The sequence below is a fragment of the Thamnophis elegans genome, chromosome 9, assembly GCF_009769535.1.
Source record: "Thamnophis elegans isolate rThaEle1 chromosome 9, rThaEle1.pri, whole genome shotgun sequence".
NCBI lineage: Eukaryota > Metazoa > Chordata > Lepidosauria > Squamata > Colubridae > Thamnophis > Thamnophis elegans.
The window spans coordinates 66,801,427-66,862,374 of record NC_045549.1 but is presented as its reverse complement, the minus strand read 5'-3'; the positions used below and the strand labels follow the sequence as shown (position 1 = coordinate 66,862,374).

General features: G+C 44.5%; 1 protein-coding gene across 1 annotated transcript; it reads left to right on the top strand.

The window, feature by feature from the left end:
• Positions 1-23,309: 23,309 nt before the first annotated feature.
• GSX2 (GS homeobox 2) lies at positions 23,310-26,047 on the top strand. Its single transcript, XM_032223889.1, has 2 exons — positions 23,310-23,838; positions 25,666-26,047. Exons 1-2 carry the CDS (start codon positions 23,310-23,312, stop codon positions 26,007-26,009), a joined length of 873 nt encoding a protein of 290 aa, XP_032079780.1. The 3' UTR covers positions 26,010-26,047.
• Positions 26,048-60,948: the final 34,901 nt, after the last annotated feature.

Sequence of the window (60,948 nt, the reverse complement as noted above, 5' to 3'; positions counted from 1 at the left end):
TAACCCCCCCAAACCTAACCCTAAACCTAACCCTAAACCTAACCCTTAACCTAACCCTAAATCTAACCCTAAACCTAACCCTAAACCTAACCCTTAACCTAACCCTAAATCTAACCCTAAACCTAACCCTTAACCTAACGAAAAACCTAACGCTAACCCTTAACCTAATGCTAAACGTAACGCTAATGCTCTAAACCTAACCCTAACCCTTAACCTAACCCTAACCCTTACCTTTATGTGAATCGGCTTGCTGTAATTTAATTTTTATTTCAATTTTTCGATCTTTTTCGTCGCGCTGTGATGACGTCACATACGCGCTTTCGTCGACCGCGCTTTTCTGGAACGCGGTTTTGACGGGTCACGTATAAACACACCATTTGAGGTCAGGATACCTAACATCACCTTTGCCATTACAGTACATTGCATTGATGGAGGAGGTCCAATCAGTGTTTAAAGATTGGCAGAACATGGGCTTGTGGATATTTTCAGGTGAGTCATCTCCATGATAATGCATGTTCTCAGAAACACTCTTTCCATCAGGGTCTCCTGAGTAGTGAGTGGTAGTAGACCAGGGGTGGGTTTCAACCGGTTCGCGGCGGTCCCCGCGAACCGGTTGGTCAGCGAACCCGGAAGTAAGTAACTTCCGGGAACGGCGAAGGGCCCGCCCGCCCGCCCGCGCTCCTTACCGGTCTTTGAAGGCTTCTGCGCTTCCACACAGGCGCATGGCACATACAGCACCTGCGTGAGTCTCTGCGAGCGGCTGGAGCATTGCTCAGGCACTCAGACGCATGCGTGAACTGCGCGCGTGCACGAGGACGCCGCCGGCCCCGTTCCAACCGAACCGGTTGGAACGGGATTAGCAACCCACCCTTGTAGTAGACCAGAGGTGGGTTCCTACCAGTTCTCACCTATTCGGTAGAACCGGTTCGTCAACTCTACTGAACCGGTTAGAAGAGGTTCCACCAGTGGACCCGGAAAGCAGGCCACACCTACAGAAGAGGTTCCAAACTTTTTTGAAACCCACCATTGCAGTAGACCCTGAGGACGCAGATGAATCTCCAAGGCCTTCTAAAAGGAGGCAAATGACCAGCTGTCTGCAGGGAATATAAATCCTTCCATTCTCCACCATCCTGTCAGAACTGAAGAAGCTTCTTGGATGGGAAGCGAAACCTCTTCAGAAAGGAAAACAAGAAAGGCCAGTTGCCTCCTGAAAAAGCATCTTTGGGACAACCGTAATCTGGATGACTCAGAATCTCTACAGCCTAATGGATTGGTTTGATCCAAAGTAAATCTCTCTCTCTCTTTTTTTTTTTTTAAGAGAGAGAGAAAAAGAGAGTTGTGATTAACATTGTCACTCTATTCCCTCCCCAAAACCTTAAAACAGCCAACTTTTTCTTCAGTGTGCAGTTTTCCGCCCCTGAATCGGTGGCTTCTCTGTGAAGCCAAAAATCTATGATGATTCAGATGTTGGGGAGGGCTGTGGGGAGGGGGAAGACAACACTTTGAAAAGCGAGGAAGAAAGCGAGAAAATTAATATTGCAGCTGTTCTTCTGATTAATGAGAGATAATTGCTCTTGAAAAGTCACCCCTGTGGCATTTTGTTGTCTCCTGGATCTTTGTTCTTTTCCCTACTATTATTGAGGACTTTCTGGAAGACGAAGCGGTTCTTTTCAATTTTTGGGTATTCAGAAAGTGTTGCCTGGTTACGGGAGGGGGGGAAACGGAGCAAACTTGGGGGGGGGGATAGATTGGGAAGAGGTGCCACAGCAGCCATCTCACAATGCCACGCTTAGCAGAAAAAGGATGGCTGCAAGTCATCGAAGAGCTTTCAATAAAACATTCCAGGGCTTCTTCACGCTTCGGGAATGGCCTCATGAAAGGGAGGTAGGGAAAGCTGATGCACAGGCGTGTGCATGCACACACACACACACTCACACACACAATGCACACACAGTACACCTCAGGGGGAGTGCCTGAAGAAGAGACAACCACTGGCTTGCAAACTTTCGGGGCGGGGGCAATAAAAATAAAACCTCCACCGCCACCACTCCTTTCCCCCTGCCACCCCCAGGAATGCAGGTAGTGCTCAACTTACAACCACAGTTGTCAGTCAGCAAACGTAGCCTGCACTCTAACCGCTGTGCCACTGGGGCCGAAGCAAAAGTCACTGCTGGTATCAAGGAATGCAGTTCTAACCGCACACTTGGCCGAACCTGGACCCAACCCATGGATGGCTATGGTACAGTGGTGAAATTCAATTTTTTTTACTACCCGTTCTGTGGGCGTGGCTTGGTGGGCGTGGTTTGGTGGGCATGGCAGGGGAAGGATACTGCAAAATCACCATTCCCACCCCACTCCAGGGGAAGGATACTGCAAAATCGCCATTCCCACCCCACTCCAGGAGAAGGATACTGCAAAATCGCCATTCCCTCCACACTCCTGAGGGAAGGATACTGCAAAATCGCCATTCCCACCCCATTCCAGGGAAAGGATACTGCACATTCCCACCCCACTCCAGCAAAATCCCCATTCCCTCCACACTCCTGGGGGAAGGATACTGCAAAATCACCATTCCCACCCCACTCCAGGGGAAGGATACTGCAAAATCGCCATTCCCACCCCACTCCAGGGGAAGGATACTGCAAAATCGCCATTCCCACCCCACTCCAGGGGAAGGATACTGCACATTCCCATCCCACTTCAGCAAAATCTCCATTCCCTCCATACTCCTGGGGGAAGGATACTGCAAAATCGCCATTCCCACCCCACTCCAGGGGAAGGATACTGCAAAATCCCCATTCCCACCCCAATCTGGGGCCAGCCAGAGGTGGCATTTGCCAGTTCTCCGAACTATTCAAAATGTCTCCGACCAGTTCTCTGAAGTACTCAAAATTTCCACTACTGGTTCTCCAGAACCTGTCAGAACCTGCTGTATTTCACCCCCTGCTGTGGTGACATCTTTTTTCTTTTCTTTTGTAGTATGGTGACCAAAATTGGTTACAGTATTCCAGGATTGTGGACTTCAACTCCCAGAATTTCCTGGGGATTTCTGGGAGTAGACGCTCATACATCTTAAAGTTGCCAAGGCTGTGAAACTCGGGGTTACACTGAGATGGGGAAAAAGCCCTCAAAAGAGTATCCTAGTAGTGCATTCAAAAGAATGAATCCCTTTCATAAATGCCTGTTGGCTTATGATTGCTTTCTTTTCTAGGAGCGGAGGAAACATGATTTGTGTGAATGAGGCAATGCAGGAATTGCTGATGTTCTTTTTAAAAGCTCCGGCTCTTTTTTCTTCTTCTTTTTTTCCCCCCCTTTTCTTCTCCTTTCTCCTTTTAGTGATTAAAAAAAAAAAAGGAGAGAGAGAGAGAGAGAGGAGCGGTTTTGTTACATTCTCATTTGTTACACCGTCTTGAACTGAAAGCAGACAAAGCTATATTCTGTCACCCCAAGCAGGATGAAGGGGAATCAAAGGATTTTCCCTTAAAAGGACTAATTTTCTCCTTGAATTATGAAAGTAATGGCTAGGTAACAACCCGCGCTATGTACCCAACTGCCTTAATACCTTCTAAATCCTTCCACGTGGCTCAACTAGTTGTAGCAATTAGAGCTCATTATAGGCTCGTTTCAGGGATTACTTAATGGACAATGAAATTTTATCGGACAGAATTCTCGAAAAATAAAAATAAAAAATGCCAGGAAGGGGCCAATGTGATGTGGGCGCATGCCTTGCATCGTTCCGCCTGGGTTGGAAATACCTTGAGCTGGTTCCTATTTCCTCTTTTGCTCCTTTCCATTTGATTTGTCAAAACAATTACCTGTTTAAAGGCCGATGACCCACATTTCTTACTGCCTTTGAGAAGTCTTTAAGGGAAAGGATACCCTCTCTGATGATCTGCCTGAATTCGGTTTATACAGAGACTTCTCCTGTACCGTAAGTTAAATGCAGAGGTGGTATTCAGCAGGTTCTGACCAGTTCTGGAGAACCGGTAGCAGAAATGTTGAGTAGTTGGGAGAACCGGCAAATACCACCTCTGGCTGGCCTCGCCCCCATCTATTCTCTGCCTCCCGAGTCCCAGCTGATCGGGAGGGAATGGAGATTTTACAGTAACCTTCCCCTGCCACACCCACCAAGCCATGCCACGCCCCCCAAGCCACACCTACAGAACCAGTAGTAAATGGGGGTATATGTGGGTATATACATAATTTTGTGTTTATTTATTTATCTTGTCATGTAAAATTGGAGGTGGTGACTCTTTAAGAGTTGTATGCAACAAAATCTCATTCTTAATGTATGCCAATTAGTGTATATTCAAAGTGGCAATAAACTTATTCTATTCTATTCTATTCTATTCTGATCCCATCCCATTCTTTTTTATTCTAATTCTATTTTATTTCTAATTCTAATTCTATTTTATTTCTAATTCTAATTCTATTCCGTTCTAATTCCAATTCCAATTCCATTCTATTCTACTCTATTCTGTTCTACTCTATTCCCATCCTATTTTTTCTCTATTCTAATTCTAATTCTATTCCTTTCTGTTCTTATTCAAATTCAAATTCTATTCTATTCTGCTCTATTCCCATCCTATTCTTTTTCTCTATTCTAATTCTAATTCTATTCCTTTCTGTTCTTATTCAAATTCAAATTCTTATTCTATTCTACTCTAATCCCATCCTATTCTTTTCCCTCTATTCTAATTCTATTCTATTCTGTTCCATTTATTTCTCTTCTGTTCCTATTCAAGTTCAAATAATTCAAATTCTATTCTATTCATTTCCTCTCTCCCCAGGTATTATGCCTAGCAGAATATATATTAGGATAAACTAAGTGAAAAAAACATCACGTTACAAAAACTGAAAATGCTTATTTAAACTAGAAGGCCTGAAAGCATCCTTGTGGAATTGGCTAATTTTTGTTTTCATTTGTATTGTACAAAGAATTTGGTAGATGAGTCTAGGGTAGGGAACTGAAAAACAAGGCAGCAGCTGCTGGGATCTTTTTCCACAAAATGCCCTAAACCATTTACTCGACCCAAACCCAATGGGTCTGAGGAAAGGTGTTTAGAATAGAATAGAATAGAATAGAATAACAGAGTTGGAAGGGACCTTGAAAGTCTTCTAGTCCAACCCCCTGCTCAGGCAGGAAACCTTATACCATTTCAGACAAACAGTTATCCAATCTCTTCTTTAAAACTTCCAATGTTGGAGCATTCACAAATTCTGGAGGCAAGTTGTTCCACTGATCAATTGTTCTGTCAGGAAATCTCTCCTTAGTTCTAGATTGCTTCTCTCCTTGATTAGTTTCCGCCCATTGCTTCTTGGCCTACCCTCAGGTGCTTTGGCGAATAGCTTGACTCCCTCTTCTTTGTGGCAGCCCCTGAGATATCGAAACACTGCTATCATGTCACCCCCAGTCCTTCTTTTCATTAAACTAGACATAACCCAGTTGCTGCAACCGTTCTTCATATGCTTTAGGCACCAGTCCCCTAATCATCTTTGTTGCTCTTCTCTGCACTCATTCTAAAATCTCCACATCTTTTTTTTTACATTGTGGCGACCAAAACTGAATGCAGTATTCCAAGTGTGGCCTTACCAAGGCATTATAAAGTGGTATTAACCCTTCACGTGATCTTGATTCTGTCTTTGTTGATGCAGCCTAGAACTGTGTTGGCTTTTTTGGCAGCTGCTGCTGCACACGGCTAGCTCATGTTTAAATGGTTGTCCACTAGGCCTCCAAGATCCCCCAGATGTTTAGTTTTGGAAGCTCCAAAGGAAGCGGGACTGCAGAAAAGGAATGTTTGAATCTGTATTCCAAAGAGTCAGGATTCGGAGGGAGGCCTTTTCCAGTTGGGCCCCGAGATGTCAAGAAGTTGTACGCTTGTCTGAACCTGCAAAGACCAAATCAATCTAATAAAATGGAGGGGCATCGGAATGTATTGGGCTCATATCTGAATTCCTTAAAGGAATAGCAAGGGGGCTGACCCACTCATCGAAACCTAGGGTGCAATATGGCTTTCTCTACCCCAGGAAGGAGCCTAAATGGGGACAGAAAACCTCCTTCCGCTGCTGCTGTATCTCACATGGGCTTTGCAAGCCATCCCTGGGCTCTCCCCAGCTGATCCACGCCGCTGGGCTGGCCTGATGGTTGTCATAAGACCTGGGATTAACGCATTTCTGAAATAGCTGCCTGTTTACCCTCCCGGGACCCCTCCGTCCAGGAAACTTTTTCTAATTGAATCCTAATCGCCTTCAAATAGCGGTCTGGCATCCAGCTTTGATTGCCACCCATAAATTGTTCAGTGACCTAGCTCTCCTTTCCTTTTCTGCGAGCAAATGAAGGGATCGCCCAGGTGTGGGTCGGCCGAGAGTTTAAAGAACGGTTTTGAAACAGGCTGCGTGTCGTAACAGGGCCTAAGAGGTTGGGAGTAAGATCCCCAGTAACCCAGGATCTGGGATCACTTATTCCTGTGATGCTGAAACAACTCGCTGATAAATGTTTGGAGAATGCAGCCAGGAATGGGTTGGTTTTCAACTGGGCCTACTTTAAATAGATCATCCCAAGGATAAGGATGATCATTGCATTTATCTTCAGTCTTTCTTTTTTTATCATGGAAGGCTGAGCTCCTGAACTTTTAAGATGGAGTGTTCAATCCGTGGCACGACAAAACCGCGCTCGACTAAAGCGCGCCCGATTAAACCGCGTCACTAACGTCATCAGCAGGGCAACAACAGCGAGCGCGGAGAAAGAAGGGCGCTTTAAATAGCGCTTTGAAAGCAAGCCGATTCAAGTTAAGGTAAGGGTTAGGTTTAGGGTTAGGTTTAAGGTTAGGTTTAGGGTTAGGTTAAGGGTTAGGGTTAGGGTTAGGGTTAGGGTTAGGTTTAGGGTTAGGTTAAGGGTTAGGATTAGGTTTAGCGTTAGGTTTAGCGTTAGGTTTAGCGTTAGGTTTAGCGTTAGGTTTAGGGTTAGGTTTAGGGTTAGGTTTAGGGTTAGGTTTAGGGTTAGGCTTAGGATTAGGTTTAGGGGGGGTTAGGTTTAGGTTTAGGGGTTAATTTTAGGTTTAGCGTTTACAGCGTGCTTTTTTCTCCGCGCTGTTGTCGCGCTGTGATGACGTCAGCTACGCGGTTTCATCGAGCGCCCTTTAGTCGAACGCGGTTTTGTGGTGGAACCGTTCAATCTACCACCATCCCCAGAAACCTTTTCTGCCTGTTGCGGCCCACCAGGAGAGCTGGCAGCAGAGTCAGACAGTGAGGAAGTTGGGGAGGAGCATGGGCCAGTCCTGGAGGCTGGGGAAGGCTTGGACGAGGGCTCTGCAGAGATGGGGCCAAGGCCACCTGGCAGTTCTCAGCTGCCCTCGGAGCTAGACAGAAATGAGGCAGAAGAACAGCTGGAGCCTGTTCCCAGTGTGTGCATGTGCAGAGCTGCCAGAAGAAAAGAACAGCTAAGAAATCAGGGTCGACGTGGGAGTAAAGCCACAGGTGGACGGTGAATGGCCCTTCCCATAGGAAATAAAAGGAATGAAAGGGGAGTGGGCTTTTGTGGGAAACAATTCATTCATTTGTTCATTCATTTCAGGAGTGTGAAGATCTGTCCGTGAATCTCAGAGACTCTGTGCCAAATCTTTCCTTGGCGTTTGGAAAACATTCTCATGGCAGCTTTCCAAGCTAGATAAGGTCTGTGGTCATAACTCCACCTTTGAAAGACTGTTTGCCAGGCCTTCGCTGAATGTGAATGAGAGGAATTCACATTCGTTTAATAAAAGGGGTTTTACCAGGACCAGGAATCTGCTTGGTGCTTTTTGGGGAAGCCTACGTCAGAACACCGCCCTTCCCAACGGTTTTCATAATTCCCCATTGAGGTGAACTCCTTGGAAGTCAGAGAGGAAAAAGTAATATGCAACATTTACCTCATTCCTTCTATAAATGCCACTTGGCTCGGTTTCATTTACACATGGGCTTCTCCTTCAGATATGAATGACAGATTGACCATACACACACACACACACACCAGTGGTGGGATTCAGTCAGTTCGCACCTATTCAGGAGAACCGGTTGTTAACTTTCTAAGCAGTTTGGAGAACCAGTTGTTGGAAGAAATCTGATTTTTTTCCCCACTTTCCAGGGCTAATCCTGTAAGGAAGGCAGGAAGGAAACATTCTGGTGTTGTTTCTAGCCTAATCTTTATTGCCCTGCGTACAGAAACTGCCTCTCCGGTTAACCCTTATTACATTGTAACGGCTAAGGCGAAGCGCCCATTGACGTGAGTGACATTGAGTTGGCCATGCCCACCCGGTCACATGACCACTGAGCCACGCCCACCCAGCTAGTCATTAGGGCAGAGAACCGGTTGTTAAATTATTTGAATCCCACCACTCACACACACACACAACTTCTGTTCCTATTACCTACTTATTCATGAATAGATGAAGCACCTTTTGCTCCCTTAACCTAATTTTCTGAGTTTGCAGAATAAACTACTGTAATGTCATTAGCTGGGTACGCACCACCCGGTAAGTTAAAATGTATTTAGCCTATTAAGTGATGGAAGTTTCCCACATGGACCCAGCCACCATTCTCATTCTTAGATAGAATGGTATGACCCAGTCACTTAAATAGCACTTACTCTCAGAATTCTCATATACGTAAGATACCAGAGGTTTGAATTTTATTCCACCCCTATCGTTCCCAAGAGGCTTTTGGACTTTCTGTTTTGTTTTTGCTTTGAAGAGGTTTTGCTTCTCATCCAAGAAGCTTCTTCACTTCCTGACTTCACTGGAAGTCAGAGCGGAGTCTTTGGGTCTCTGCTGCGCAGGCGTGAGGGGGGGCGGAGTGCATATGGGGGAACCTGTGCCCGCATGCTTTGGAGGGCAGGGCACATGGGTGGTGGGCACTAGCATTGCATTTTGGGGGGCTATCTACATGCACGCACAAACACAAACACAACACACACACACACACACACACTGTACCCCATTTTGGGCCTGGAAGGCCTCCTGTACCAACCTGGAAGCAAAAAATAGGCAAGGGAGAGTGGGGTGCATGCGCAGAGGATGTGTGTGCACGTGCTTGGGGATGCATGTGCATGTGCAGGGATGCGCGTGCCTCAGGGGTGGGTTCCTGCCAGTTCTAACCTCTTCTATAGAAGAGGTTCCACAAATCTACCATGCCATTTAGAACCGGTTCCAGCTCCCTCACTCTGCCCGTCCACACCATGCTTGCCCCGCCCACCGCTCACTGATTGGCTGGCTCCCCGCCCGCCTCTAAGAGTCCTATCTAAACCTTAAAGTCTTAAAGCTGTCAAGTTTGAACACCCCTGGGGTTTTTTTTCTAAAGCATTAGGGGTGCTTGTAACTTGACAGCTTTAAGACTTGCACACTTTAATGCCAGAGTTCCTGAGCCAACATGACTGGAGGAGGAATTCTGGGAGTTGAAGTCCACAAGTCTTAAAGCTGTCAAGTTTGAACATCCCTGGGTTTTTTTTTCCTAAAGGCTTAGGGGTGCAAGGGTCTTGTCACTTGACAGCTTTAAGACTTTGCGTGCTTCAAATGCCAGAGTTTCTGAGCCAACATTTTGGTTGCTAAGCAAGAGCATTGTTAAGTGAGTTTCACCACATTTTACAAGTTGGCCACACCCACCCAGTCACATGACTGCCAAGCCATTCCCACTCGGTCACATGGCTGGCAAGCCACTCCCATCCAGTCACATGGCCTGCAAGCCACTCCCACAAAGCAGGCCACACCTACAGAAGAGGTTCTAAAAAAATTTGAAACCCACCACTGGTGTGCCTGCATGAGGGCGCTCATATTGCATTTTGGGGGTACGCGCGTGGGGGCTTTGGGCACTGAGCACCAAAAAGGTTAGCCATCACTGACTTATACTATTTCAGATAAGTGGCTGGCTAGTTTCTTCTTAAAAACCTCCAATGATGGAGCGCCAACGATTTCTGAAGTCAAGCTATTCCATAGGTTAATTGTCCTCACTGTTAGGAAGTTTCTCCTTAATTCCAAGTTGCTTCTCTCTTTGGTTAGTTTCCAGCCATTATTTCTTGCCGTGCCCTCTGGTGCTTTGGAGAATAATTTGACCCCCTCTCTTCTTTGTGGCAGCCCCTCAAATTCTGAAATACTGCTATCATGTCATCCCTCATTCTCCTTTTCTTTAGACTTAGCCAAACCCTGCAGCTGTTCTTCATTGGTTTAGCACGTCACTTGTGATGTACCCGTGGTTCGTCCATGAGGCCAATGTTGAGAAAAGACACGGACACGAGCTTTCTTGGGATGGAACGACCCAGATTGGGGTCTGGTTGCCCCTTTTATTGAGATAGGACAAAGACAGAAGGAGCAATCAGCATGTGATTAAAGACAGCCTGTAAAACTACAATTGCTAATCTACTGCTCAGGGAAGTTCTGTCTATATATGGTCAAATCCTGGAGTCGTTGGGTAAGGCACATCTAGAGCGAACTATCAGGATGTTATGTTATGAACTATCAGGATGTTATGGAGTACTATCAGGATGTTATGTTCTTTAGGAGTTTGTTTTCTCCTGTGTGGTTCAGCGTGGCTGCGCATGCCCTGTTATGCACTGGGCCATGGGTGACCGCCACACCTACACAAGGAGTTATGTGACAACAAGCTGCATGGCATTGGGAGGGGAAAGGGGGAATAGAAAGTTACAGCACAGCATAGGGGGGAGAAAGGGCATGTGTGGGAGTAGCTGGCTCACATAGTTCATGTTATATGAGGCTGCATAGTGAGTCCTGGCCGTTTAGGCCGGAAAGATGTTTCTGGTGCGATGTTTTTGCATCCCTGTGTATGTGTGTTTCAGACAGCAGAAACTGCCCTGCACACAAACACCCGGAATGGATTCCAACAGTCACTTGAAACAACTATCACAATAATATAATCAATTTGTTTTGTGGTTGCATGTTGTACAAGTACAGCAAATATGTTAATATTAGTTTGGGATTGTATACATTCAGACTGTATTTGCCAACCCAAATCCAATACAATCCAATACAATAGCAGAGTTGGAAGGGACCTTGGAGGTCTTCTAGTCCAACCCCCTGCCTAGGCAGGAAACCCTATACCGTTCCAGACAAATGCCTATCCAACATCTTTTTAAAGACTTCCAGTGTTGGGGCATTCATAACTTCAACACGATTCATTGATGAGTCAGCCCATCCTGCAACTAGGTTAATTCAATAAATCGCAGTTCCGTTAGCTTGGGTAACAAATTGTGGTGACTTCAAAGTGATGACATGTGAATATGACATAATGAGGAAAGGATGCAACTTTTTACTTGTCACACATCACAACGATGCATGTTACTTGCATCAGAAGGTCATGGCACACAAGTTGGTGATCTGTGTTGAGTGGACACAATCAATGCAATGTACTCCTGAAGTAAGTTTTGACTTTGGATTTAAAGGGGATCCAACCTTTAGACAGTCTTTTATAAGTACCGTATTTTTCGGAGTATAAGACGCACCATAAAGAGCCGAGGTGGCACAGTGGTTAGGGTGCAGTACTGCAGGCCACTTCAGCTGACTGTTATCTGCAGTTCAGCGGTTCTAATCTCACCGGCTCAAGGTTGACTCAGCCTTCCATCCTTCCGAGGTGGGTGAAATGAGGACCCAGACTTTGTGGGCGATATGCTGACTCTGTAAACCGCTTAGAGAGGGCTGAAAGCCCTATGAAGCGGTATATAAGTCTAACTGCTATTGCTATTTTCCCCTCAAAAAAGAGGGTGAAAATCTGGGTGTGTATTATACCCTTAAGACAGCATTTTTGGCCTCCCGGAACCCCGCCCCCTTCACCAAAATGGCCGTGCAGAGCCTTTAGGAGGCTTCCGGGGTGCTCCTGGGGGCTGGGGAGGGCAGAAATGAGCAAAAAACGGCCCGTTTCTTTTCTCAACTTGCCCCCCCCGGAGCACTCTATAAACCTTCTAAAGGCTTTTGACAAGGAATAGACCCGTTTTTGCTTGTTTTTGCGCCCCCCTCCCCAGCAGCATTCTACAAGCCTCCTAAGGGCTATGCATGTCCTTTATTTGCAAAAAACGGATTATTTTTGGGAGGTCTCCAGAGTGCAAAAACTTTTTTTTAAATTTGTCTCTTCAAAATCTTGGTGCGTCTTATACTCCAGTGTGTCTTATACTCTGAAAAATACGCTAACCTTTCAACAGCCAGGATATGCAATTAGTCCTCAACTTACAACAGTTCATTTAGTGACCATTCAAAGTTACAAGGGCACTGAAAAAAGCGATTTAAGACCATTTTTCACACTTATGACCGCTGCATCATCCCCATGGTCATGTGATTTTTCATGTGGATGCTTGACAATTGACTCATATTTACGACGGTTGCAACGCGGTCGAGGTCATGTTATTCCCTTTGGGGACCTTCTGACAAGCCAAGTCAATGGGGGAAGCCACAATTCACTCAACAACCGTGTTACTAACTTAACAATTGCAGTGACTCATTTAACAGATGTGGCAAGGAAAGTCGTAAAATGGGGCAAAACTCACTTAACAAATTTCTTACTCTAATGACATACACTTTGGGCTCAATTGGGGTCGTTCAGTTGAGGTTTACCTGTATGGGGCTTGGTTGAAACAAAGAATAAGATAATTAAACATTTACATTCAGTTGATCAGACGGATATGAAGCTGGATCATTTGATGTAGCTGCATAACTCTGGTTCTAAGCTCATTTGCTCCTCATGAAGCTGCAGAGGCCAGAGGGCCCCTCGACCTGAACTTAAAGGTCCCGCGGTTGGATAAATCACCAGTTGCCCCAGAAGACTATGACTACCACTGAGTGTTGTATCTGTGATTTATGATTATTGTATTTTATGATTATGATGATCATTTACTGCTTTTATGTACACTGAGAGCTTATGCACCAAAGACAAATTCCTTCTGTGTGTTTATTTGGCCAATAAAGAATTCAATTCTATTCTATTCTATACGATTCTATTCTGTTCTATTCTACTCTACTCTCTTCCTACTACTCCTACTCTACTCTAATTCTTCTCTTCACTACTACTACTACTACTACTACTACTACTACTACTACTCAACACTAATTCTACTCTAATTCTATACTTTAATTCTACTCTATTTTGCTCTACTCTAATTCTACTCTTTTTTGCTCTACTCTAATTCTACTCTTTCCTACTCAACTCTACTCTAATTCTATTCTAACTCTACTCTACTCTAATTCTACTCTTCTCTAGTATACTCTACTCTACTCCTACTACTCCTAATACTCGACTGTCAGCTTCTGCTTTGCTGCTGCTTCAGCTGCCATGAAACGGGAAGGGGGGGGGCTTGTTGTGGGAGGGTTTTAATTGATGTGCTGGAGGTCTGCTGACGGAATGTTCCAGGGTGTTCCAGTCGTCGGGGTGTACGCATGCGTACGTGTTTCCCGCCTACATCAACGGCCTTCACATTCCATCTTGGCCTGTCTTTTTGAAGTTGTCTCACACCTGACATTTGAGGGACTTATGATTGGACTGGAGCTTTGATCCTGTGGGGGGGGAACGGGCTATGCTATATATCAATTGCTTTCGCGCCATATTATTCAGATCTTGCTTCACTACTGCTCGCTTACCATTTATAATTAGTAAAAGTACTTTGGATTTCCAACCCATGGAGTCTCTTGGTCTTCTTTCCTAATTATGGAATGGAGTGGGGCCTGACAAGAAGCAAGATCTCAGTAATATCCCTTTCCAGGAGATTTACGTCTACCGAGAAGGGACATAATGTCTTCTCCGACCAGAGAGGAGGAAGGCGCCGTTGGAGGGATGGACTCCAGTGAACTGGGACCTCCCGACCTTTCTTTACACCAGCCCAGCCCGTCTGACCGACCTCTGCACGAAGATTTATGTCAACTGCAAATTTCCAGTCAGCCTGAGCCTTCCCCCCTGCCCCGGTGGTCAACTTCAGTGGGGCAAAGAGGAATAGAGACAAGTTGGAATGCTGGTCTCACCCAGAGACCACCTCAACAAACTTCGCTGGAGCCAGGGGCCGTGAGAAAACCTCAGGGGGGCGAATTTCCTGACTATTGGAGCCAAAGAGGCGATGAAGCGGAATGGAGAAATTATCAGCACCAGGGCCCCGTGAGAAAACCACAGCGGAGTGAGTTACCTGATTATTGGGGTCAAACATTTTTGGAGGACAGGAGGGGGGAGGAGGAAAGAGACTGGAGAAGTTGGCAACGTCACCCACGCCAGGATTCTCCCCCACCCCCCCCTCGGCCTGCATCACCCCCTGCGGCTAGAGGTTTTGCTGATCAAAGGGGACCTCCCCCCCAAGCCCCACCTCGAAGACATCGAATGGCTAAAATTCCTCCCTTGCCGGTGCGTTTTGATGGTTCTTCCACCAACCTTCCCTCTTTTCTTATGCAAGTTTTTAACTACATGGAAATTTATGGGCGGGACTTTGAATCTGATACTTTAAGGGTCAGAATGGTTCTTTTATCGTTGGATGGTGAAGCGGCCACGTGGTCGACTGCTCTGCATATGTCTGGTTCTCCCCTCTTGGGGAATTTCAACCGTTTTATGGCGGCTTTCCGCCAACGTTTTGATGACCCGTTGACCGAGAAGCGGAACAAGTTAAAGTTTTTAACCTTTGACCAAGACGATAGACCTGTGGCCCAATACATCCAGGAGTTTCAATGTCTGTCTCAGTATATGAGAGGCTGGGGGGAGGATGCGCTTCTGGACAGATTTGCTGAAGGCTTAAACGCTGACATTTATCAACAATGTGTCAATCGTAACCTGCCGAGGCGTTTAATCACTTGGTTCGAACATGCTGCTGACGCTGAGCTTGATTTAATTCGTCTGCGCTATGCCACTGAAGAAAGAAGGAAGCGAAAAGAAAGAGCTGCCAAGTCCCTCCCCCCTCCTGCTACTCAAGCGCTTCCCAAACGCCGGGGCGACGCGAGGGAGCCCCCTTCTGGCTCCTCCAGACCTTTAACATGTTTTCGCTGTGGCAAGCTTGGGCATACCGCCCCCCTCTGTCGGGCGAGATCACCCCTCTCCACCCAACCCCCTCCCAGACGGGAGGAGAAGCCTGCAAGAGGCCCTGGAAAGAAAAAGAGGGAAACAGCTTTCGCAGGAGAAACCAACCCCCCTCCTCTTGCCCAACCATTGAAGGATGACGCGGATGCTAACTCCTCTTCTTCTGATGACTCAGATGACGACGCTTCACCTAACTGGGTGAGTTCAAACAAGGGGCCCCTTCTACTCCCTATTGAATTAAAGGTTCCTTCTGAGGGAACTACTGCCACCCTCCTGGCATTACTGGACTCCGGCTGTTCCCGGTCCATGATCAACCCAGCCATGGTTGAAAAATTAGGCCTCAAATTGCGAACTTTAAAAACCCCTCTTGTGTTTTGCCAGATAGACGGATCTGTTGCGGGGGGGGGGCCTGCCCATTTTTTTACTGAGCCTTTGGAAATGAAATTGGGGACCCACACTGAATTGATCTCTTTTGTGGTCGCGCCTGGCATGGACAGACCACTTATTTTGGGCATCCCATGGCTCCGGAAATGGAACCCTCACATTAACTGGCGGACAGGCCGCTTGCGGATTCGCTCCAAGGTACCTCCAGTGGGGGAGGGCTCTCCAAGCCAACCTGCAGTCACTGACGTTCCTGAGGTGGCCGCTAGGGGGCAGGAGAGGATTGCAGGAGAGGAGAGAATTCCGAAAGAATATTTGGATCTTAAAGAAGTCTTTAGCGAGCAATCTTCGGACATTCTACCCCCCCACAGGCCTACTGACTGCTCCATTGACATTTTGCCCGGAGTCAAACTCCCTAAACCCCGCATTTACTCCATGTCACCCAGGGAAATGGAGGAGATGCGTTCTTTCATTGACAAAAATTTGAAACGTGGTTTCATTGAACCGGCCCGGCCCAAGGTGGCGGCCCCTGTGCTATTTCGTGAAAAGAAAGATGGGTCTCTTCGTTTGTGTTGCGACTTCAGAAATCTTAACGCCATCTGTTCTCAGAACCTCTACCCACTCCCCTTGATGAAGGACTTATTGGCGCAACTGGGGAAGGGCCGCATCTTCACTAAATTGGACCTGCGTGAAGCTTACTATAGGGTGCGCATTAAGGAGGGGGACGAATGGAAGACCGCCTTTAACTGCCCTCTTGGTTGTTTCCAGTTCCGAGTTATGCCTTTTGGCCTACAGGGGGCCCCTGCTGTATTCATGCAATTTATTAATGAGATCCTACACGATCATCTCTATAAGGGCGTTATCGTATATCTGGATGATATCCTCATTTATACCCGCAATTACGACCACCACGTCAATCTCGTACGCACTGTTTTGAAAAAACTCCGGGCTGCCAACTTGTATGCCAAATTGTCTAAGTGTGAATTTCACCAATCTACTATTGATTATCTGGGCTACCGTATCTCCCCTCATGGCATTGAGATGGATCCTGAGAAGGTGAAGGCGGTCACTGAATGGGACGCTCCCAAAACTCGTAAGCAACTGCAACAATTTTTGGGTTTCGCTAATTTCTACCGTCAATTTATTCCCTCTTTTGCCGACATTGCTCTCCCTATTACGAATTTGCTCAAGACTAGGGGCGACCCGAAACCTAAACCCAGTAAGCCGTTGGACTGGACCATGGAATGCCAGGCGGCGTTTGAAAAGCTTAAACGCCTTTTTGCCGCTGAACCCGTTCTTAAACATCCTGACCTCAACCACCCCTTCGTTGTGCAAGCTGATGCCAGTGATGTCGCGGTTGGAGCAGTTCTGCTACAGGCAAATGATCAAGGTACCTTACAGCCTTGCGCGTACACCTCACGTAAACTCACTGACACGGAACGACGCTGGGCGGTCTGGGAGAAGGAGGCGTTTGCAGTTCGTTGGGCTCTCGCTACTTGGCGCCACTTCCTTGAAGGCTCTAAACACCCTTTTGAAGTGTGGACTGACCACAAAAATTTGGAAGCATTGCGCACACCTCGCCGTCTCTCCCCAAAGCAGATGCGTTGGGCCCAATATTTCAACCGTTTCAATTTCACGCTGAAGTATATCCCGGGCGGGAAGAATTTTATGGCCGATGCTTTATCCCGGTTACCTCAGTATAATTGTTCCAAGCTAAGTATCGTCCAACCGCTCTTGGCGGCTCCGGTGCTCACGCGTCGCCAGGCCAAGGCCCAACAGGACGTACCTCACGACCTGCTTTCTGACCTCAAAGCAGCTCTTCCGCAGGACGACTGGTTCCTCAACCATCGGGACGACTGCACTATGAGGGACGATCTGCCATGGATTGGAGCTAAACTGTACATCCCCGCTGCCCTACGTCTGGTGGTCCTTCGTCGCGCTCATGACTCCAGGATGGCGGGTCATTTTGGATTCGTGAAAACTTTGCACCTCGTTAAGAGACAATTCTGGTGGCCCTCTTTAAAAAAGGACATTGAACTTTATGTTTCCAGTTGCCCGGTTTGCGCCACCGCCAAGAAACCTCCGGGGAAACCACACGGATTTCTGCAGTCCGTCGCCCGCCCCGTTGCCCCGTGGAAGGAAATTTCTATGGACTTTATTGTGGACCTTCCCGAGAGCCAGGGGCACACAGTCATCTGGGTGGTTACTGATTTGTTCTCCAAACAAGTTCATTTCGTGCCGTGCCACAAGATTCCTTCTGCCAAGGCCTTGGCTAAGCTCTTCCTTTCCCATATATACCGTTTGCATGGCGTTCCCGACCGTATTGTCTCCGATCGTGGGGTCCAATTCACGTCCAAGTTTTGGAAAGAGTTCCTCACACGTATTGGCTCCGCCCAAGGCCTTAGCTCCGCCTACCATCCTCAGACTAATGGCGGCTGTGAACGTACTAATTCCGTCCTTGAACAATATTTACGTTGTTTCATCAATTATCAACAGGACGATTGGGTGGACTTGTTACCACACGCTGAAGTGGCCTATAACAATTCGGTTCATTCCAGCACTGGTTTCACCCCTTTCCGGGTAGTTTACGGCCAGGATTTTGTTCCTATCCCCGAACTGCCTGCGGCCCAGCCTCAGGTTCCCTCCGTGGCGGACTGGAGTGAACGTCTCAGTCGCCTTTGGCCCCTCACTCGTTCCACCTTGGACGCGGCCCACAAGGCTCACAAGAAACAGGCTGATAGGAAACGCTCTCAGCCTTATGAGTACCACGTTGGTGATTTGGTGTATTTGTCCACTAAATTCTTGCATACCACGCAAAAGTCGAAGAAATTGGGTCCCAAGTATGTTGGCCCTTTTCCCATTTTGAAAGTCATTAATCCTGTTTCTGTTCGTTTGCAATTGCCCAAACATCTTAGCCGGATCCATCCTGTGTTCCATATCAACCTTATCAAGCCCGTTCGGACGTCTGACCTGCGGCCTGCAGCTGACCCTCCACCTGCTCCGTTGCTTGTTGATGGGGAACATCATTTTGAGGTCCGGGACATTTTGGATTCCCGCAAGCACCGCAATCGCGTGCAATACCTTGTAGCTTGGAAACATTTTCCCCCCTCCCACACGGAATGGGTTGATAAGTCCCACGTGCGTGCTCCCCGCTTGCTCCGGAAGTTTTATGCTGCTTATCCCGACAAGCCTTGACTTTTCTCCTTTCCCTCTCTTGTTTGTTTGTTGTTTGTCTGTTTTGTGTGTTTTGTTTGTTTTTTTTTCCAGGCCTGACAGCCTTTTTTCCGGGGGACGGCCGGATGTCAGCTTCTGCTTTGCTGCTGCTTCAGCTGCCATGAAACGGGAAGGGGGGGGGCTTGTTGTGGGAGGGTTTTAATTGATGTGCTGGAGGTCTGCTGACGGAATGTTCCAGGGTGTTCCAGTCGTCGGGGTGTACGCATGCGTACGTGTTTCCCGCCTACATCAACGGCCTTCACATTCCATCTTGGCCTGTCTTTTTGAAGTTGTCTCACACCTGACATTTGAGGGACTTATGATTGGACTGGAGCTTTGATCCTGTGGGGGGGGAACGGGCTATGCTATATATCAATTGCTTTCGCGCCATATTATTCAGATCTTGCTTCACTACTGCTCGCTTACCATTTATAATTAGTAAAAGTACTTTGGATTTCCAACCCATGGAGTCTCTTGGTCTTCTTTCCTAATTATGGAATGGAGTGGGGCCTGACATCGACTCTAATTCTACTCTAATTCTATACTTTTACTCTTTTTTGCTCTACTCTAATTCTACTCTTTCCTACTCAACTCTACTCTAATTCTATTCTAACTCTACTCTACTCTAATTCTACTCTTCTCTAGTATACTCTACTCCTACTACTCATACTCCTACTCAACTCTAATTCTACTCTAATTCTATACTTTACTCTAATTCTACTCTTTCCTATTCTACTCTACTCTAATTCTACTCTAATTCTATACTTTATTCTAATTCTACTCTCTTTTGCTCTACTCTAATTCTACTCTTTCCTACTCTTCTCTAGTCTAATTCTACTCTACTCTACCTCTACTCTTCTCTACTCTACTTCTACTTATACTCCTACTCGACTCTAATTCTACTCTTACTCTATTTTAATTCTATTCTTTCCTACTCTGGTCTGCTCTAATCTAGCAAGTGGCTGAAATCGAGCCCAAGGCAAAGGGTGCGATCAGGTCTGCCGGTGCCAGAAGCGGCTGTTGGAATTCCTACAGCACGAAGTCAGGGGCGATCTTAGCACCTTCTTGCCACTGAATCCATTCCCTGGCGCAAATGGCCCATGGCTGGGAGGCTTCAGGAGCCGCGCAAGCCAGCCTCCGCCTTGAAAGGCATCCCTGGGGACCCAGCAGCGGAGGAAGAGTTGACGTCTGGGCGCAGAACGAAGGGCAAAAGCCCCGCCTTTCTCCCTTTGCTCCTTTCTTCCCAGGCCCTGCAAGGAGACCCATGCGCCTGCACCCCAAAGGGAAGGAAAGCTTAAGCCACCTTTCTAGGGGACTCAGGCCGAGCCCAGGATCAATCCTAGGCTGGTTTTCCTGGGAGTAATTTCAAAGTAAGCAAAAGGCAAGGGAGGGACTCATTTCGAAACGGTTGATTAGGCTTAGACTACATTGGCAATAAGCTTCTTCCTCTCCTGGGGTGGGGAAAGGGGAGAGTTGAAGTCCACAAGTCTTAACGTTGCCGAGTTTGAAGACCTCTGTCTTAGAGGAAAGGTGGTCCTCTTAGGACTGCAAACCGGACCCAGCTTTTCCTCGAAGGATCGCTTCGCAACGCCAAGTGGCAAAACGCGGCCCCCTTGGAACCCGTGCAAGCAAAATCACGCTAAAAGAGACGCGTATTTTAAGCCTCTTCCATCAGCTTTGCTCGCTTGTTCAGGATTTGGAGCCTTTCAATGAGGATGGAAGCCAACCTTACTTTCCCTCCGCCCTCCCCCACTTCAACAGCTCGCACCTCCCTCCCCAGTCGAGTCTGGACTTTGAAGCTAAGCAAGGCTGAACTTAGGATGGGAGACCGCGTGCAAATCTAGAGCGGAAGGCTTCCAGCTCTGTTGTTCTGTAAACGTGAGAGTGGCAGCCTCTTGCCCACGTCTGACACGCAAACGGTCGGATTGCATCCAAGCACTCCGTGGAAATCGAGAGGCTGATTTCCCTCAACTCCACTTCTACCCGTTGAAGTCCGTTGTCCACTAAACGTCCCAAAGGTGCTTTCCCCCCCCCCCCAAGAGGCGCCTGGACTTTCTCTGGTTTTTCTTGGAAGACCTTCTCATCCAAGAAGCTCAGAGCTGAATGAGGATGGGAAGCGAAACGTCTCCAGAGGGGGGAAAAATAGAGAAAGTCCAGGCGCCTCTTGAAAAAAAAGCAGGTTTGGGACAACCTCGACCTGGATGGCTGAGAATCTCCCACATAGACATTCCCAGTAAACGGGAGGTGAGAAATCCCATAGACAGTGTTCACTTCAATCCTTGGGGTTATACTTCGATGGTGAAGGCCTCCTCCTATTTCCTTTTGGCCTTGAGTGAAAAAGAGCGAGCCATTTGATCATTTCAACCAATGGAACCTAGTCGAGTTGATCGGACCCCACATTTTCTCAGAGGCAAAGCTCGGCGTGATCAGGATTCGCTCCAAAGTTAGAGAGAGGGAGGGAGGGAGGGAGGGAGGGAGGGAGGGAGGGAGGGAGGGAGAGAGAGAGAGAGAGAGAGAGAGAGAGAGAGAGAGAGAGAGAGAGATCAGTGCTTCCTGCTTCCCAATAGACTCCTTTCTATCTTTGAACTCTGGTTTATATATGGAAAGGCATTGTTATCCAAACTCTAAAAGGTTACCTGACAATTTCACTGGATGGGGGAAAGACGGAGCAGGGGAAATCCTCTCTTGATGTACCATTTATATATCAAGTATAAGAGAAAGGCAGAAAAGGATTCCAGACTTCGCTGAATACACGAGAGCGAACTGCGACACGAAAGAAAAATCTGCGAGTCATTAGAAAAGGGAGAAAGGCGATCTTTGGCGCCTACGTCGCTGATGAACGCGTGTCTCTGGGTGGGAACGCGTGTCCAGACGAGCAAAGGAGCTTGGGGATTACCTGAAGGGGGGAAAAAAACATGTCCCTTTTTATCTTCAGAATTAGAGCGGCAGAGGATCTCAAAGATCACCGCTACTTTTGCATTCCTATTCTGCTCCACCCGTGGAAACGTCCAGACTTGAAACCACGAAGCCTATCCTATTCACTCGGATGTAACTCCCATTGAAGGGGACGCGGTGTCTCAGGGGCTAAGAAGCTGAGCTTGTCGATCAGAAAGATCGGCAGTTCAGCGGTTCGCATCCCTAGCGCCATGTAACGCTGTGAGTTTCCCGTTATTTGTCCCAGCTTCTGCCAACCTAGCAGTTCGAAAGCACGTAAAAATGCAAGTAGAAAAATAGGAACCACCTTTGGTGGGAAAGTAACAGCGTTCCGTGCACCTTCGGCCTTTAGCTGCCCACATGACCACGGAGAGGTCCTGGCTCTTCGGCTTTGAAACGGAGATGAGCACCGCCACCGCACATAGGAACCTAGAGGAGGAACCTTTACCTTTACCTTTAACGCCCATTGAAATCAAAAAGGACCTTTGTTCCCATTGGACGTGGATATGGAATCTATATCTGGGGTGTCATCAATCAAGCCGCTGATTGAGAGAGGCCTTTTGTCCAGAGCGATGGGGCACCCCAATAATTACATCGCGGCGGGCAGGACAGAAGAATCCGAGCAGGGGGATGGACTTCTCCGAACTGCTTCCCCCTCAATCTGGTACCCAAATAAACTGAAGGACATTTCCCCTTCAACCCGACCACCTCGTCAGAAAAGGCTGTCCTAAACACTCAGCCTGACTCCTCCGCCCCCCAATACGGCACCCCCTTAAGAGGTCAGGGAGGCGAGCCATAGGATTGGGTTTTGAAAGCCAAGCGATTTTCCGCCGGATCCCCTAGAATCAGACCGTAGCCCGGAATTTCTCCCTCGTTATAGCCGCACCTGTGTAGTATACACAGCGGTGAAAAGACGCTTCCGTGGCGCGGTTCCTATCACCGCCGCCGCACATCACGGGGCGGTTAAAAGAGAGGGGTGGGCTGTATTTGGACCACCGGGAGAAGTTTGGTTAGTTTGTCACTCAGGATTTATTTTGGGATGGGGGGGGAAGAGGGGGTGATTTAGTGTACTGTGTACTCAGTTCCTTTCTGTGCGGGGCGGGGCGTGGTGGAAAGGCAGACGTCGGTAGCTAAGGTGAGCGCAGTCTGGGCATCGCAAGTCTATTGGTTAGACAAGCAAAGGAAAGAGGGCAGGGAGAAGCGTTGGGATGGGGGGAAAGCCCATTGGCCTTGAATCTAACCGGGACTGGCGGCGTTCCCACGAGCAGCGGCGAAGTTGTAACTTTGCCGCCTCCCGGGCGCTCTTGCAAAGGGGGCAAAGGAGCGCGGAGGGGCCGCCCCTCGCGAACCCCCAATGAATTAACAAAACACACAGCCGCCTCTCGCTAAGCTTCCCACCCACCCCCCACCCGCTTTGTTTCGGGGAGGGACGGGGGGGGGGATGCACTGAAAAGGCTCCCAACAAGCGGCTTTTTGGAGGCGCGCCGATTGCCAGGCATCACGTGCGTGAAATAGTTACTATAAATCGCTGCACCGGGAGTAGGCGGTGGGGCGGGGGGGGAGGGGGGGAGAAGGAGATCCAGGGGAGGTCTAGCGAGAAGAAGAGAAGGAAAAGAAGGGGAAAAAAAGGGGGGGTCGCTTTTAAGACCAGCCCTCTCGTGAGCCCCGCTTTGTTCGCTTCCCAGCCATAAGCACCTTCCGAGCTCGCCCCAGGGACTTGGAGGAGGCGAGCGGCCCCAGAGAGGAGCCCCGAGCCCCTGTCCGCGATGTCGCGCTCCTTCTATGTTGATTCGCTCATCGTCAAGGACGCGGCGGTGGCGGCGAGGCCGGTGGTGCCTGCCCTGCCGGAGCCGCCCCCGCCGCCCCCCGGCCAGGACTTCCTCATTCCGCTGGGCGTGCCGGCGCCGCTGGTGATGTCTGTGGCCGGCGGGCCCGCCTGCCCGTCGCGCAAGAGCGGCGGCTCCTTCTGCGTCTGCCCGCTCTGTGTCACCTCGCACCTGCACGCCACGGCGCGGGCGGGCGCGGCGGGCGGAGGCGCCGCCGCCGCCGCTTCCCTCCCGCTGCTCAAGGGCCACTTCGCTCCCGGAGGAGCCGGGCAGGGCGGCGAGAGCCAGTTCTGCCCCCGGATGAGCCACGTCCAGCAGCAGACGGCCCCGCAGCAGCAGCAGCCACCCCTCGGCTCGGTGGCATCCGCGGCGGCGGCGGCGGCGGCTCAAGCCTTAGCCCACCCACCTGTTTGCGCAGCGGCCGCCTACGGCATGAGCGACCCCCGGCGTTTCCACTGCCTCGGCCTGGGTAGGTCCTGCTGCCCCGGGCCCTGGGAGGGAGGGAGGCTGGGTGGGCAATCTGCGCTGCTTCAGCTCCTTCGGGACTCTCTCGGAAGGGTCGAGCCTCCCTCAAACGCTCTCCCGAATTCCCTTTCTCCCCTTGCCAACCGGCTTAATTTCCCCAGGGATCTAAGGAAAGGCTCTTGGTTCCGGCGGGGTCCTTTTGGGATCCCATATGGAGATCTGGGAACTTTCGGATCAAGATCACCGGGCTAGGAAGGCGCTCTTCTCAGGTGAGAAGCCGCTCCTGGGGGAGCAGGCAACTTGACGAAGTGAAGGGCTGCGCAGGAGCCGCTCGGGACTCCTGCCTTTCTCTTCCTCCTTGAGCCGAATTATCCATTAGAACCAACAACCAAGAATAGGAAGACCACTTATCCGGCAGGAGGGCTTTCTGGACCAAGGAAAAACGAACAATCCAGGATCCAGGTCGTTTGGATTCCAAACCCCATGCGTCCCAGCCACCCTAGGACCTATACGCTTCCAGCGTTATCCTGGAAGGGCGCCCTGCCAGAAGATACTTTTTTAAAACGAAGCATGCCTGATTGCTCCCTTCGAATTACTCCAAACTTCTAGTTTAGGAGACAGGAGGCGGTGGGTTTTAAAGTGGGAATCTCTTTTCTTGGGACAAGGAAAGGAATCCGCGTAATCTCCATATGAGAGGGGGAAAAGCAGGGAAGAGATGGGGGAAACACACGCACCCCTTTCCCCTCCCGGTGCGCCATAGCAAAAGTCGCACCCTCCATAGCGAAACGACGGGTGGGAGATGCGGGCGAAAGTCTTCATTCAGCCCCGGGGCGACTAACTCGTAACTTCCACGGCTGAGGCGGCGGCCTTAGCCAAATCGATCGCAGGGTTTTCAATCCATCAAGAGGATTGTGGGGAGCCTCCACGTTCAAAGGCATTCATTCTCCCTCTAATTGACAGGAGTTGGGAAGCAACAACGGAAGACTTGGGAATGTGTGTTGTGTGTGTTGGGAGGGAAGAATTGGTGGGAGGGGTGCGTCCCTGTCCTGCTGCCGGGTCCTGTTGCTCCAGGTGGGCGGAAGTTGAAGGGGAACGTAAAGGGATTTGGGTTCCTGGATGCCAGGAAGAACAGGTGGATGGCGGAAGGCTGGAGTTAAGATTCGCTTGGGCTTTTTTGTTGTTGTTAGTTGCAAAGTGGTGTCCGACCCATCGCGACCCCATGGACAACGTTCCTCCAGGCCTTCCTGTCCTCTATCATCCTTTGCAACTAACATTGAAGCTCACACCTGCTGCTTCAGTTACTCCATCCAGCCACCTCATTCTCTGTCGTCCCCTTCTTCTTTTGCCCTCCATCGTTCCCAGCATGAGGCTCTTCTCCAGGGAGTCCTTCCTTCTCATTAGGTGACCAAAGTCTTTGAGTTTCCTCTTCAGGATCTGGCCTTCTAAAGAGCAGTCAGGGTTGATCTCCTCTAGGACTGACCGGTTGGATGGCCTTGCAGTCCAAGGGACTCAATGCAGGAGTCTTCTCCAGCACCAGAGTTCAAAGGCCTCCATTCTTTGGCGCTCAGCCTTTCTTCTTCTTCTTCTTCTTCTTCTTCTTCTTCTTCTTCTTCTTCTTCTTCTTCTTCTTCTTCTTCTTCTTCTTCTTCTTCTTCTTCTTCTTCTTCTTCTTCTCCTTCTCCTTCTCCTTCTCCTTCTCCTTCTCCTTCTCCTTCTTCTTCTGTAAAAATATTTCTTTTTTTCTTTCCATATGCATTGACAAACATACATTCTCATAGGTAGCTTCTTGGCTTTTTAACCGGGCTTTTTTTTTCTGGCTTACCCCCTGCAGGAGGTTCGGACGGCGCCGGTTCGCTGCAGAACGGCAAGCGGATGCGCACGGCCTTCACCAGCACGCAACTCCTGGAGCTGGAGCGGGAGTTCTCGGCCAACATGTACCTGTCCCGGCTGCGGCGGATCGAGATCGCCACGTACCTCAACCTGTCGGAGAAGCAGGTGAAGATCTGGTTCCAGAACCGGAGGGTGAAGCACAAGAAGGAAGGCAAGGGCGCCCAGCGGAACACCCACGGCGGCTGCAACTGCGCCGGCAACCCGGGTCGCTTCCCCAGATCCGAGGACGAAGAGTCGTTGTCTCCGGCCTCGGCGAACGAAGACAAGGAGGTCTCCCCGTTGTGATGGGGACTCCCCTCCGGACTGTAGCGCTCTGCGGACAAATCGCCGTGGCCAGAGCCCCCAGCCGGACACTCCCGGATTCGAAAAAGACGAAAACGATGCAGATTCCCCCCCCCCCTTGGTTGTTTTGATCGGGCCTCGAACTCCGGGTGTTTGCCTACCCCAAACAGTTGCTCCCCCAAACGCAGGAGACCCAGATCCCGAGCCCGACTGCCTTGCCCACATCAACGGCGGAGGAAATCGGTGGCAGCCTCATTCACACACACACACCCCAAATTAGGAGAGAAGTTTTAGGGGAAATCAAAGAGTAGAAGAGAAGGAAGCTCGACTAAAACCTGTTTGGTACCGATCTTTACCTGAAATGGGAAGGGGAAGGTTCTTCTGGAGAGTCGCTTGAACGCTCTGGTTTGTAGGGAAATAGTTTTATATCAAATGTATATTTATATTTATTTAAATAAATGAGGTCGGACCAGAAGTGGTGGGGGGGGTGGAATCTGCTTTTTTTAAAAGAAAAAATAAATAAAGAAATTGCAACAAAAGTATCCTAAACCAGCAACTTTGTCAAAACAGGCTTTGTAAAAATAAAAAAAAGGAAATATTGGCCTTTGTAGAGCAGTGTTTCTCAACCTTGGCGACTTTAAGTCCTGTGGACTTCAACTCCCAGAATCCCCCAGCCAGCTCTGCTGGCTGGGGAATTCTGGGAGTTGAAGTCCACAGGACTTAAAGTCGCCAAGGTTGAGAAACACTGTTGTAGAGAACTCTAAAAAACTGCAGATTTCTCCCTTTTCGGTTACCCCTGGAAGGCTTTTTCTATTCATGGAGCGCATCTCCTTCCATCCTACAAAGGCCCTTGCTTTCATCTGTTCAGGTGAATTATACTCAAAGGTCTTATACTCAGCCTGTTCTGAAACTGCTTAAAGATAGATCAGACACTACTTAAAAATGGGGCAAAACTGCTTGATTTGGTGGTTTCTGCAGGAGATGCGTAAGCACCAAATTTTTTAAAAAAGAAACCAAGATGGTAGGTAGCCTGGTCCGATCAAAACTTCATTTGTTCTTTTTTAAGCATGCAACATCTGATAAATCAGGCCACTGTGGTCACTACCAGGAGTTTTTGGAATCTATCTCACATTCTCCATTTTTGATTCAAAGTACAAGTGAAGTAGCTGCACTGTCCCCATTTCCCAGGCCATGTGGGATGCCCCCTTTCAAAAGAAGTAGAAGGGACCCTTCAGAAGTAGAGGGTGCCTACGGAACCTCTCCCCTTACAAAGCTACTCCCATCTTGGGATATCTAATATAATGGGAAGGAGAAATTACTACATTCATGAAAATGTTTAATCACATTCTATAATCCAACTCGGTGTTAGATTACTTTTTCCTAAATCTAGAGGTCAGAAAAGGCTGGTCTAGTCCATCGCTGTAGCTTCCTCATCTTTAATCTTCCTATGCTTTTCTTTGCCATCATTTCTCAGTGCAGAATTAACTCGCTAGAGTCACTGAGAAGAGCAACAGATCCTTTCTTTAAAACTTTAATTCAGTTTGAACATTCCAGATCTTGTTGGATTTGAGCCCTTCACATATCCAACCACTATGGTGAACAGAGATAATAATTCAATTCAGCATCCACAAGGCCCCTTTTTGGACAGTGGCTGGACAACTCCCATTTGGCCAGTATGAGAAAGGATAGTGGTCCAACCTCTGGATCTACACTACAGCTTCAACAAGGGTTACCAGCAAGTTATGAGGAGACAGCTGTGCTCTGTGTCTCTCCCCAGTAGAAAGCCAATTTAGATGCCCCTGGGCACACATCCAAAAGTGGTGTTTTTTTTGTCTCATGGTCCACAAATTGTGAACTTATTTTCTGGCTGGCAAAACTCTTTTCTAAATAATAATCATGTTCCCACTCTGGCAACAGCAGACAACTAATTATCGATTATAACTTAATTACATTAAGTTGAGCCATATATAAGAAAAGCTTTCACAAAATTTAATTCAGCCCATAACTTGAGGCTATTCCTTCAGCAGGCATTTCTCTTCAAGGAAGAACCATTTCTCAGTGATTTGAATTACTTTTCTCTAATAATTTGTAATATTATTTACAAAATGTAACAAAGTCAATGGGGTTTACTTGCAAATAACTTTCAATTGGTAAGTATCTGCTTTTTAATCTATGGTTTGCCGAACCATAATAAAACTATTCAGATTATAATTGACACCAATTAGTCATTATCAAACACTTTCAGTGCCTTTTGCTTTAGTTGGAGATTGTTCAAAAGATTTACTCCTTTTTTTATAGCAATAAGCATGACAGGGAGTGTAGCTTGAATGAGCTATTGAAACAGTTGTCCATTTATATTCCTCACTGCATATAAAGAAACTTTGATAGAATACAGTTATGAAACTGAATGCTGGATTTAATTACTATAATTGCAGGCTGCTTGGTCAAAAATAGGAATCAGGATTTGCATCTACTACTTAGTCAGTTGCTGTAAGCATTCCTAAATGTGTTTGGAAGGAAGATCTTCCTGGGAAAGCAGATTTCAACTTTACTGGTAGTGCAACTGTGCTAAAAGGCCAACCTCATTAACAATGTAGAGTCTTAACTAGGCAGATTTTATGTTTTCCCTCCACAGAAGAAATAAGCTTCCTCCAAATGTGCTTTTGAAACACTTTGAAAGGAGACCTGGCACTGATCAGAAATGGCTTGATTAACTGAGATCTCTCTACGGATCCCTACTGGTGGTCCAAAGGAACCAGTGAAAATCTAGATGGCTCCCAAGTATCTTTACAGTATTTGTAAATAGGGTCTCCGTAATCAGTGAGTTTAAGAATGCATCCATGTAAGCCATCATTGAAATTCGGATTTTCATGACTGAGAACCACTTGATGAATGAGGGAATTACTGTATTAAAATAAATCATTCTAGTTTTTACAGAGCCATTGAAAATGATTTCATCTTTAAAATCAAGTATCTCCCAAGGAGATTCATCTGATGATTTCATGTAGCGTTGTTGGTGCCAATATGAAAGTGCTTTACCCTTGCTTTTTTTTTTTCTGGGATACCTGCACACAGCTCTCACATCCAGTCTAGCTTGGAGACTGCAATTCCCTAGGCCATCTCCCATCCAAGTTCTAACCAGAGCTGATCCTGCTTAGTTTTCCAAGGGCAGTCATTTGTGATCTCCTGTATTAGCTGGATTAATTAAAAAAAAAACTTCCTTTGGTGTTGCAAAATCTACCTATTCAGAGATAAACTTCTATTCAGGACATGCATTTTCAACTTGTGGAAAAGAAGTCACTCTGGATTTATGAAGGGGTGACAAATTCAATCTGCTGGGGAGCCAAAGTTGGCACTGCTTTTTAATATCTGCTTTCTCCCTGACTAGCAGACCAAGATAGATAGAAGGACCCTGAAAGGCAGGAGGCGTAGTTCAAACCGGCCAATAAAGAAGGCCTGTCACTTTAAGACAAGAAGCAGAGGAGCACTTTGATGACTTTGTATTAAGCATCCCAGCTCTGAGTAAGTGACTCCTGCCTGGCTCCCTTGAGGCCTGGAGCTGAAAAGCAATTCAAGGGGATGACACTTCAGGCAAAGCTGCCTTAACCAGGGCACTCCAGGAGGAAAATCCGCTTAGGGAAAGAATGGACTTGGATGGGGGAACTTGACCTGCCGGTTTCATTGGGTTGTGCTTCCCAAAGTCAAACAAAGTGAGGGATTCTGAGTTGTACAATAAAGAGGGATGCAGACCCTCACATCAATCACCTGTATAGGATGGCTTTGGACAGGGCGGAAATCGAATGCAGCCTTTAAGCAGATAGTGTTGTGTTTTTTTGGGGAAAGAAGGAATACAAATACCTTGGTTTTAACTAGTTTGGGGATATCAGATCTCCTCTACTGAAACTCCCAAAATTGCCTTTAAAAAGTGCTTTTGGAAATTTGGCCTTAAGAAGGGAGAGCTGAAACACATAGGGATTTTTTTCCTCACTTCTCCTTTCTTGTTCATGAGGGCCTTTTAACTTTAAATTTGGAAAGGGCCATTTTTCTTTCCTTTCTTCCTCTTCTCTTCTCCCTCCTCAGCTAAAGAAGTTCAGATGTGTTGCAGTTCTATTGCTCACCACCTCTCATTCCCAGGCAGGTGGATTGGTTTTATTCACCCTTTCCTCCCACTAATCAAGTTTAGATTCCAGGTCCAGGGCCATGATTATTGGTCTAAGGGCAGCAGTTGGTCATCACTGGATTGATATAAAGCCTGATTGTATCAACACTGTTCATTCAGAAGATGCCAAGAATTGCTAGTGAGGAAATGCCCCAAGTATGCTTAATGCAAGCTTGAGACTGTGCACAATGCAGGTATGTGCCTGCAAGGGAGGGGAGGATATGCCAAAAGTAGAAAGTGAAGAATCAATGGATTTATGCAGAAATGTGTGAAAGATCTAATTTATGAGAAAAGGGATACATCAGTGATGATGAGAAAAGAGGAGATACCGCCACACAAGGGAGGGAATCAGGAATGTCAAAGACAAAAGGACGTTAGGGTAAATTCCATCTTTCCACGGCCAGGATGAGGGTCTCATCATCTAACTGCAGAAAGGATATTATGGCAGTAATTGTCTACCATATTTATCTCTAATGAACAACAAGAGAAAGAATGCAAGCTTTTCTGTGATCCGGAATAAAGATGAACAGACCGATGTGAGAAATGACAGCATGGATAGATTCATACATTGCTCTATAAATGCTGTTCCAATTGTGGCTTGTTCAACGAGCCACAGAGGCAGAGTTCAATAATCATGCTATGCAATGGTTTAAGCGGTATAAAAATTAGGATGGCTGAGGGTAAGGAATGAACTTCCAGCCTTGTGGCAAAAACCAGCAGGTGTAAGAGTCTGAGAGTGGAAAAAAAGCAAGTGCAAAGGCATTCACGAGAGATGATGTTGTGAACCAAGTGACAAAACCAGTATAAAGGAAGGGTGGATGTCACTGATGGCAGTAAAAATGATGCAATTAAGAAAGAATATTAGTGAAGAAAGAACAGGAGCATGCTGTAGAATCACATTAGCTTCTTCTTTCCGAAACTAAATGGCAAAATTGGAAGAAAAGTGAGTGCTGGTGGGAGAGAAAAGCATTCCGTGTGTGGAGAGAAAGGTCTCCTTTTGGGAGTCTTGGGCAGGGGGTCCAAAGGGGGACACCTTCTGGCCAGGTCACTTCCCCCCTTGACAGGACCTGCAGGAACCTTTTGGCAGGCAAAGGATTAAGGAGCTGAGGTCCAAATGCACAAGGGAAAGGAAATTGGCAGTTAATTTGGCATCTTTTTGAACCAGGGAGGCAGGTGAGGCACACCAGGTCTTTCAGAAAGACCAGGCAATGAAATACATTGATCAATGTATTCATTGATACAATGAAATACATAGAGCCAAGGTGGCGCAGTGGTTAAATGCAGCACTGCAGGCTACTGCTAGATCAGCAGGTCAGCGGTTCAAATCTCACCGGCTCAGGGTTGACTCAGCCTTCCATCCTTCCGAGGTGGGTAAAATGAGGACCCAGATTGTTGGGGGCAATATGCTGACTCTCTGTAAACCGCTTAGAGAGGCCTGAAAGGCCTATGAAGCGGTATGTAAGTCTACTGCTATTACATGTATCCATGGGATTATTAATGGGGAGAATTTTGGAAAAGTCTCTTTTCCCTGAGGACTTAGGTCATGAAGGCAGAATAGCAGTTAAACAAGCATTGAGGAGCTGCATCCAACACACCGTCCTGACTCCAGGTGTCCACACAACCAGCAGAAAAGGAGGAAGAGGAGCAGGTGGCAGCTAATTGTTATCCGCCAATGATGGTTAGTGGTGACTCCGCCACCCGAGCAGAGAGCCAGGAACCTGTGAGGTGAACTGCTCTTATCTGAAAGGGCGCAACTGAGCCAGATGTGTGTCTGATTTCCTGGAGGTGTGGTTGTGTACAGGTAGTCTTCGACTTATGACAATTGAGCCCAAAATTGTGAGACATTTGTTAAGTAACTTTTGCCCCATTTTATGAGTATTCTTGCCATAGTTAAGTGAAAGAGCAATCCAGTTAAGTGAATCTGACTTCGCTTGTCAAAAGGTTGCAAAAGTTGATCTCTGGACACTTCAACTGTCCAGAAATATGAATCAGTTGCCAAGCATCTGAATTTTGATCACATGACCAGAGAGATGTTGCAATGCTTATGTGAAAAATTATCATGTCTCTTTTTTCAGTAACTTGAACAGTCACTAAACAAACTGTTAAGTCAAGGACTACCTGTACTATTGCGCCCTCCACATCTGATAATGCTTATCAAGAAATAATCGAAAATACTTGTAGCTTTTAGATTTTGTCTGTGGTTTGCTCTCCAAGCTTGTTTCAATTTAGTTTCTGAACATTTCATTACCAGACCAGTTAACATCAGCAGCAGGATTTTCTTGTCCTACAGGTAGTTGACATAATGGTTTATTTAGTGACCCTTCAAAGTTATAACGGCACTGGAAAAAGTGACTTATCACCATTTTTCTCACTTATGACTATTGCAGCATCCCCATGGTTACTGGTACATGGCTCACATTTATGACTGTTGCAGTGTCCTATAGTCATGTGACCCCCTTTTGCGACCTTCTGACTACAGTCAATGAGGAAACCAGATTAGCTTAACAACCATGCTATTAATTTAACAACGGCAATGTTTTGCTTAATAAATGTTCTGAAATTTCTTTGCAGGATAAATTTTAGGCTCAGCTGTGGTCGTAAGTTGAGGACTACCTGCATGGTCAATTGGTACCAATAAAGGAGAATATTAGTAGCTCAGGATTGAAATGAGGGGTCCTTGGTGCTCTCACCAGGGAGCCGAGGTGGTGCAGTGGTTAGGGTACAGCTGTTATCTGCAGTTCAGCAGTTCAAATCTCACCGGCTCAAGGTTGACTCAGCCTTCCATCCTTCCGAGGTGGGTGAAATGAGGACCCGGATTGTTGGGGGCAATATGCTGACTCTGTAAACCGCTTAGAGAGGGCTGAAAGCCCTATGAAGCGGTATATACGTCTAACTGCTATTGCTATTGCTATTCTTGAGCTTGCTTGTTTTCTTGCAGATGCTTCATTACCCAAACTAGATAACGTCATCAGTGCTATCCCAAAGGTGCCTTTTTTTTTCAAGAGCCAACTGCACTTTCTGGTTTTTCTTTGAAGACGTTTCGCTTCTCACCCAAGAAGCTTCTTCAGCTCTGACTGGATGGTGGGGAAAGTGGGAATTCAGTCAGAGCTCAAGAAGCTTCTTGGATGAGAAGCAAAACGTCTTCAAAACAAAAACCCGAAAGTCCAAGTTGCCTCTTGGAAAAAAAAAGCATCTTTGGGACAACCGTGACCTGGATGCCTGAGAAGCTCCATAGATCATCAGTGCTAGTAAAGAAGGCTGCTTGCTGTCACCTGTAGCACAGATGATGTTACCTAGTTAGGTAACGAAACGTCTGCAAGAAAACAAGAAAGCACCAAGCCCCGCCCCTCCCAAGTCGGTCCCGTGATTGGTGGTTTATTTGGAGCCATATTTAAATCCTGAGCAGCTGATTGGTTCTCTTGTCGATCGGTCGTTGGAATGGTCTAGTTCAGTGTTTCTCAACCTTGGCAACTTGAAGATGTCCGGACTTCAACTCCCAGAATTCCCCAGGCAGCGAATGCTGGCTGGGGAATTCTGGGAGTTGAAGTCCGGACATCTTCAAGTTGCCAAGGTCGAGAAACACTGGTCTAGTTTCTTATCAAGGATTTGTTCTTTCAGTGGGGGGGGGGGGGTGTCTCGCAGCGGAGCTTTCCGCGCTTTCACTTTCAAGCGGCCTAATAAAAAAAATTTTTTTTAAAAAAAAAACGGGACTTGGAACAAGGAGCGCTTCAAAAACCCTCTCAAAACACGAGCAGCCGCGCGAAGTGAGCTTCGGGAGCCCGAAAGGGTGCCGTCTCCGGGGAGGGACCCGGGGTCTGGCAGGCGAAGGGGGCGAGGCGTGCAAATCAGCTGCAGCGAGCGAAAACTTCGCCTCAAAGCGGCTCCGCGGCCTTCCCGCCCTTTTGTCCCTCGGGGGTGGGGTGGGGGGGGGGAAAAGAGAGAGAGAGAGAAAGACGGGCGGTGTTCTGCATGACAAAACCCAATTAAGCTCGCTATTCAGGAGCGTTGCAGCTGGTAACCCATTGGGAAAGTGTGAGGCGACGCGAATATATTAGGGGGGGGCGGGGAGGCGGCAAAAAGTTTATCCCCCCCCCCCTTCCCCGAAAGAGAAGAAGGGCCTCTCCCACAACAACTTTCGCCTCTTCCCACGTTGAAAAAAGGGCGCGCTCGTCACGGACCGAGGCGCCCGCGGGAGGAGCCGCCTGCCTCAGCCCTGGCAAAGGCGGAAAGGCGCTTCCTTGAGGGAAGGGGGAGGGAAAAAAATCCGTCCTCCCGCTTGCCCCTCAGCGGCTTTAGAAGGGAGAGGGCGCCAAAAGCCCCCTCAGGTCAGCGCCAGCCTGGCTAATTTCTCCCCTCAGGAATCCGGCAACGGGGGGGGGGGATGGGGGAAGAGGGGTACGTGCGCACGCAAGGGCGCGAAGCGAGGCAGCTCCGCCCTTCACGTGGGCGGGTCTAAAGGAGTGGGCGGGATAGGGCGTGGTCGGGCAGGTGATGGACGGCCTGGACTGCTCAGCGAGCCTGCATCGGGTTGGCGCATGCTCAGAGAGCAGGTCAGGCTCCCTGGATAGAGTTAGCCCTTGACTTACAATGGTTCATTTAGTGACTATCACAACAGACGAGAAAAAAAGGGAAGAGGTCCGTAAAGGGGGCATGCATAAGTGCACCAGCCTGCCTACCGTCCCTTTCCTACTGTCCCCATTTATTTGTATTCTTTCGTTCATATCCATGTTTATATGTATACCTGCTATCTCGTACGTGTTTGACAAACTAATGTGGGAAGTTATCATCCAGCCCTCTCCCAGAAAAATGAAATATGAAATATTGAAAAGGCAGAATATTTCTCTGGATGTGAAAAGAAACATGTTTTAAAAGACAGAATAGTTGCCTGTAGCTTCCTGCCCACTCCCAGCTAATGGGCCATTAAGATGGCCAGGCTAGCCCACTTTACATAATAAAGACTTCTTCTCACTGCAGCTGTAGGGGGAAGAGATATTATTCAACTGACCACAAGGCATCTGAGAACTCATCACAGCCTAGAGAGTAGCCCCCTGCATGGCACCATGGGAGTCTGACAACCAATCAGAATACATTTCTTACACAGGAACAGGAAACAGAGAGGTGGGATAAAACAGGGTATAAAAAGCCTAGCAAGCTCCTCCTTCAGCCCTTCTCTTCTTCTCCACCAACATTGAAGCATGTGATCACCTTTACTGTTCAGGGCTCAAGCCATGTGGCCCTGTCCACCAATAAACCATCTTTCCAAGCAGCCTCCATGTCTCCAGTGTCTTTTTTCCCCACTTGGAGCTGAACCCAGAAGGACATTTCTTTCAACAATACTAATAAATGCAAATGACTGTTTTACATACTCGCATCCCCATAGCCACGTAATCAAAATTCAGATGCTTGGCAACAGGTTCGTCATATCCTCTGGGTCATCTAATCCCCCGTTTGTGACCTGACAAGCAAAATCAATGGGAAAGCCAGGTTCGCTTAACAACCGTGTTGCTAATTTAAAAACCGCAGCAATTTACTTAGCGGCCATGGCAAGAAAGTCCATAAAAGGAAGGGAGGAAAGCTCACTTAACAAATGTCTCAGGGGAAATTTAAAAACCATCGAAGAATTTGGCAGAACGAAACATGAAAGTCGACTGGCTAACCTACTTGCAAATCAAAGCTAAACACAACAACGATACTAAATTATATGGCATCCAAATGGAACCACACGAATTAGACAAAATAATTCAAAGCACAGGAAGAAAGATGATAGGGAGAATATCTAAATTTCTTCTGAAGTATAAAATGGAAGAAGAAATTGGGAAAGAACAAATGGTAAAATGGGCACAGAACTTTGGCTACAATATTGAATTAGATAAATGGGAAAAATTTGGGGGGACAAATTTAAAAATGACACTATTGGTTGCATACAAGGAAAACCAGTACAAAATGTTTTACAAATGGCATCTAGCACCAGCAGGTTTAGCAAAAATATCAGCAAATATTTCACAAAAATGTTGGAAATGTGAATTAACACACGGAACATATTATCACATATGGTGGACATGTGAGGAAGCTAAAAAATATTGGACAAAGGTTAAAAATTGGCTAGAATCAATAACAGGAGTCAAAATTGATTGGAAACCAGAAGTATTTTTACTAGGAATAATGACAACAAAATATAAAAAGGAAATCTAGTATTTAACTCTACATATAATTATGGCGGCGAGGATTATCTTCGTTCAAAATGGAAAAATAAAATGATACCAAGCAAAGATGAAATAATAAGAAAGGTCATGGACTGTGCCAAAATGAACAAATTAACAAAAGAAATCCAGGGAAAAGAAGAAATAGAATATTGTTAGATATGGGAAAAATGGTATAGGTGGATGGAGGAAAGAAACAAGGATCAATGAAAGAAGCCAATAAAGACCAAAAATAGAAGTTAAGGAGAATTAACATATATACATGCACTCAAGAGTGTTTAAATTTATTAGAGGTAATTGCCCAATATATCAGATAGATGAATAAAATAAGAGGGTTAAAAATGGTGAAACTCTAATGAAATATATTAGAAGGGGAAATAACATATGGAGAATTGTACCGATTTGAAACTGCTATTAGGAGGAACAGGAAGTTCCAATGTATTGTGTAAATGTAGTGTACGTCTAAGTTCTCTCTGTGTGTATTTTGTATGTTTGTAAATAAAATTTAAAAAAAACCAAATGTCTCACTTAACACCAGAAATTTTTGGGCTTGGTTGTGGTCATAAGTTGAGAACTACCTGGAGCACAAGAGGTGCCAGTCAACAAGCTGAGGAAGCCTTTGACTGATTGTGTCTCCTTTCTTTTGTTTGGCCGTTCAGTTGATAACTTGGCTTTCCTCCAAGAGCGCAAATTTATCTCCAACACAACAGCCCTGTGAAGTAGGCCAGGCTGAAGGATAATGATCAGCGGCAGACTCAGTCAGTGTCCGCTGAGGCTGACTGAGAGTAAACAGCTTAACAAAATTTCATTTTAATGTATGCCGATTAGTATACATTTAAAGTGGCAATAAAGTTATTCTAAGTACAGCTTTTTCCAGATAAGCAGAAAAAAAAAGGTTAAAAGAGGTCTGCTTTACATCGAATTATATAATGGAACAGAGACATGCGGTGGCTCAGTGGCCAAAACGCTGAGCATGTCGATCAGAAAGGTCGGCAGTTCGGTGGTTCAAATCCATAGTGCCGCGTAACGGAGTGAGCTCCCGTTACTTGTCCCAGCTTCTGCCAATCTAGCAGTTCGAAAGGACGTAAAAATGCAAGTAGAAGAATAGGGACCACCTTTGGTGGGAAGGGTACAGCGTTCCGTGCGCCTTTGGCGTTTAGTCACATGACCATGGAGACGTCTTCAGACAACGCTGGCTCTTTGGCTTTGAAATGGAGATAAGCATTGCCCCTAGAGTCGGGAACGACTAGCACAGATGTGCGAGGTGAACCTTTACCTTATATAATGGGACATTTGCTGGATTTGCCTGTAAAGGAGGAGGTTGTGGTGTATTGAAATACAGTATAGAATGAGCAATGCTACAGTGTATATTTATATATTTAATATATGTATGAATATATATGAGGACCGAGATGGCTGGGATCAATATGCTGACTCTAAACTGCTTCGAGAAGGCTGTAAAGCACTGTGAATCAGTATATAAATCTACGTGCTGTTGCTATATTGAAGCCAAAAATGGGCTACTATTAGAAACAAGTTATTCCATGTTCAGTATTATTCAGACGAGACCCTCATTTTAGTCAGGGCAGTAAAGGATGGATAAAATGTCAGCCATAAAAAAGGGATAAATGACAAAATACCACCAGTAAAAATGCCTTTAAATGAATGGGACTGGCTTTCAAACAGTATGGTTAAGGCATCAGGCTAGAGACCCGGAGACTGGGAATTCTAGTCCCACCTTAGGCACGAAAGCCAGATGGGTGACTTTGGAGCAGGTCACTCTTTCTCAGGGCAACTCCCCTCACGGGGTTGAAAATAGGAGGAGGAATAACAACAGTGGTGGGATACAACCGGTACGGCCCGGTACGGGCAAACCAGTGTCTGCTGGGAGCACCAGGTACCGTTCTAGTACGGTGCTCCGGAGGGCCCACCCGCCCGCCCTCCTTACCTGTATTTGAGCCGATTGGGGCTTACATGCACGGAGCATACGGCGCCTGTGCGACGCTCCACAGAGCAGCTGGAGATCGCGGGCGGTAAATACATATGCGCGCGCAAGCATGTGGTGGACGCCCACCCCTATTGCCCCGTACCGGTTGCAACGGGATGCGGAACCCACCACTGAATAACAAGTATTAGGTACGTTCTCTGCCTTGAGTCATACTGTATATAAAGCAATTAGGGCAGGATAATAAATATATAAACAAACAAACAAACCCTTCTCTAAATAAATAAGCTAACGCTTCTGCCACGGCTCCTTCAAGATGAACACCAGTTTGTTTCGTAACAATGCTTGAAAATTCAGAGTAACAATTAGGGCTGCAACACTTAACAATGTGTGGATAAGGCCTTGTTTGAAACAGAAAGTAACATCTGGCCACAGTTTCTCCTCCCAAAATAATAAACTATATTATTCCAAAATAAGTATAACATTCTAGTGAGAACGGAATTAAAAGCTTTTCTATCACCATATTTTTCCTCCTACAGAACAACATTGTTTTGAGGATTATGCTTATTGTAAGTAAAAAGAATAGATTGAGTGTTTCATAGTATTTGAATCTGCAGTTTGCATATACAGTATTATTAAATCTTATTATTTTACAAATAATAAAATCAATATTATACAGGTTGTGTTTATGAGTTTACTTTATTCAAATGTCTTTTTTTTCTGTTCCAACCATTAACAATTTGAATGCATGTATTGTGGATTTCATTTGTTGCTTGTGTACAAGAACTGAACAAAGATGGAGAATTTTTGTCCTTTGTGCTATAACTTTTCACCATTCTTATAAGAGTTATCTTTTCATTCCTGAAGTTTTCATTGAATTTGGAGAGTTTCATTCTTCCAACACTATTAAAAATTGAATGCTAAAAAGGAGGCGCTATTCATGACATTTTAAATTCCTGGAGGAAAGCTGGAACTTCAATTTAACAAAGAAATAATTCGATATGATTGTGATTGCCGTAAAATTAATTGAGAAATACCTAGGTATAAGATTAATAACTTAACTTGGCCAGGATTGTCTATGCTGTAATCCTTTAAGTGGATTATTTGATGACTTTCTAGAAATATCATGCATACGCAATATAAATTGCTAACACAGAGAATACATTCTCACCAATCCCCAAATAATATTGGCTGCCAGTCCAGTTGGCTACACAATTCAAAATGCTTGTGAAGCCTTAAAGATCTTAATCCTGTTTTGTCACAAGTATTAATATTATATAACCAGGGATGGACTTCAAAAATTTTAGCAAGGGGTTCTCTGCCCGGTTGCTGGGTGGGTGTGGCCGTGGTGGGTGTGGCCTAGATGGTCCCTTGCACCATGGTGGGAAGGTGTTTTTGCCCTCCTCAGGCTCCGGAGGCCCTCCAGAGACCCTCCTACTGAACTTCTAGTAGGCCTGTTTTTCACCTCCCCGAGCCTCTGCATGGGCCCTGCACTTACCTTCATCCAAAATGGATGCCATGGGGACTCCTCGGATGGGGGGGTTGGGCGGGGCCAGCCAGCCAGAGGTGGGTTCCTACCAGTTCGTACCTATTCGGTAGAACCGGTTCGTCAAATCTACCGAACCGGTTAGAAGAGGTTCCACCAGTGGACCCGGAAAGCAGGCCACACCTACAGAAGAGGTTCCAAAAATTTTTGAAACCCACCACTGCCACAGAGAGAGAGAGAGAGACAGACAGACAGACAGACTGACACAGAGAGAGAGAGAGAGAAAGAGAAAGAAAGGAAGAAGAAAGAAAGAAATAAAAGAAAAAAGAAAGAAAAAGAGTGAGAGAGAGATGAAAGAAAAAAGGGACAGAGAGACAAAAGGAAGGAGAGAGAGAGAGGGAGAGAAAACACATGGCCAGCAAGCCACTCCCACCAGGTCACATGGCCGGCAAGTCACTCCCACAAAGGAGGCCACACCCACAGAGTAGGTTCCAAAAAATTTTGAAACCCACCACTGCAGCCAGCCATGGGATTTGGGGGTTCTCCAAACTGCACAGAATCTTAGCTAGAGGTTCTCCCAGGACCCCTGCGAACCCCCAGCAGCGTCCCCCTGTTATAACCAAGTTCATCACTTGGATCTTCCTGATGCGAGTGATTAAACAGCTCTGAGACGGAAGGTGCTGAAGAAAACACAACATTGGGCATCAAACAGCAAAAGACTTAATTACGGTAAAGTAACTTAAGAAATCGAAATTATCCACCTCCTACTTTCAGACTTTCCACAGAAGTCTTCCAAGAACGTTCCCAAGTCCTCCTCAATCAGTATTGACAAAAGGTTTGAAGCTTAGTTTTTAATTCTAAAGGGTCATATGGATAATCACAACTGCATTCATGAAAGTACTTAATACTTAACTTATTGACCAGCTCAAACCTATAAAAAGTATCACCGTATCTGAATGGATATCAATGGAGCTCATGGCTAGGCAAAAAAAAGAGGATAATTTAATCAAATTGGGGGTGGGGAGAGAGAAAAAAAAGGAGATGAAAAGAGATGCTTTAAGCATTTAATAAACATATATACAGATACTCCTTGACTTGCAATTGTATCCCAAATTTATGTTGCTAGGTAAGACACTTGTTAAGTGACTTTTGGCCCCAACTTTATGACTTTTCTCGCCACAGTTGTTAAGTGAATCACTGCAGTCATTGGGTTAGTGACCCGATTGTTAAGTGAATCCAGCTTCCCCATTGATTTTGCTTTTAAGAAGGTCGCAAAATGGGACACATAACCTTGGGACACAGCAACCGTCATAAACATGAACCAGTTTCCAAGCATCTGAATTTTGATCACATGACCAACGGTCATACGTGTAAAAACAATCATAAGTCACTTTTTTCAGTGCAGTTGTAATGGTCACTGCATGAACTGTGATAAGTCAAGGACCCAGATTTTTGATGTTATAATTTTAGCTTTATATTATGTTTAACTGTAGGATTATATCTTTAGTATAACACTTTGTTGGAGTATTACATATTAGGATATTATTAGAAATGATACTTTCTAGTGTGTCTTTCCTTTTATATTTGATACTTCTGATATATGCTGGTCCTTGGTTGAAACAAAGATTGATTGATTGAAAATAAAATGGAAACTTTGCAGCAAAAAGACTTTCCATATGTTTAAGAATAAAACTATATCTGAAACAAGAAACCAGTCAAATGCAGTTGATTCTTTGGATGATTAAGGATGTCAAGTTATGCTTAAGAAGGAAGGAAACAGCAGAAATGTAATGTATAATATGCACTAAATACATAAACATTGGTTTTCATTGTTGAAAATCTAAAACAGATAACTGTATCTTATCTGCTTCTTCAAGGCGAGCACCCTGAAGAATTATCTGGTGAAATTAAAAGATAGCCCTTATTGAAGGAAATAAATAAGTGAATATTAGTTCTAGGCAGATTCCATCTGAGTTCTTTGACTTAAATTGAAATTGCTGGGTTTATAACAAATGAAAAACTTGTCATCCGTTCCAAAGACTAGAAAGGGCCAAAGTAATTCCCCCCCCACACTTTTAAAAATACAACAACTGAAGGGGAAATGGTCTAATATTGTATCTAAATTGGAAAAATATTATTCATCTTGTATATGTTCAGCATAGAAAATAGTAATACCTGTTGAAGAAAAATATTACTCACTGCATAGAGATGATCCAAAGCTACATATGTGGATTTTAAAAAAGTATTGATGAGTTTCCTCACTCAAATGCTTCCAAGAAAACTCAAGAGCCATGGGATGTGCAGCTCACATGTTAGAGTTGCCAAGGTTAAGAAACACTGGTCTAGTCTGTGATATCTGTAAAACAAACAAACAAAATGAATAATTAGAAAAATATATTTTTTTTAAATGAACATAACAATACTCTTGTATAACTCTATGGTATTACTACACTTCAGTGGTGGGTTTCAAATTTTTTGGAACCTACTCTGTGGGTGTGACCTCCTTTGTGGGAGTGGCTTGCTGGCCATGTGTCCTGGTGGGAGTGGCTTGATGGTTATGTGTTTCTCTATCTCTATCTCTATTCTATCTCTATCTCTATCTCTATCTCTATCTCTATCTATCTATCTATCTATCTATCTATCTATCTATCTATCTATCTATCTCTTCCTTCCTTTTGTCTCTCTGTCCCTTTTTCTTTTTTTTCTTTCATCTCTCTCTTTTTCTTTCTTTTTCTTTTTTTATTTATTTATTTTTCCCTTTCTTTCTCTTTCTCTCTCTCTCTCTGTCAATCTGTTCTGTCTCTCTCTGTGTGGGGGGGCAGTGGTGGGTTCAAAAAAATTTGGAACCTCTTCTGTAGGTGTGGCCTGCTTTCAGGTTCCACTAGTGGAACCTCTTCTAACCGGTTCGGTAGATTTGACGAACCGGTTCTACCGAATAGGTGCGAACTGGTAGGAACCCACCTCTGCTACACTTGGAATATTACATATTATGTATTCTGGTCAGCACAACTAAAACATGCGATAGGACTGGAAAATAAGCTGAAAAGAATAATGGCAACTTTTTAGAAAGAAGATAAGTAAGAGGGAAGAAAGTGGTATCATTGATGGAATAGGAATCATTTCTTCCTCACATTCATAATATTAGAATTTCGGGTCATCCAATGAAAACTAAACGCAGTGAAATCCCAGCCTTATGAGAGGAAGAATCATAGCACACATTCTATAAAGAATAGAATCTGCTGCTATTGGATTTCCTCGTTTATTTCTTAAGAAAATTTATAGTTCTGCCAAATTCATTCAGAGTGACTCTGGTACGTTACAGAAGTAAAAGCCCCATATCACTCTGCTAAACAACTAATTCCCCACAACATTGTCAAACTACCTACGAGGGCTATGTTACTATTATCCTTCTCATCTTTCCCATTACCTATTTCCTTATCTCGTTATGACTATAACTTCGTTGCCTGTATCTTGCCAATTTTTAAAATTGTTTTTGTTTAGTCTCCTGGTATGATTTATGTGATTATTTATTTAGTGTCCTATGATTAAAATTGAAAATTGTAAATTTAATAAATTTATATGCCGCCCAAACCCGAAGGACTCCGGGCGGCTTACAAGTACAAGACTAAAAAGATAAAAAGTTAAAAATAGGGAAAGAGAAAACAGATTAAAAAGCAACACATCATACACTCAATCTAGGTGGGGCTGGACCTCATTCATGAGGTCAACAGCCCCAGGCCTGCCGAAATAGCTAGGTTTAGTGTCCTTTCGGAAGGCCGAGAGAGTGAGAAGGGTCCGGATCTCTGCGGGTAGGTCGATCCCTGAGTGTTGTATCTTATGATTTATGATGAATGTATTCTATGATTACGATCATGATTTATTACTTGTATGTACACTGAGAGTTTACGCACTGGAGACAAATTCCTTGTGTGTCCAATCACACTTGGCCAATAAAGAATTCCATTCCATTCCATTTCATTCTATTCTATTCTATTCTATTCTATTCTATTCTATTTTTCCCATTAAACCCTCACCCCACCTGATGATAACTAATCATAAACTGATTGACTTCATGTTATCCTGCCCAGCCAGGAGTGGGGTTTGGGGGTTCTCCAAACTGCACAGAATCTTAGCTAGAGCGAACCCCTGCATGGTATTGGACCTGGGTACTTGAGAGACCGCCTGCTGCCAATTACCTCCAATAGACCGATTAGATCCCACAGATTAGGCCTCCTCTGAATTCCATCCGCCGGCCAATGCCGACTGGCGACTACCCGGAGGAGAGCCTTCTCTGTGGCTGCTCCGACCCTCTGGAACGAGCTCCCCGTGGAGATTCGAACCCTCACCACCCTCCAGGCCTTCGGCAAAGCCCTTAAAACCTGGCTGTTCCAACAGGCCTGGGGTTAAAGAGCTGTTGCCCCCCCCGCCTCGAATGGTATGACTGCTGTGTGTTTTAAATTATGTGTTGTTATGTTCCGTCTTTTTTTTATTTCTGTCTGTACCCCCCCTCCCCTGATTTGAATTGTGAGCCGCCTGAGTCCCCTTGGGGAAAGGGGCGGCATATAAATGTAATAAAATAAAATCAAATCAAATCAAACCCCCAGCATCCCAACTCTGCTACCTACTTTGAGTAATGAAACATCTGCAAGAAAACAAGCAAACTCAGAGAGCACCAAAAGGACCCCTCGTTCTTTCATTCCTCCGATTGGTCTAATCATAGTGAATGATCATGCAGAAATCATGTACAGCACAGGATGCTTCCATGGCCACACATGACTACGTCAGAATTTGTTGCCAATAAAATGCAGGACGAGCGAAAGAAATTCAAAAATGTTCTCTTCCCTTTGAATGGGCAAACTTTTCCTGCCCCTTAAAACATCCCCTGCATAATAGCCAAAGTTCATTTACACTGAAGGATATTGAAAAGGACCGGGTAGTTGGTTGAACTCACAATTTTATTTATTTTTTTGGTTTAAAAAAAAGGTTCCCTTTTGTTTCAACTTTATTGCTGTGGCGACATGTGGCGGGAAGGGTACAAAAAGAGGTGGGTTTTCTTTCTAGACGTAAGGCCCCCTAGTGGACAGGGGAGGAAGCGCTCAGTTACACTTCATGCAGTCTGCAAACCGTTTCCACCCAAGCCATTGTCAAGAGAAGTAATATTAACATAATTAAGGGAAGTAGTTGGCTCTTTTTTTAAAAAAAATAATCATTTGGAGATATTGTGAGCAGAAAAAGTGATTTTTTTTTAAACAAAAAAAAAGGAGGGGGAAAAAAAGACGAAAACAAAGAAGGGAAATTTCCCTCCCAAATGTGCATTTTGAATCTTCTGACAATTTCACTATTTCAAGCTGCCAGGCCTTCATGAAAGGGTGTACAGGAGGAGCGATCAACCAATCACGGATTGTATGTGGCCTTAAATACTTCATTCTTAGTGCAACTAGAGCAGAAAATGGCACGACGTGAATCCATTCTAGTGGCCCTGATTGTAATGAGAATGGGAATGGCACAAAGGTAACCCATTACAGCCTCAATGGAGTAATCTCTGTGTGGTCTTCCTTGGATGGCCTAATACCCCTTCTGCTCTTTATGCTGTGCAACCTGAGGTTTCTTTAGCAGAACAACTGCAACGCAACACATCACACGGACACCCCGAGCTGCATTTCGCAACCTCTCATTCATGTTTAAAGGCTATCAGCTCCCCATTTTAATCAAATGGGGCCGTTGTCCAGTAAACTCCTTCAGCCACATTATCACAGGATCCTGAAAGTGATATCAGAGATAACAAGGAGGCTCTCATCAGAGTAGACTCATTTCTTGGCACTCAAGGTTCTTCAAAATGTATGCTTGTTTGGGGGGAGGGGGAAACAGTGTCCTTCAGTGTTCATGCCCTTGGATTTGATACGGAGCCTCTCATTCCTAGTATAGGGAACTTGGATTTCCACGATCAAAATCTACGATTACCAAATTTCTTCTACTGCAATTCTAAAGTATAGATAGCTTAGTCTCCGGAGTACCAATTCTTCCCTAGCTTAAAGCAGAGCCGAGGTGGTGGTTAGAGTGCAGTACTGCAGGCCACTTCAGCTGACTGCTAGTTCAGCAGTTCAGCGGTTCAAATCTCACCAGCTCAGGGTTGACTCAGCCTTCCATCCTTCCGAGTGGGTAAAATGAGGACCCAGACTGTGGGGCGATATGCTGACTCTGTAAACTGCTTAGAGAGGGCTGAAAGCCCTATGAATGTATATAAGTCTAACTGCTATTGCTATTGCTACTTAATCGATGGGTAAGGATGCAATCAACATCGAGAGTTAGAAGCAGGGGTGGGCTTCAAAACCTTTAGCAAGGGGTTCTCTGCCCAGTTGCTGATTGGGCATGGCCATGGTGGGTGTGGCCTAGTTGGCCTTCTGTACCATGGGGGGGGAGGGTGTTTTGCCCTCCCTGGGCTCTGGAGGCTTTTCTTGGTAATGATTTGCCATTGCCTGTATCTTTCTAGGGCTGAGAGAGAGTGACTGGGCCAAGGTCACCCAGTTACCTTCAAAGTTTCAAACCTAAAGGCAGGGCTAGAACTCAAAAGTTTCCTGCTTTCTTGCTTGATGCCTTAATCACTACACCAAACGGGTTCTTATATTTTGCCCTTCACCAGCCTTCAAATTTAAAAGACAATGACGAAAAAGGCATACGCACAACCCCCAAAATCCTTCCCTCACTCATATGGGAATTGCAGAAAAGATAAGCCGGTCACACATTCTATACTGTGTTCACTTCACATGAGACAAGAGAACAAATTGTGGTTTGTTTTAGCTGGGTCTTCTGTGATTCCAGTCAATATCATTTATAAGAAATAGTTTATGGCTTAGTTGGTTATGAAACACCATCCATTGGGGTTTATTGGAGAAACTTTGGTTAAACAAATCATGCCCGAACATAATATAAACTCAATGTGATTGTTTTCATTTTGATTGTAACCTACAATTTGTTGTAGAAAGCACAGGGGAAGCCTTGAAGATGGATATTTATGACATTTAGAATTATATAAGCCTAGTATTATGGGTAATTGAAAAATTTAAGTTCAAAGCAACCCATAACATACATGCATACATGCATACATGCATACATGCATGCATGCATGCATACATACATGCATACATGCATACATGCATACATACATCATAAGTTTTTATTTTATCTTAATACAAATAGTCCATTAAACAGTGTGTCATCTGGGTACAAAATATTTTGTGCAATAACAGCTAAGTTTTACAATCATATACATTATTTATCTATTCCAACTTATGCCAAAATCTTGCATGTTTGATATTATAACAACCCTCTTCTTAACTTGTTTAATTCTATTGGTTATGTTAATTCTAATTAGTACATTTTGACACGGCTAATTTTACTTCTAAATTATTTTTTTGCAAGCCCACAACTTAATGCAATTTCATTGGCATCACAAATACATATATATTTATTTATCTATTTATTTCCTGGTGACCGACCCAAATTGGATTCATGCTTCCCATTGTTATACACATCCTCACGTAGCATTTCCCTTTTTTTTCCTATCATCTTTTTAAAAAATCCAGCGTGACATTCATTACAAAGGAGTACTCTTATCTTCTATGCAGATAACATTATAGATCCTGTTACTCATTTTAGTAATCCAAAGGTCTGACTCACTTTTTTTTTTGTTTCCTAACTCAGGAGGGGGGGAAAAAAAGCTGCTTTCTTAAAGGGATAACTCCTTAATTGGATTTGATGTGAAAATGACTTTTGGTGCAATCAGGAGTTAATGAACATTATGTCCCTTTCTCTTTTAATGGGACAGAAGTAATTGTTGCATTAAATTTATGTTGACAAGGGAGCCTTTAACAACTGCTGATCTCAGGTAAATGTTACGTCAGTTTTCCGATGAATCTGGTTAAAGGTCCTTTAACTATATAAGTAAATCATACAGAAACCTCAACTATGTATAAATCAGTGGATGGAAGTCCTCTGGGCTATTTCAGCATTGAATAAATGTGGATGGATATTGTAAATGGAATATGAGTACCACCATAGATAACTAGGCAAGCTGCAAGAAGGCATTAAGAGCTCAACAATTATCTCAGAGGCAGTATCAATTTTCACCCTTCAGATCTTCTGTAAAAAGCCCACTGTGTGGTCTGGAATACAGTTGGCAAAGGAATTATTCTACCCTCCACCAATTCATATGCATATTGATTTTAAATAGTTTTTTTTTCATCTTCCAGATTACTGGGAGGGGATATTGCTGAGTCAAAAGCCTCATATGCTCATGTACCATTCCATACATATCTCCTTACAGTACAGTATTTTCCCCCAGCCAAATGCATATTGCTATTTTTCCTATTATGCTCAGAATTGGAAAATCAACAATATGATCTGCTGGTTGGTAACGCTAGATTTCTTGTTTTTTTAAAAATAGTAGCAGTTTCCACTACTACTATTCCACATCCTTCTTTCCATCCATCCATCCATCCATCCATCCATCGATCCATCGATCCATCCATCCATCCATCCATCCATCCATCCATCCATCCATCCATCCATCTTTTCCTTATTTATTTAGTTAAGTATTAATCTATTTTTCTAAATACCTGTTCATACAAGAATTTTGTAATTAATAATACAGATTATTGAGTTGGAAGGGATCTTTTAGGTCATCTAGCCCAAGCAGGAGACCTTACACCATTTCTGACAGATGGCAGTCCAGTCTTTTCTTGAAAGCTTCCAGTGATGAAGCTGCCACAACAGCTGAAGGCAACTTCTGTTCCATTGGTTGATTGTTCTCACTGTCAGAAAATTCCTCCTCATTTCTAGGTGGAATCTCTCCTTGATCAGTTTCCATCCATTCCTTGTCTGGCCTTTGGGTTCCCTTGGAAATAGCTTGACCCCCTTCCTCTCTGTGGCAGCCCCTCAAATATTGGAAGACTGCAATCATGTCTCCCCTGGTCCTTCTCTTCATAAGACTAGCCATGCTCATTTCCTGCAATCGTTCTTTGTCGTGACCCGTCAAAACCGCGGTCCACTAAAGCGCGCCCGATTAAAGCGCGTACGTGACGTCATCAGCAGCGCGACAAATAAAATTAAAAATAAATTAAATTAAAATTAAAATAAAATTAAAGCAAGCCGATTCACATAAAGGTAAGGGTTAGGGTTAGGGTTAGGGTTAGGGTTAGGGTTAGGGTTAGGTTAGGTTAGGGTTAGGTTTAGGGTTACGTTAAGCGTTAGGGTTAGGTTTAGGGTTAGGTTAAGAGTTAGCGTTAGGTTTAGCGTTAGGTTAAGGGTTAGGTTTAGGGTTAGGTTTAGGGTTAGGTTAAGGGTTAGGCTTAGGGTTAGGTTTAGGGTTAGGTTTGGGGGGGTTAGGTTTAGATTTACGCGTTATTTTTAAATTTACCGCTCACAGCGTGCTGTTTTCGTCGCGCTGTGATGACGTCACGTACGCGCTTTCGTCGAGCGCGCTTTAGTCTACCGCGGTTTTGTGGTGGAACCGTTCTTTGTATGTTTTACCTCCAGTCCACTAATCATCTTGGTTGCTCTTCTCTGCAGTCTTTCCAGAGTCTCAACATCTTTTTTATAGTGTGGTGACCAAAACTGGATGCAGTACTCTTGGTGTGGTCTTACTAAGGCTTTATAGAGTGACATTAGTACCTCCCTTGGTCTTGATTGTATCCCTCTGTTAATGCAATTTAGGATTGCATTGGATTTTTTGGCTGCCGCTGCACACATATTTAATTGGTTGCTATTTTACTTTCACTTCTTCATTGTTCTTTCCTGTCCAGTTTATTGTATCACTCACTCACTCACTTATTTAAAATATTTGTACACCCCAGTCTTAGAACTAATTCTGCGCGGCTCCCAATCCAAAAGCAACTTGGCGGTTTCAAAATAGCAATAGCAATAGCAGTTAGACTTATATACCGCTTCATAGGGCTTTCAGCCCTCTCTAAGCGGTTTACAGAGTCAGCATATCGCCCCCACAGTCTGGGTCCTCATTTCACCCCCTCGGAAGGATGGAAGGCTGAGTTAACCTTGAGCCGGTGAGATTAGAACCGCTGAACTGCAGATAACAGTCAGCTGTAGTGGCCTTCAGTACTGCACCCTAACCACTGCGCCACCTCGGCTCTCCCAATGGCAGCTGGCTTTGAAATCAATACTAAAGATGCAGATTTTGAGAGAAATGTTGCATTTCACTTTTTTGGAATCTGGGGCCGCGTAGTTTTCTGCTGTGGACATTCTTGAAATACAGCAAAACTAAATCATTTCCTCATGGCTTTCTCAAACATAAACACATGTTTTTCAGTAACATTATAAGCCTGAGGATTCCATAGTTAATTATTCTGTATACATGATTTTTCAAAATGCTGTGTAATCTGAAACCACTGTTTTTTTTTCTTCTTTTTCCTATTGGGATCTTTGAAGAACTTCTAACAGTTGTTACAATGCTAAAATGTTTGTCCCTACAAATGTTGATTAGAACTTCTAAATAAGTAGAATTAAACAGAACCAGCTCGCCGGAGAGTAAAACCAAGTACATTTATTCGGTTCCACCACAAAACCGCGGTAGACAAAAGCGCGGTCGACGAAAGCGCGTATGTGACGTCATCACACCGCGACGAAAAAGATCGAAAAATGTAAAATAAAGCGAAAACCTTACCCTAACCCCCCCAAACCTAACCCTAAACCTAACCCTAAACCTAACCCTTAACCTAACCCTAAACCTAACCCTTAACCTAACGAAAAACCTAACGCTAACCTTAACCTAACGCTAAACGTAATGCTAACGCTCTAAACCTAACCCTAACCCTTAACCTAACCCTAACCCTAACCCTAACCTAACCTTTATGTGAATAGGCTTGCTGTAATTTAATTTTTATTTCAATTTTTCGATCTTTTTTGTCGCGCTGTGATGACGTCACGCGCTTTCGTCGACCGCACTTTTGTGGAACGCGTTTTGACGGGTCACGCATTTATTCACCTTCTGAAAACCTGTTCTCTCTATTACATTGAGCCAACTTAGCCATTTCATTATAGTACTTGCAACCTGTAGGAAGTTATCACCCAGCCCTCTCCCAGAAAAATGAAATGTCCTAGAATATTGAAAAGGCAGAATATTTCTCTGGATGTGAAAAGGAAGAAACATGTTTTAAAACAGAATAGCTGCCTGCAGCTTCCTGCCCATCCCCCTTTGCCAATGAGACATTAAAGCCTGAGCTAGTTCACTTTACATAATAAAGAGTTCTCCCCTTCAGCTCCAGAGTGATGGTATTAAGGCATGATAATTTTGGCCCTTTACCCAACTCCCACATGGCGTCTGAGAACTCAACCTGGATTCAAATGCAGCCAAGAGAGTTGCCCCTGCATGGGCCCATGGGAGTCTGACAGCCAGTCAGAATACAAGATCAAGATCAAAGGCCAGAGAGGGCATAAAACCAGGGACTCAGCTTCTCTTGCACCCTTCTCTTCTCTTTTCTCCACCAACATTGAAGCATGTGATCACCTTTTCTGTTCAGGACTCAAGCCATGTGGTCCTGTCCACTATTAAAACCATCTTTCCAAGCAGTCGTTTCCAGTGTCTTTTCCCCCACTTGGAGCCGAACCCAGAAGGACATTTCTTCCCACAAACCAATAGTTGCTTCATTAGTATAAGGACTGAAAAAATACTAATTAATCTCACATCCTTACCTATTTTAAATTTGCTTCTGAACACGCTACATTTAAAAATATATTCTTTGTCATTTCACGTAACTCAAGGACTATCTGTATCCCCAATCAAATATTGTACGTCAGGTTTTGAATGTTATAATTCAAGGATTCAAAGGAACTAGAAGAGGTTTAGAGAAGGATGATGAGGATGAACACCGAATCAGAGACCATGTCCTATGAATCAAGTCTAAGATTTTCTATTGGCCCAGAGCATGGGGAAATGGAATTTAAGTCACAGGAAACCAGTTTCTTGATTGAAAGTAAGAAAAATGTAATTACATTAAGATCCCACTCACCAGAGAGGAAATGGACTGGGCATGTCATGGAATGTGATGAAATGGAAGCTAGTTGTGGAGATAGTCTATTTCCAACTTGACAATTCTATCATTCCATTACAATGATAGGTCTTTTATCTCTTTTTTAGGGGGGGGGGGCTTCTTTTGTCACGCTTTCACAAGCATTTCCCCCAAAACCAAGTACAATGAAATCAGATCACGCACGTCTGCAGTTTTCCTGTCTTTTTGCAATATACAGAACTCTGTGTACCAGCCAGAATGCTTTAGAATTTTTACCAAGCCAGGTGGTAGAAGAAACTTATAATAAATAAGATGGCATAACATACCATAGCATAGCTCCCATTACTTGTCCCAGCTTCTGCCAACCTAGCAGTTCGAAAGCATGTAAAAAATGCAAGTAGAAAAATAGGAACCACCTTTGGTGGGAAGGTAACAGCTTTCTGTGTGCCTTCGGCCTTTAGTCGTGCCGGCCACATGACCACGGAGACATCTTCGGACAGCGCTGGCTCTTCGACTTTGAAATGAGATAAGCAACCGCCCCCTAGAGTTGGGAACGACTAGCATATATGTGCGAGGGGAATCTTTACCTTTACCTAACATACCAAGGCAATGCACCTGTGATGGGTATGATGTATCTTGTAAATGGAATACATTCTCTTTTTGAATGAGGCTGCCAATCTTACCTTGTCAGATAATTCATAGCAGGTCTTCAGCATTCTTCCCCAGTGTTACTCGAACCATTATTTTTAATATATGAGGCTTAATCATACATTTACCTCAAAGGGTCAAAGTGAGTAACAGAGACATCCAAAATCACAATACTTAACATTTGCTTAACAATCAATACTGTATTTAGTTTAGAATCAGCACGTTTAATCATTTAGGTTTCTAAAGCTGCAAATGAGATTAACTGAAGTCTGATTATACTCATGCAATTCTTTGTAGTTAATTCAACATGAACCTTTGGAAAATGCATCTGTTGACACAGCACTTAGTGTTTTTTTTTTTATCTCAGAAGCACATGTTGAAGTGAAGTGAAACTTAACCACTTTGGTTGGTACAGGTTATTTTTTTAAATTAACAACCAACCAACAAAATAATGATAATAAAGAAACTAAAAAAAATGCAGTATTATAGTCATTGTTCAATGTTGTTCATGCAACAATTTGAACCATATTAAGTTTAATAGTACAAATTGACTTCATGTATTGTTTATACTATTAACATTAATAGTATAATGGTGGACAACAGTGGGGGAACAGCACAATGGAGGTGGTTGATTGACTAACAACACATCCCACTTCCCTTCATCCCACTCCTGCCCTCCCCATTTGCCCTTGGCGCTAATCTTGGTTTAATCTATTCTTGTTCTAATGTAGATGTGTATTTATGTCTGTAGGACCCCCAGTTACCTTATGGTAAGATGGACGGCCAATATATGTTATAATAAATCTATCCTGCTTGTTTTCTTACTTGTTTTATATATGTATGAATTTTATTTTTCATAGAGATTTATTCAGGACGCAAACTCTCCAATGGCTTTAAATCGATGACAGAATCCAGATTTACTTTTCATTCAGGGAGTAAATGTATTATTAAATAGGTAAAGGTAAAGGTTCCCTCGCATATATGTGCTAGTTGTTCCTGACTCTAGGGGGCTGTGCTCCGTGACCCGTCAAAACCGCGTTCCACAAAAGCGCGATTGACGAAAGCGCGCATTTGACGTCATCACAGCGCGACGGAAAAAATTAAAAATTGAAATAAAAATAAAATTAAAGCAAGCCGATTCACATAAAGGTAAGGGTTAGTTTTAGGGTTAGGGTTAGGGTTAGGTTAAGGGTTAGGATTAGGTTTAGAGCGTTAGGGTTACGTTTAGCGTTATGTTAAAGGTTAGCGTTAGGTTTAGCGTTAGGTTAAGAGTTAGGTTTAGGGTTAGATTTAGGCTTAGGTTAAGGGTTAGGTTAAGGGTTAGGTTTAGGGTTAGGTTTGGGGGGGTTAGGGTAAGGTTTTCGCTTTATTTTTACATTTTTCGATCACAGCGCGATGTTTTCGTCGCGCTGTGATGACGTCAAATGCGCGCTTTCGTCGACCGCGATTTTGTCGTCCGCGGTTTTGTGGTGGAACCACTGTGCTCATCTCCATTTCAAAGCCGAAGAGCTGTCTGAAGATGGCTCTGTAATTATGTGGCTGGCATGACTAAATGCCGAAGGCGCATGGAACGCTGTTACCTTCCCACCAAAGGTGGTTCCTATTTTTCTACTTGCATTTTTTACATGCTATCGAACTGCTAGGTTGGCAGAAGCTGGGACAAGTAATGGGAGCTCATTCCATACTGCTGACCTTTCTGATCAACCAGCTCAGTCTTAGCCACTGAGCCACCACATCCCTTAATTTATTCTTAAGAACTGATTTATTGAAAGAGTTCTGTCATGTCCCCCAATTGAAGGTATTTTGTCTTTGCAATTTAAATCTGCTTTTCAGTTTTTAGATTTGCTCTTTGTACGACAGCATTTATGTCTTAGAGACCCTTTCATTTATTAATTTTTCTTAACTTGATGCTACCATTCCAATATCTCAAAGTCAAGTGAGGTGGTGAGCCTGCTAGATTTTGTGCCACACACAAAAAAAGAAATATTACTTTTACTTTCTTTTTTCTTGGACAGGTTCAAACAGAAAAGGCCAATGCATGGAAGATCCAAGGACCAGTGGTGGGTTTCAAAATTTTTTGGAACCTCTTCTGTAGGTGTGGCCTGCTTTCCAGGTCCACTGGTGGAACCTCTTCTAACCGGTTCGGTAGATTTGACGAACAGGTTCTACCGAATAGGTGCGAATTGGTAGGAACCCACCTCTGTTCTATTCCCTCAACTAAATCATTTCTGAAGATATTGAATAGTACTGAGTTTAAGACTGTCTCCACTTCCTTCCATGTAGATCAGTGGTGGGATTCAGCCGGTTCGCACCTATTTGGGAGAACCGGTTGTCAACTTTCTAAGCAGTTCAGAGAACCGGTTGTTGGAAGAAATCTCCTTTAATTTTTTCCCACTTTACAGGGCTAATCCTGTAAGGAAGGCAGGAAGGAAACATTCTGGTGTTGTTTCTAGCCTAATCTTTATTGCTTACAGAAACTGCCTCTCTGGTTAACCTTTATTACATTGTAACAGCTAAGGTGAAGCGCCCATCGACCTGAGTGATGTTGAGTTGGCTACACCCACCCAGTCACATGACCACCGAGCCCCACCTACTTAGTTGGTCATTAGGGCAGAGAACCTTTGTTAAATTATTTGAATCCCACCACTGATGTAGATGTAGCTCCATTAAGGACTACACATGGAGTGTGTTTTGTCGGCCAATTAAGAAGCCATCTGATGGTGATGCTGTCTTTCCCACATTTTTTTTAACTTACTAAGAAGTAGGTTGTGGTCTACTTTGTCAATGCCTTATCGAAATCCAAGTATTCTATGTCCATAGCATTTCTCTGGTCCACTTTGTCAAAGAACAAAATAAGATTTTTTGACATGTTCTGTGTTTGAGAAACCCTTGTTAGCTTCTGGTCATAACTACTTGCTTCGAGGTGTTTGCAGATCTGTAGCTTGATAAGCTTTCCTTGGATCTTCCCAGGTATTGATGACAGGCTGATTGGTTGTGGTTAACTGGATCCATATTTTCTGCTTTTTTGAAGGTGGGAACCACATCAACTCCTTTCCAGCCCTGTGGTGCTCCAGGATCTTTGAAATACATGGTTTGGTAATCCCAAGATCACATCGGTCAGCTCCTTCAGAACTCTGGAATACATCCATTTGGTCCAGATGACTTGAACTCTTCTAGGGTGGACAGGTGTTTTCCTGGCCATTTTCTTGGCTAAATCATTTTGTATTCCTGGTCTGTCTTTTATTATTCTGTTTTTGGTAGGTTGTGCTGTCCCCTCCCCCCAATTCACGTGAAAACAGATGCAAAGAATGAATTAAGCAGCTCTGGGTTTTCCCTCTCGCCTGTCACTTTCTTGACATCTTCTCCCATTAGTGGACCAATTGTTTCCTCCATGGTTTTTTGACATTTGTTGCAAGTCTTAGTTACTCGGAGCCTTAGCTTTCCGACTTTATCTTTACAGATTCGGATGATATGAGTATAAAGAAAAAAAAAAGAAAAAGGGGAAAAAAGGACAAGGATGTAGATCATATACTTGAGAAAAATTGGCACACATTTGGAAGTAATTGCATCTGGTTCTCTCCAGTGACTTTCTCCCGTTCCCCAATACTTAACATTGCAGAGGTTAACTAAAATCAACAGTGTTCCCTCTTAACGGTAAACAGAAAATGTTCATAAAAACGAACTGGCAGGAGATGAGAGGCGTTTACCCTCAGTTTTGAGATTTGTGCAATAGACTTTTAAAAACAATAGAAGTCTTTTTTAAAAAAAAAAAATTACATAAAGTTTACAAAAGCAACGCGGAGAGGGCATTTACGCCGAGCGAGTTGCGTGTTTCCTACAGAAGTGAAATGGGAATACTTTTTTCCAATTCAGCTGGTTTTTCTTGGACTCCTGCCAAGCTGCCTGAAATAATTTAGTTTTGCTTGCTTGGACTCGAGTGCCTCCTAGTGGCTTCCCTCCAGGGCATCAGGAATTATTTCTCCCCCCCCCCTTCCCCAGTCGTTTCTTGTGAGTTTAAAACTTTTGCAGTCTTTTATTCGCGCTTAAATTGCTTGCTAGGAAAGCCATCGGGTGTTGCTCTGTGACAGTACTGGGTAGCACAGCTGTGTGTGTGTGTGTGTGTGTGTGTTTGTGTTTGTTTGTAATAAAACTGCAAACAATCCTTCTCTGAGTTGTGCACAGACAGCGCCATAACAAACCAAACTATTTCGACAACAACCAAACCCGGCCCACATTGTGCAATGCTAGAACTAACAGCACAATCTGCAGAGGAAGTCTCTTTTCCCTTTCCCTTGCCCTCCATCACAAACAGATGTTTGTGTAGTGACATTTGGAAACTCTCAGAAGAATGCAAAAGGATATTAGTAATTCTTTAGCTGGCTGATAGATTCAGCAATCTGTCCCAGTGATTAGGACCCAACGGCCCTAGAATCAGGGAACTAGAAGAGCCCTTTTCGTTGTTATGTTTATTGTCATCTTCTTCTTTTTTTTTTTTACCTTTCCCTAGTACTTGGTTGAGGGACGGGTTGGCTCAGTGGCTAAGACGCTGAGCTAGTTGATCAGAAAGGTCGGCAGTTCAACGGCTTGAATCCCTAGCGCTGCGTAACGGAGTGAGCTCCTGTTACTTGTCTCAGCTCCTGCCAGCCTAGCAGTTCGAAAGCACGTAAAAAATGCAAGTAGAAAAACAGGGACCACCTTTAGTGGGAAGGTAACAGCGTTCCGTGCGCCTTCAGTGTTTAGTCATGCCGACCACATGACCACGGAGATGTCTTCAGACAGTGCTGGCTCTTCGGCTTTGAAATGGAGATGAGCACCGCCCCCTGGAGTCGGGAAGGACTAGTACATATGTGTGAGGGGAACCTTTATCTTTACCTAGTTCTTGGTTGTGCACTTTCTCTTAATAGTAGAAGTTTGACAGTTCACTGCTCAAATGTCTTGCAGGGCAACTCTGGAAACCAAAGAACAGAGCAATCTGCTAAACATATGCAGAAGGACTAGGCAGAAAGTTATATGTGAGTGTATGCCACAAGACTCTGTTTATATTGGTAGAAATATAGCACTTATATTGGTGAAGATCATATGAAGCAAGGCTCTGTGTGGGAAACAATGGAGCTTATTAAGGCAGCATTTTTTAAAAAATTGTAGAAACTATCAGTAAATAGTCCTGGTGTTTTTTCCACCAGAGGCTACTCAACAATATAGATAGATGATGGATGGGATGGATGGATGATGGATGGATGGATGGATGGATAGAGAGAGAGAGAGAGAGAGAGAGAGATAGATAGATAGATAGATAGATAGATAGATAGATATATAGATAGTTGATAGTTACAGATAGATTAGATATAGATAGAGATATAGATATATATATAGATATAGATATAGATTAGATATAGATATAGTATAGATATAGATATAGATTAGATATAGATATAGATATAGATATAGATATAGATATAGATATAGATATAGATATAGATATATATATATCAGTGGTGGGTTTCAAAAATTGTTCGAACCTACTCTGTGGGTGTGGCCTCCTTTGTGGGTGGCTTGCTGCCCATGTGACTGGATGGAGTGGCTTGCCACCCATGTGACCGGATATGAAGATGCCGACGACACTTGTCAGAACCACCTTAATTACCTCACACACAGCACTGGCATGCATAAGAATATGATGTAAACTTGTTTTTTAAAAGGCATCTTTGGTTTGCATTAAAACAACTTCAACACACGCAATGTTCTGATTGCACCACAAACGCAGTCGTCATCCTTACCTTTCACAGAGGCACTGAGTTTATAAATATGAGCATGATAGTGTAGAATAATCATATCCAAGGACCAGTGGTGGGTATCAAAATTTTTAGAACCTCTTCTGTAGGTGTGGCCTGCTTTCCGGGTCCCTGGTGGAACCTCTTCTAACCGGTTCGGTAGATTTGACGAACTGGTTCTACCGAATAGGTGCGAACTGGTAGGAATCCACCTCTGATATAGATATAGAGATCGAGATAGATAGATAGATATAGGATAGATAGATAGATAGATAGATAGATAGATATAGAGATAAAGATAGAGATGATGGAAATATATATATATATATATATATATATATAGATAGATAGATATAGATAGATAGATAGATAGATAATAGATAGATAGATGATATAGATATAATATAGATATAGATATAGATATAGATATAGATATAGATATAGATATAGATATAGATATAGATATAGATATAGATATATATGATATATAGATATAGATAGATATAGATATATATATAGATATAGATACACACATATTCTATTTCTTCTTTTATCCTTTTTCTAACATGCCTGACTTTACACATGGTGCTAATTGTAATGTGACTTATTTGTTGTAAGCTGTTGCCTTAAATGATGAAGTTGTGAATAAACCCAATGATGGAATTGTGAATAAGCGCACAACCAGGCTTAGCTTAACGTGTGAATACAAGGTCTGCTTTGCAAAGTAGCCATTTCCTTTACGCAGGCGCTAAGTGAAGTGTGTGTTTCGAGAACACCACATGTTATACACCTCTGTTGTGCAACTGCATTGGTTGTCAGTTTGCTTTGGGTCCAATCCTGGGTCCTGGTTTTAAAGTCCTTCATTGTAATGGCCCGGATTATCTGAGGAATCTCTTTTCCCCAATACATCTGTCTGCACCTTTAGACTTCCAGAGAAGGCATTGTGGTTTGCTGTGGGTATTAGGGACTTTCACTTGTTGGCAGGTCATAGGGGGTAGAACTTCTCTGTCATGGCATCTGCCCCATGGAACATTTTCTTCCCTCCCTCCCTCCTCCACAAAATGAGATTAGTTATCTATCCTAACATTAGAAGTCTCTCAGATCTGGTTTTGTCATCAGTTCTGGGGGGTCCCAAAGAATTGATAACATTCTGGGGTGGCTCCACCACTGTGATTAATATTCTCTCCTGTGCCGTGAGGTTGGTATATTTCAATTTTTAATAAAGTTTTTTTAATAATGTGTGCAATAGGTAGACGATAGACAGACAGACGATAAATAGATGATAGATAGGAAGAAGAGGGGAAGGGTAAAAGGGAGGAAGGGGAAGGAGAGAAGGGAAAGGAGAGGAGGAAGAAGGAAGGAGAGAAAAAAGAGAAAGGGGTAGGAAGGAGGGAGGGAAGGAGGGGGAGGGACAAGGAGGGAAGGAAGGAGGGAAGCAAGGAGAGAAGAGAGAAGAAAGGAGGGAAGGAAGAAGGGAAGGAAGGAGAGAGAAAGGAGGAAAGGAGGAGGAAGGAGGGAATGTAGGAGAGAAGGAAGGGGGGAAGGAAGGAGGAAAGGAAGGGGGAAAGGAAGAAGAGAAGGAGAAAAGAAAGGAGGAAGGAAGGAGGGAAGGAGAGAAGGAGGGAAGGGGAAGGAGGGAGGGAAGGAAGGGGAGTAGGAGAGAAGAAATGAGGAAAGAAAGAGGGAGGGAGGGAAGAAGAAGTAGGACCGTTGTAAGATAAGATGGATCTATGGGATGATAAAAAAGCAATCTTCAAGTATTGTCAACAGTAGGGAAAAATTGTTATAAATACATATTATTAATACAGTTATGAGATCATATAATTGTGAATGTATATATGAAATTGATAAAATAAAAAAAGTTAAAAAATAGATATAGACAGACAGACAGAATCAAATACCCAATAGAGATTGTGAAAAAAGATAATCAAGCGACAGATGCACCCACAAACAAAGTTATAAGCATAAGCCACATCGGTTTCTCAAAAACAGAACATGCCAAAGAATCCTTCTTTCACTCTTTTACAAAGGAACTAAGCTAGTGGAGCAGTGAAATGATGTGGACAGAGCTATTTGGATTTTGGTAAGGCATTTGACAAAGTAAACCATAACCGACTTCTTGTAAATTAGAAAAATGTGAGATGGAGAAGCATCACCACCAGATGGGTTGTAACTGGTTGACAATTCACACCCAAGTCCTCAAGGGACATGGAAGGAAATAAGCCGTGGGGTATCCCAAGGTTTTCTTTCAGGCCCAGCTTTTCTTTAATATCTTCATAAATTATTTAGATGAGGGAATGAAGGGGGGGGGGGAATCAAATGCGCTGATGAACTAAACTGACAAGAATAAACTAATACTCTGGAAGATAGCTCAAGATCCAGATGGATCTCAAAGATGTTATTAACTTTCTACGTTTCTCTTAAGTATATCTTAACTGTTTTTTGTTAAAGATTTATACCTTGTAATTGGTTCTGGGGTTCCTGGAAGTCAGGGTGGGGAAGGTTAGGGGCTTGGGGGAGGGTGGGAGGGAGTGGATTTTATAAGCTGAGGAGGATGTTGGATGATGTACATGTATACTGTTATTTTTTTTTCTTTTTTAAGTATATTGAATGAATTATAAATACCATCAACACAAAAGGGATTTTGCTCGGATGCCGAACCACCGTTGCATGAATCAGAGGAAGGTGGAAGTAGAGAGAGAAGAAAGATAGG

What these genes read in the sequence shown, in the direction of transcription:
- GSX2 (XM_032223889.1), top strand. Translation starts at nt 23,310, where the DNA reads ATGTCGCGCTCCTTCTATGTTGATTCGCTCATCGTCAAGGACGCGGCG. An exon ending in TTTCCACTGCCTCGGCCTGG is followed by an intron (nt 23,839 to 25,665) that starts GTAGGTCCTGCT and finishes TACCCCCTGCAG; the next exon opens with GAGGTTCGGACGGCGCCGGT.